The sequence below is a fragment of the Hordeum vulgare genome, chromosome 7H (assembly GCF_904849725.1).
Source record: "Hordeum vulgare subsp. vulgare chromosome 7H, MorexV3_pseudomolecules_assembly, whole genome shotgun sequence".
Classification (NCBI taxonomy): Eukaryota; Viridiplantae; Streptophyta; class Magnoliopsida; order Poales; family Poaceae; genus Hordeum; species Hordeum vulgare.
Window position 1 is genome coordinate 476,098,909 of NC_058524.1, and position 72,089 is coordinate 476,170,997.

Below are 72,089 nucleotides of genomic sequence, written 5' to 3' on the forward strand. Positions count from 1 at the left end.
AGGGCTTGGCCCTCAAGGCAAGCCTCCTCCCCCTCCCTCCTATATATAGTGGTGATTTAGGGCTGATTTGAGACAACTTTTTCCACGTGCAACTCAGATCTAGACACCATAGTTTCACCACTAGATCGTATTTCTATGGAGCTCGGGCGGAGCCCTGCAGGAGTAGATCCTCACCACCTCCAGAGCACCGTCACGCTACTGGAGAACTCATCTACTTCTCTGTCTTGCTTACTGGATCAAGAAGGCCGAGATCATCGTCGAGATGTACGTGTGCTGAACGCGGAGGTGCCGTCGGTTTGGCACAAGATCGGAACGAATCGTGAGACGGATCGCGGGATGGTTCGTGGGGCTGATCGAGGGACGTGAAGACGTTCCACTACATCAACCGCGTTTCTTAACGCTTCCTGCTGTGCGATCTACAAGGGTACATAGATCCAAATCTCCTCTCGTAGATGGACATCACCATGATAGGTCTTCGTGTGCGTAGGAAATTTTTTGTTTCCCATGCAACGTTCCCCAACAGTGGCATCATGAGCTAGGTTCATGCGTAGATGTTATCTCGAGTAGAACACAAAGGGTTTTGTGGACGGTGATGTTCAATTTGCTGCCCTCCTTAGTATTTTCTCGATTCAGCGGTATTGTTGGATTGAAGCGGCCCGGACCGACATTATTCGTACGCTTACAAAAGACTGGTTTCATCGATTGACATGCAACCTCATTGCATAAAGATGACTGGCGGGTGTCGGTTTCTTCAACTTTAGTTGAATTGGTTTTGACCGAGGCGGTCCTTGGAGAGGTTAAATAGCAATTTGCACATCTTCGTTGTGGTTTTTGCGTAAGTAAGATGCGATCATATTAGATACCCATAGCAGCCACGTAAAACATGCAACAACAAATTAGAGGACGTCTAACTTGTTTTTGCAGGGTATGCTTGTGATATGATATGGACAATGACGTGATGTGATATATTGTATATATGAGATGATCATGTTGTAATAGTTAATACCGACTTGCACGTCGATGGTACGGCAACCGGCAGGAGCCATAGGGTTGTCTTTAAACTAACGTTTGTGTTTGCAGATGCGTTTACTATATTGCTAGGACGTAGCTTTAGTAGTAATAGCATAAGTAGCACGACAACCCCGATGGCGACACGTTGATGGAGATCATGGTGTGGCGCCGGTGACAAGAAGATCGTGTCGGTGCTTTGGTGATGGAGATCAAGAAGCACAAGATGATGGCCATATCATGTCACTTATGAATTGCATGTGATGTTAATCCTTTTATGCACCTTATTTTGCTTAGAACGACGGTAACATTATAAGGTGATCTCTCACTAAAATTTCAAGACGAAATTGTGTTCTCCCCGACTTTGCACCGTTGCTATAGTTCGTCGTTTCGAGACAACACGTGATGATCGGGTGTGATAGACTCAATGTTCACATACAATGGGTGCAAAACAGTTGCACATGCAGAACACTCGGGTTAAGCTTGACGAGCCGAGCATGTGCAGACATGGCCTCGGAACACATGAGACCGAAAGGTCGACCATGTATTGTGTAGTTGATATGATTAGCATAGAGATGCTTTCCACTGAAACTATTCTCAACTCACATGATGATCGGACTTGAGTTAGTGAATTTGGATCATGTACCACTCAAATGACTAGAGAGATGTACTTTTGAGTGGGAGTTTAGCAAGTAATTTGATTAGTTAAACTCTAATTATCTTGAACATAGTCTAAGTCCACTTTGAAAATATTTGTGTTGTAGATCTATGGCTCACCCGACAGTCACCCTAAATTTTAATACGTTCCTAGAGAAAGCTAAGTTGAAAGATGATAGAAGCAACTTTGTAGACTGGGCTCATAATCTTAAGTTCCTCCTGCAAGATGGGAGGAAGGATTATGTCCTTAATGCTGTGCTAGGAGATGAACCACCCGCCGCGGCTGACCAAGATGTTAAGAATGCTTGGTTAGCACGCAAGGAGGACTACTCAGTAGTTCAATGTGCAGTCTTGTATGGCTTAGAGCCGGGACTTCAACGTCACTTTGAGCGTCATGGAGTATTTGAGATGTTCCAGGAGTTGAAGTTTATCTTTTAGAAGAACGCCTGGATCGAGAGGTATGAGACCTCCGATAAATTCTATGCTTGTAAGATGGAGGAGGATTCGTTTGTCAGTGAACATGTGCTTAAAATGTTTGGGTACTCAAACCGTCTAGCTGAGCTGGGGATTGAACTCCCGCAAGAGGCTATCACCGACATAATTCTTCAATCACCGCCACCAAGCTACAAGAGCTTTGTGTTGAACTATAACATGCAAGGGATGAACAAGTCACCCCGCGAGTTATTCACGCTGCTGGAAGTCGCAGAGTCAGAACTCCGTAAAGAGCATCAAGTGTTGATGGTGAATAAGACCACTAGTTTCAAGAGAAAAGACAAAGGAAAGAAGGGTAATTCAAAGAAGAGCGGCAAGCCTGTTTCCAATCCAACGAAGAAACCCAAAGCTGGACCTAAGCCTGAAACCGAGTGTTATTATTGCAAGGGTCTGGGTCACTGGAAGCACAACTACCCCAAGTATCTGGGTGATAAGAAGGCGGCCAAGGAAAATCATGTATATTCGATATACATGTTATTGATGTGTACTTAACCAGCTCTCATAGTAGTGCCTCGGTATTCGATACCGGTTCTGTTTCTCATATTTGCAACTCGAAACAGGAACTACGGAATAAGGTAAGGCTGGCGAAGGATGAAGTAACAATGCGCGTGGGAAATGGTTCCAAGGGTGATGCAATCGCCGTCGGCACAGTTTCACTTCAGTTACCATCAGGATTAGTTATGAACTTAAATAATTGTTATTTAGTGCCTGTGTTAAGCATGAACATTATATTTGGATCTTGTTTATTGCAAGACGGTTACTCGTTTAAGTCAGAGAATAATGGTTGTTCTTTTTCTATGAGTAATATCTTTTATGGTCATGCACCCAGTGTGAGAGGATTGTTCATATTGAATCTTGATAGCGATAATACACATATACATAACACTGACACGAAAAGAGTTAGAGTTAACAATAATAGCGCCATGTTTTTATGGCACTGCCGCTTTTAGGTCATATTGGTGTAAAGCGCTTGAAGAAACTCCATTCCAATGGACTTTTGGAGTCACTTGACTTTCATCCACTTGACACGTGCGAACCATGCCTCATGGGCAATATGACTAAGATTCCGTTCTCCGGAACAATGGAGCGTGCAAGTGACTTGTTGGAAATCATACATACCGATGTATGCGGTCCAATGAGTGTGGAGGCGTTATAACCCACAGGTGTAGGGGATCGCAACAGTTTTTGAGGGTAGAGTATTCAACCCAAATTTGTTGGTTCACCAAAGAAGAAGCGAAAGAATATTCTCAAGTATTAGCAGCTGAGTTTGTCAGATTCAACGACACCTGAAATATTAGTGTCTGCAAGCAAAGTATCAGTAGCAAAGTAGTATGATAGCAACGGTGCCAGAAACGATCTGTTGACGGCAGACTATTCCTAACTGTTGTATCAATGGGGCCAGTAGGTTGCACGTGGACGGGAAATATTCTTCCCCGGCAACAGTGTCGGAAAAGGTCTTGCAACAAGTAACAACGAAGTAGCAGCAACAGTAGAGTAACAGCAGTAGCAACAAAGTGACAGCAGTAGCAACAGAGTGGCCCAATCCCTTTTGTAGCAAGGGACAAGCCTAGACAAAGTAACATAGCGAGGACCAGTAGTAAAAGACTCGTAGGCAGTGGATCGGTGATGGATGAGTATGACGGATGTGATTCATCATGTAACAGCCATAACACGGAGAGATAAGTAACTAGCTCCCGTTCGTCAATCTAATGTAGGCATGTATTCCGTATGTAGTCATACGTGCTTAGGGAAAAGAACATGCATGACATCTATTGTCCATCCCTCCCGTGGCAGCGGGGTCCTAATGGAAACTACGGGATATTAAGGTTCTCCTTTTAATAAAGAACAGGACCAACGCAATAACACTTGGTGAATACATGAACTCCTCATACTATGGTCATCTCCGGGAGTGGTTCCGGCTATTGTCACTCTGGGGTTGCCGGGTCATAACACATAGTAGGTGACTACAACTTTCAAGATACGATCTAAAACACACATATATTGGCGACAACATAATAGGTTCAGATCTGAAATCATGGCACTCGGGCCCTAGTGACAAGCATTAAGCATAGCCAAGTAGTAGCAACATCAATCTAGAACATAGTGGATACTAGGGATCAATCCCCGTCAAAAACTAACTCGATTACATGATAGATCTCATCCAACTCATCACCATCCAGCAAGCCTACGATGAGATTACTCACGAACGGTGAAGAGCATCATGGAATTGTCGATGGATAAAGGTTGATGATGACGATGCGATGGTTTCCCCTCTCCGGAGCCCGAAACGGACTCCAGATCTGCCCTCCAGATGAAGAACAGGATGTGGCGGCGCCTCCGTATCACAAAACATGATGAAACCTTCTCTCTAATTTTTTTCCGGGTGAGACGGAAGATATAGAGCTGAGCTTGGGGGTGGTGGAGCCACGTGGGCCCCACAAGCCCTCACGGCGCAGCCAGGGGGGGTGACCGCGGCCTGTGGGCCTGTGGCCCACTCGTCCACCTCCTCCGGTGGATCTTTGCGCAGGTATTTTTCTTTTATTCCAAAAAAAATATCCGTAAATTTTCAGGACATTCCGAGAACTTTTATTTCTGCACAAAAACAACATCATGGCAATTCTGCTGAAAACAACGTCAGTCCGGGTTAGTTCCATTCAAATCATGCAAATTAGAGTCCAAAACAAGGGCAAAAGAGTTCGGAAAAGTAGATACGACGGAGACGTATCAACTCCCCCAAGCTTAAAGCCTTGCTTGTCCTCAAGCAATTGAAAGTGCATTATATCGACTAGAGGGGGGGGGGGGGTGAATAGGAGATTTTTAGAATTTCATCACTGAGGAAATTCCTTTTGAGGAAATTCCTCACTGATGACTAACTTACAGCGGAAACAGTTAAGGATCAGTTGTGCAATTGTTCACAACAGCAGTATTACAGAGTGAAGATTATGAAAACAGATTGCACAGCAAGCAGGCACGCAGAATACAGATGATGATTTACTCAAGTGAAGAATTTGGGGTTGAGGAAATTCAGAGAAAGTCTTCAGCAAATTCTTCAAACAGTCACAGTGAAAGTCATCAACACATAATACAGAGAATGTAAAGAGTTGAGGAATTAGAACCCGATTCTTGGTGAAGACTGTTGTTGATGACCCAGTTCCAACTGCTGTGACAATTGTACATCTGGTTTGGAGCGGCTTGGTATTTAAACCAAAGGACACCCAGTCCCGGGACACACAGTCCCTACCGTATTCTCCTTGAGCTAAGGACACACAGTCCTCGCCCAACACTCGTGTTAAGTCTTCAGGGCAGACTTCCAAACTCTCACAAACTCGGTCACCCGGCGATCCACAATTGACTGCTGGATTGCTCTAGACCATGACGCCTAACCGTCTGGAGGATGCACAGTCCTCAAAGGTAAAAGGCTTCAGTCCCGCACAGGAACAACTTCTTCAGTGATGCTCAATCACTAGGTTTGGTTTGTGGTTTCGGTGGGTGGTGTATTTCCTCACTGATGATTTACTCTCGAAAGCTGTGAGGAATTGGGTTGCTCTTATGACAAGTGTCAATTTCTAACGGAGCAGCCAACCAGCTAGTGGTTGTGGGGGGCGGCTATTTATAGCCTGGGAGCATCCCGACATGATTTGACATTAATGCCCTTAAATAATATGACCGTTGGAGTGGATAAGACCAGTGACTTGGCGTGTCTATCGAAACGGTCGGGACTTTCAACTGTGAGAGTCCTCATGTCACTCATATTCCTCACTTGAGGCTTTTGGTAGGTTTAGGCTTGGGTTGAGCATCATGAGGAAATTCATTCCAAAGTGTAACTTAGACCCCCTTTAACAGTACGGTGTTCCTATTACTCAAGTGTGAAGAAAACAAAACAGAAAGAGTAAATCTTCATGCTTCAAAGTCTTCAAAATGATTTTCTTCAGGACACACCGAATTCCTCAATTTCAATATCTTCATGAGGAATATCAATTTCATCGCAGATTCTTCGCGATTCAATTCTTCAGCTTCAGACCAATTTCTTCAACCGAAGATATACATTTTTAGGGGTCGATATTCATCAAATATTTCAAATTCCTCAGTGACTTATAGATCCTGTGTACACTTATAAACACATTAGATACTTAACCTATAAGTCTTCAAACCACCAAAATCACTAAGGGCACTAGATGCACTTACAGCAATTCAGTTGACAAACTGAAAGAGACAAAATAAAAACTTTGACGAACTCTGTTTGATCTTGTTGTTGCAACTATGTCTAACTCATATCCAGAGTTTCAGCAAGATCACAAGCAAACCACATAAGCAAATGACATCTAGGTCTCACGGTAAACTCATATCAATGGCAAAATCAACTAGCGAGCAAATAATAATAAGTCTCAAACGTCAACACTTCAATCAAAACAACATGAAGCAGTATGAATAGATGGTATCTCGCTAGCTCTTTCTGAGACTGCAAAACATAAATGCAGAGCACCTTCAAAGACCAAGGGCTGACTAAACATTGTAATTCAAGGCAATGAAGATCCAGTCATAGTCATACTCAACACAGTTAAAAGCAAAGCAAAAAATGATAGAGGTGCTCTCTAATTGGTGCTTTTGTAAGAGGAGGATGACTCAACAGGAACATAAATAGACAGGCCCTTCATAGAGGGAAGCATTCATTTGCAGAGGTGCCAGAGCTCAAGCTTTGAAAACAGAGATAATAATTTTGGGTGGCATGCTTTCATTGTCAACACAATGACTAAGAGTTCTCAACATCTTCGACGCTACGCATGCTATAGGCGGTTCCCAAACAGAAAAGTAAAGTTTTGACTCCCCCACTACCAATCAATCACACTCCACAGCTAGCCGAATCCTCAGGTACCGTCCATATCAACATCAATCCTGGGGGAGTTTTGTTTGCAATTATCTTTTCGATTTGAGCATGGAACTGGGAATTCCAATTACCGGGCCCTTTCTCGTGAATGATAGTGAATAAACACATATCGAAGATAACACGCCTAGCATGGAAGATACCAATAGCCCCCTGTCACCACATGAGCGGTTCAGGCATGCAAAACAGATTATTTCTTGAAGGTTTAGATAGTGGCACATGCAAATTTACTTGGAACGGCAGGTAGATACCACACATAGGTAGGTATGGTGGACTCATATGGCACAACTTTGGGTTTATGGAAGTGGATGCACAAGCAGTATTCCTGCTTAGTACAAGTGAAGGCTAGCAAAAGATTGGGAAGCGACCAACTAGAGAGCGACAACAGTCATCAAAATGCATTGAGATTAACTAACATTGAGTGCAAGCATGAGTAGGACATAAATCACCATGAACATGAAAATCATAGAGGCTATGTTGATTTTGTTTCAACTACATGTGTGAACATGCGCCAAGTCAAGCCACTTGAAACATTCAAAGGAGGATACCATCCTATCACACTACATCATAGTCATCTCAACATTCATGTTGGCAACCAAGACAAACCATTATAAGCTCCTAGTTAAATAAGCATGGCATAAGCAACTATGATCTCTAAGTTGTCATTGCAAACATGTTTCTCTCACAACAAAGCTGAATCAGGCATGATGAGCTAGTCATATTTACAAAAACAAAATAGGTCGAGTTCATACCAGCTTTTCCAGGCTCAGTCACTTCATCATATATCGTCATTATTGCCTTTCACTTGCATGACCGAACTATGTGAACAATAATAAGAGTGCACGTGCATTGGACTAAAGCTGGAATCTGCAGGCAAACACAAAGGAGAAGACAGAGTAATATGGCTCTATGAAAGCTAAACAGGTATGCATGCAAGAGCCACTAAACATTGTAACCAATATCTTCTACCTTGACCCAAAGAAAAAGAAAACTATCTACACGGGAAAGCTCCCAACAAGCAAAAGAAGAAAAAGAAAATCTTTTTGGTTTTTCTCAAACTAGACGGACACACGAAAAGAAAACGAGAAAAAGAAAATAAACTAGCATGGATGATACAGTGGCAAAGTGTGAACACCGGCTAACAAGGTGAAAGCATAAGCAAGAATGTAAAGTCGGTGAGAACACGTACTCCCCCAAGCTTAGGCTTTTGGCCTAAGTTGGTCTACTCCCAAGGAGGGAAATAACCAGCTCCGAGGTACTACGGAGTGGACTGAGGATGCCACTGCTGTGTGAGCTCCTGTGGCTCCGACTGATAAACTGGCGTCTGGTACTCGATTGGCGGCTCGGGCACGGGCACCTGTGGTTGGGCTAGGCCCCAATATGCGTAGATGTCCGAGGGCATAATAGTGTATGTGCCTGCATGAAGATTGAACAAAGAAGGAGCAGGCAAAGTAATAGTCTCACGAGTACCCTGACTAAATACCAGGTTATGAATCATCCTTCTATTTATATCTCTATCAAGAAAGTCATGGCGAACCATGCTATCGTAATCTAGATATCTCTCGGGAAGAAGAATCTCTTATTCTTCCTCCAGTCTAATGGGTATCTCAAAGTGTCTGGCAAGACGGGTGGCATAGATACCTCCATAGACAACACCTTTAGAATGGTTTAGGTTCAACCGTTGAGCTACTATAGTGCCTAAGCTATAAGTTTTATCGTTATAAAGGGCTTCATGCAAGACCGCAAGATCTGGGGAACTAAGTGACCTAGCTTTCCCACGGCCAATCAAACATTTTCCCACAAATAATGAGAAGTACCAAAGCAAGGGAAAATGAATGCTAGCACCTCTAGCATAAGACACTCCTCTCTCCTCTCCTACAACAATTGTACCGATGAAAGCTTCCAAGTCCCGTGGACGAGGTTCATGAATATCCCCAACAAAAGGCAATTTGCAAACATTGCAAAAATCCTGGAGTGACATGCACTGGGGGATATCATAAAGTTTGAACTCAACCATAGGAGGATTTTTCCTCGGATAGAATTTAAAGCTTTGTACGAAGATATTGGTGAGGAGGAGGTATCGCGGACACTTATCTTCAACGAAGGCGGTAAGGCCTGCGTTCTCCACCAAGTGATAAAAGTCCTCATAAATTCCAGCGGCGCGTAAGAACACATCGCTTGGCCACTCGCACGCTCGAACTTCTGCGACTCGAGGGACCAAATACTTGGGTTTCTTCTCACTCCCATCATCCTTGGTGTCATGGCTTGACGAGCCTCTTAAGAACCTCCTCATCTTTTCCCTTTTCTATCTCTGAATATTTCTTAAATTTTTAGTGATTCTAAGGAAAAGTGAACAAGGCTCAACAAAACTCGTAGCAACTACTCCAACAAGTGCCTAGAGGCCATATTAAGCATCAAAACTACTTGGGACCAGCTAGAATCAGATGCAAAGCTCAAGAACATGGTCACCAAGGCAACAAAAATACGCGGAGCATAAGGCACTAGAGCAAAAACTAATTGGACCAATGGAGGAGTCACTTACCAAGGAGTAATTCCCCCAAAACAGTTCGGAGAATGGTGATTTGAGCAAAGAGATCGAAAATCCCAGCAAGAGGAGCAAGAACACGAGTTTGAGCTGCGAAACAATTTTTTCTGGAGGTAGGAGAAGGAGATAAGAGCAAGAAGTAGTGGAGTGGGTGCGTGTGGGCCCCACAAGCCTGGGTGGCGCGGCCAAGGGGGTGCCCGCGCCCCTAGGGCTTATGGCCCACTGGTGTGGCCCCCAGACAGACTCTTTGTCCCAGTATTTTTCAAAAATTCTAGAAAAAATCATACTTGATTTTCAGGACGTTTGGAGAACTTTTATTTTTGGGGTACTTTTGTACCGGACGCTAAAACAGAAAACAGGGAAAACTAAACTAAATCTATCATTTTTCTTCTAAGCAACCTAAAGTGAAAGCTTGGAACAGAGGTTTGTGACTCCTCGATTCATCCATCTCATGGTCATCGAAAGAAATCCGTTAATGGGGTTGATCAAGTCTTCTCGACAAACCTTTTCAAATCGCAAAAGAAGGCGGAGAATTTTCGAATAGTCACTAGATCACCTCAGTGGGGATGTGTATCTCCCCAACAAGCAAATCATACTTCATCTTGACACGAGGAATAGGGCATTCAAAGCTCCCGATAAGAATCGATGAAGTTTTTTTGATAGCATTGATGCAATGTACTCGATATTGTTTCTTCGGAAAGTGCACCGTATGCTCATTACCGTTGACATGGAAAGTGACATTGCCTTTGCTGCAATCTATAACAGCCCCTGCAGTGTCTAAAAAGGGTCTTCCGAGGATGACAGCCATGGCATCGTCCTCGGGAATATCCAAGATAACAAAGTCTGTTAAGATAGTGGTGTTAGCAACCACAACAGGCACATCCTCGCAAATGCCCATAGGGAAAGCAGTTGATTTGTCGGCCATTTGCAGAGAAATTTCAATGGGTGTCAACTTATCCAATTCAAGTCTACGATAAAGGGAGAGAGGCATAACACTAACACCGGCTCCAAGGTCGCATAAAGCAGTTCTAACGTAGTTACCTTTAATGGAGCAAGGTATAGTGGGCACACCGGGATCACCTAGTTTCTTAGGAGTTCCACCCTTGAAGGTATAGTTAGCGAGCATGGTGGAAATCTTAACCTCAGGTATCCTCCCCTTATTAGTCACAATATCTTTCAGGTACTTAGCATACGGAGACATCTTGAGCATATCCGTCAAACGCATTTGCAGAAAGACACGTCTGATCATTTCAACGAAGCGCTCAAAATCCTCATCATCCTTTTTCTTGGATGGTTTGGGAGGAAAGGGCATAGGTTTCTGAACCCATGGTTCCCTTTCTTTACCGTGCTTCCTAGCAGTGAAATCATTCTTATCGTATCTTCTATTCTTAGGCTGTGGGTTATCAAGATCAACACTAGGTTCAATCTCCACATCCTTATCATTGCTAGGTTGAGCATCTTAATGAACATCACTATTGATATTATCATTAGGCTCATGTTCATAACCAGATTGTGTTTCAGCATCAGAGATAGAGGCATCGTTTGGACTCTCAGGTGTAGCAGCAACAGGCTTGCTAGCGTGTATCAGTGCTAACTCCTTGAGAATCTTGTTCAATTCTCTTCGGATGACCCTCAGGATACAAAGGTCCCGGGTCATTCTACCGCCTCTAGTGATGACTCTGACAGAATTGTCATTCAACTCATTGAGCAAGTCATTCTGAGCTTTAAGTACTTGTTCTACTTGAGTAGTAACCATAGAGGCATGTTTACTCAGAAGCTTAAGATCATTGACATTTCTGTCTACACAAGCACTTAAATGGCTAAGCATATCAGCATTCTGTTCCAATTGTCTGCTAATTTATCATTGAAACTCTGTTGTTTGGCAACAAAGTTATCAAATTCATCCAGGCATAAGCTAGCAGGTTTATCAAAAGGAATATCACTCTCATCAAACCTACGCAGAGAATTTACTTCTACTACCTGTATCGGGTTATCGAGACCATGGATCTCTTCGATAGGTGGTAGATTTTTGACATCTTCAGATTTAATGCCTTTCTCTCGCATATATTTCTTGGCTTCTTGCATATCTTCATGACTGAGGAATAGAATACCTATTTTCTTCGGAGTTGGCTTAGGAGGTGGTTCGGGAATAGTCCAAGCATTCTCATTGCACAAGATGTTATTCAGTAGAATCTCAGCTTGTTCTACGGTTCGTTCCCTAAAAACACAACCTGCACAACTATCTAGGTGGTCTTTGGAAGCATCGGTAAGTCCATTATAGAAGATATCAACTATTTCATTCTTCTCAAGAGGGTGATCAGGCAAAGCATTCAGTAGCTGGATGAGCCTCCCCCAAGCTTGTGGGAGACTCTCTTCTTCAGCTTGAGCAAAGTTGTATATTTCCTGCAAGGTAGCTTGCTTCTTATGGGCAGGGAAATATATTTCAGAGAAGTAGTAGACCATATCCTGGGGGCTACGCACACAACAAGGAGCAAGAGAAGTGAATCAGGTCTTAGCATCATCCTTTAGCGAGAAAGGAAACAACTTGAGCATGTAGTAGTGGCGGATCTTTTCCTCACTAGTGAATAGGGTGGCTATATCGTGCAGTTTGGTAAGATGGGCTACAACCGTTTCAGACTCTTAACCATGAAAAGGATCATATTCAACTAGAGTGATTAACTCAGGGTCGACAGAGAATTCATAATCCTTATCGGTCACAAAGATAGGCGAAGTGGCAAACTTCAGGTCGTATTTCATCCTAGCGTTCACAGATTTTTCTTTCAACTTGCGCAGTAGTTTCTCAACATCATAACTATCCTTACGCGCAAGAAAGTCCTCATCTATCTCTGCCTCCATAACATAGCGCGTATCAGGCATAACGGGCGTAGTAGCAGGTTCTACTTCAATAGTATCAGCAGTTTCAGAAGTATAATCACATCTAGCAGCAACTCTAGCAATATGTGCATCAAGGAATGCAGCAAGTGGCAAAGCAGTATCAGGCATAGCATGCATAGAATCAAGCATAGCATCATCAGGCATAGTATCAAGCATAGCATCATCAGGCATAGTATCAAGCATAGCAGCATCATAAGCATCATGGACTGCAGAAGTAGCATCATCAAGCACAGGCGACATATCAAGATTTCTAGCAAGAGGCAAAGTTGCAAACTTATTCAAAACTGAAGGTGAATCAAGTGTAGAGCTAGATGGCAGTTCCTTAACTCTCCTTGTAGTGGAAGGTAGGATTTTAGTTCATGGATCTTTCGGATTCCTCATAGTGATCAGCAGACGTCAATCCCAAGTGACTCAGAGAATATAACTGTGCCTCCCCGGCAACGGCGCCAGAAAAAGCCTTGATAACCCACAGGTGTAGGGGATCGCAACAGTTTTCGAGGGTAGAGTATTCAACCCAAATTTGTTGGTTCGCCAAAGAAGAAGCGAAAGAATATTCTCAAGTATTAGCAGCTGAGTTTGTCAGATTCAACCACACCTGAAAGATTAGTGTCTGCAAGCAAAGTATCAGTAGCAAAGTAGTATGATAGCAACGGTGCGAGAAACGATCTGTTGACGGCAGACTATTCCTAACTGTTGTATCAATGGCGCCAGTAGGTTGCACGTGGACGGGAAATGTTCTTCCCCGGCAATGGTGTCGGGAAAGGCCTTGCAACAAGTAACAATGAAGTAGCAAGGAACAGCAGTAGCAGCAGCAGCAGAGTAACAACAGTAGCAACAGTAGCAACAAAGTGACAGCAGCAGCAATAGAGTGGCCCAATACCTTTTGTAGCAAGGGACAAGCCTAGACAAAAGTAACATAGTGAGGACCAGTAGTAAAAGACTCTTAGGCAGTGGATCGGTGATGGATGAGTATGACGGACGTGATTCATCATGTAACAGCTATAACACGGAGAGATAAGTAACTAGCTCCCGTTCGTCAATCTAATGTAGGCATGTATTCCGTATGTAGTCATGAGTGCTTAGGCAAAAGAACTTGCATGACATCTATTGTCCATCCCTCCCGTGGCAGCAGGGTCCTAATGGAAACTACGGGATATTAAGGTTCTCCTTTTAATAAAGAACCGGACAAACGCATTAACACTTGGTGAATACATGAACTCCTCATATTATGGTCATCTCCGGGAGTGGTTCCGGCTATTGTCACTCCGGGGTTGTCGGGTCATAACACATAGTAGGTGACTACAACTTGCAAGATAGGATCTAAAACACACATATATTGGCGACAACATAATAGTTTCAGATCTGAAATCATGGCACTCAGGCCCTAGTGAGAAGCATTAATCATAGCCAAGTAGTAGCAACATCATCTAGAACATAGTGGATACTAGGGATCAATCCCCGTCAAAAACTAACTCGATTACATGATAGATCTCATCCAACTCATCACCGTCCAGCAAGCCTATGATGAGATTACTCACGAACGGTGAAGAGCATCATGGAATTGTCGATGGAGAAAGGTTGATGATGACGATGGCGACAATTTTCCCTCTCCGGAGCCCGAAACGGACTCCAGATCTGCCCTCCAGATGAAGAACATGATGTGGCGGCACCTCTGTATTGCAAAACTCGATGAAACCTTCTCTCTGATTTTTTTCCGGGCGAGACGGAAGATATAGAGCTGAGCTTGGGGGCGGTGGAGCCACGTGGGCCCCACAAGCCCTCACGGCACGACCAGGGGGGTGGCCGCGGCCTGTGGGCCTGTGGCCCACTGGTCCACCTCCTCCGGTGGATCTTTGCGCAAGTATTTTTCTTTTATTCCAGAAAAATCTCCGTAAATTTTCAGGACATTCCGAGAACTTTTATTTCTGCACGAAAACAACACCATGGCAATTCTGCTGAAAACAGCGTCAGTCCGAGTTAGTTCCATTCAAATCATGCAAATTAGAGTCCAAAACAAGGGCAAAAGAGTTCGGAAAAGTAGATACGACGGAGACGTATCAAGGTGCGCGGCGGATATCTTTATTTTCTCACCTTTACTGATGATTTGAGTAGATATGGTTATGTCTACTTGATGAAGCACAAGTCTAAAATGTTTGAGAAGTTCAAGCAATTTCAGAGTGAAGTAGAAAATCATCGTAACAAGAAGATCAAGTTCCTACGGTCTCATCGTGGGGGTGAATATCTAAGTTTCGAGTTTGGTGCTCACTTAAGACAATGTGGAATTGTTTCAAGTTGACACCCCTGGAACACCACAGCGTAATGGTGTGTCAAGAACGTCGTAATCGTACTTTATTAGAGATGGTGCGATCTATGATGTCTCTTTCTGATTTGCCGTTATCATTTTGGGGTTATGCATTAGAGACAACTGCATTCACTATAAATAGGGCACCATCAAAATCCGTTGAGACGACACCATACGGATTGTGGTTTGGCAAAAGACCGAAACTGTCGTTTCTTAAAGTTTGGGGATGTGATGCTTATGTGAAAAAGCTTCAGCCTGAAAAGCTGAAACCCAAAGCGGAAAAGTGCGTCTTCATAGGTTACCCAAAAGAGACATTCGGGTATACCTTCTATCTCAAATCCGAGGGCAAAGTGTTTGTTGCTAAAAAGGAGCTTTTCTTGAGAAGGAGTTTCTCTCGAAAGAATTGAGTGGGAGGAAGATAGAACTTGATGAGGTTGTCGAACCTCTAATACCTCTAGATCGTGGCGCAGGGAAAGGGGAAAGCCGTGTTGCTACGACGCCGGTTGAGGAGCAAGTTGATGATGATGATCATGAAACTTTGGATCAAGTTGCTATCGGACCTCACAGGTCGACAAGATTACGTACTGCTCCTGAGTGGTACGGTAATCCTGTCTTAAAAATTATGTTGTTGGACAACAATGAACCTGTGAATTATGAAGAAGCAATGGTGGACCCGGATTCCAACAAATGGCTGGAAGCCATGAAGTCCAAGATAGGATCCATGTACGAGAACAAAGTGTGGACTTTGGAAGTACTACCTGAAGGCCGCAAGGCTATTCAGAACAAACAGATCTATAAGAAGAAGACAAACGCAGACGGTAATGTGACCGTTTATAAAGCTCGACTTGTGGCAAAGGGTTTTTCACAAGTTCAAGGAGTTGACTACGATGAGACTTTCTCACCGGTAGCGATGCTTAAGTCCGTCCAAATCATGTTAGCAATAGCTGCCTTTTATGATTATGAAATCTGGCAGATGGATGTCAAAACGGCGTTCCTTAACAGTTTTCTTAAGGAAGAGTTGTATATGATGCAACCCGAAGGTTTTGTCGATCCAAAGAATGCTAACAAAGTATGCAAGCTCCAGCGATCCATTTATGGACTGGTGCAAGCATCTCGGAGTTGGAATAAGCGCTTTGATGAGGTGATCAAAGCATTTGGGTTTATACAAGTGGTTGGAGAATCTTGTATTTACAAGAAAGTGGTTGTGGAACGTCGCATGGGAAACAAAAAATTTCCTACGTGCACGAAGACCTATCATGGTGATGTCCATCTACGAGAGGATATTTCGATCTATGTACCCTTGTAGATCGCACAACAGGAAGCGTTAAGAAACGCGGTTGATGTAGTGGAACGTCCTCACGTCCCTCGATCTGTCGCACGATCCCATGAACCGTCCCGCGATCCGTCGCACGATCCGCTCCGATATAGTGCCGAACGGACGGCACCTCCGCGTTCAACACACGTACATCTCGACAATGATCTCGACCTTCTTGATCCAGCAAGCAAGACAGAGAAGTAGACGAGTTCTCCCGCAGCGTGACAGTGCTCCGGTGGTGGTGAAGGATCTACTCCTGCAGGGCTTGATAACCCACAAGTATAGGGGATCGCAACAGTTTTCGAGGGTAGAGTATTCAACCCAAATTCATTGATTCGACTCAAGGGGAAGCGAAACAATATTCTCAAGTATTAGCAGCTCAGTTGTCAATTCAACCACAACTGAAATATTAGTGTCTGTAAACAAAGTATAAGTAGCAAAGTGGTATGATAGCAACGGTGCCAGAAAAAGGTCTGTTGACGGCAGACTTTTCCTAACTTGTTGTATCAATGGTGCCAGAAAATAGTCTTGCAGCAGGTAACAGGAAAGTAGCAAGTAACAACAGTAGTGACAGTAAAGTAGCAAGTAACAGCAATAGTGACAGCAGCAGCAAGTAACAACAGTAGTGACAACAGTAGCGGCAAAGTAACGTAGCAAGGACCAGTAGTAAAAGACTCGTAGGTAGTGGATTGGCAATGGATGATTATGCAGGATGTGATTCATCATGTAACAACTATAACACGGAGAGATATGTAACTAGATCTCGTTCGTCAATCTAATGTAGGCATGTATTCCGTATGTAGTCATACGTGCTTAGGGAAAAGAACTCGCATGACATCTATTGTCGATCCCTCCCATGGCAGCGGGGTCCTAATGGAAACTACGGGATATTAAGGTTCTCCTTTAATAAAGAACCGGACCAACGCATTAACACTTGGTGAATACATGAACTCCTCATACTATGGTCATCTCCGGGAGTGGTTCCGGCTATTGTCACTCTGGGGTTGCCGGGTCATAACACATAGTAGATGACTACAACTTGCAAGATGGGATCTAAAACACACATATATTGGCGACAACATAATAGGTTCAGATCTGAAATCATGGCACTCGGTCCCTAGTGACAAGCATTAAGCATGGCAAAGTAGTAGCAACATCAATCTTAGAACAAAGTGGATACTAGGGATCAATCCCTGTCAAAACTAACTCGATTACATGATAGATCTCATCCAACTCATCACCGTCCAGCAAGCCTACGATGAGATTACTCACGAACGATGAAGAGCATCATGGAATTGGCGATGGAGGAAGGTTGATGATGACGATGGCGACGATTTCCCCTCTCCGGAGCCCAGAATGGACTCTAGATCTGCCCTCCAGATGAAGAACAGGAGGTGGTGGCGCCTCTGTATCGTAAAACGCGATGAATCCTTCTCCCTGATTTTTTTTCTGGGCGAAACGGAATATATAGAGCTGAGTTTGGAGGCGGTGGAGCTCTGTGGGCTCCACAAGCCTGGTTGGTGTAGCCTGGGGGGTGGCCGCGGCCCCTGGGCTTGGGGCCCACTGGCTCACCCCCTCCAATGGATCTTTGCACAGGTATTTTTCATTAATTCCAGAAAAATTCTCCGTAAATTTTCAGGTCATTCTGAGAACTTTTATTTCTGCACAAAAACAACATCATGGCAATTCTGCTGAAAACAACGTTAGTGTGGGTTAGTTCCATTCAAATCATGCAAATTAGAGTCCAAAACAAGGGCAAAAGAGTTCGGAAAAGTAGATACGACGGAGACGTATCATTGAGCTACTATAGCGCCCAAGCTATAAGTTTTATCATTATAAAGGGCTTCGCGCAAGACGACAAGATCTCGGGAACTAAGTGACCCAGCTTTCCTACGGCCAATCAAACATTTTCCCACAAAAAGTGAGAAGTACCGAAGCACGGAAAAATGAATGCTAGCAGCTCTAGGGCAAGACACTCCTCTCTCCTCTCCTACAACAATTGTATCAATGAAAGCTTCCAAGCCCCGTGGACGTGGTTCATGAATATCCCCAACGTAAGGTAATTTGCAAACATTGCAAAAATCTTGGAGTGACATGCGCTGGGGGATATCATCAAGTTTGAACTCAACCATAGGAGGATTCTTCCTTGGATAGAAGTTAAAGCCTTGTACGAAGATATTAGTGAGGAGGAGGTATTGCGGACACTTATCTTCAACGAAGGCGGTAAGGCCTCTATTTTCCACCAAGTGATAAAAGTCCTCATAAATTCCAGCGGCGCGTAAGAACACGTCGCTTGGCCACTCGCAAGCCCAAACTTCTGCAACTCGAGGGACCAGATACTTGGGCTTCTTGTCACTCCCATCATCCTTGGGGTCACGGCTTGAAGAGCCTCTTAAGAACCTCCTCATCTTTTTCCTTTTCTATCTCTGAAAATTTCTGAATTTTTTAGTGATTCTAAGGAAAAGTGAACAAGGCTCAACGAAACTCATAGCAACTACTCCCACAAGTGCCTAGAAGCCATATTACGCATCAAAACTACTTGGGACCGGCTAAAATCAGCATGCAAAGCTCAAGAACATGGTCATCAAGGCATCAAAAATACGCGGAGTATAAGGCACTAGAGCAAAAACTAATTGGACCAATGGAGGAGTCACTTACCAAGGAGTAATTTCCCCAAAACTGTTCGGAGAACGGTGATTTGAGCAAAGAGATCGAAAATCCCAGCAAGAGGAGCAAGAACACGGGTTTGAGCTGCGAAACGATTTTTTCTAGAGGTAGGAGAACCAGATGAGAGCCAGAATGAGTGGAGGGGTGCCTGTGGGCCCCACAAGCTTGTGATGCGTGGCCAGGGGGGTGCCCGCGCCTCAAGGGCTTGTGGCCCACTGGTGCAGCCCCTAGACAAGCTCTTTGTCTCAGAATTTTTCAAAAATTCCAGAAAAAATCATACTTGATTTTCAGGACGTATGGAGAACTTTTATTTTCGGGGTACTTTTGTACCGGATGCTAAAACAGAAAACAGGGAAAACTAAACTAAACCTATCATTTTTCTTCTAAGCAACCAAAGGTGAAATCTTGGAACAGAGGTTCGCGACTCCTCGATTCGTCCATCTCATGGTCATCAAAAGAAATCCGTCAGTGAGGTTGATCAAGTCTCTTTGACAAACTTTTTCGAATCGCAAAAAGAGCACGGAGAATTCTCGAATAGTCACTAGGTCACCTCAATGGGATGTGTATTTCCCCAACAAGCAAATCATACTTCATCTTGACACGAGGAATAGGGCATTCAAAGCTCCCAATAAGAATCGATGAAGATTATTCGATAGCATTGATGCAATGTACTCGATATTGTTTCTTCGAAAAGTGCACCGCATGCTCATTACCGTTGACATGGAAAGTGACATTGCCTTTGTTGCAATCTATAACAGCCCCTGCAGTGTTTAAAAAGGGTCTTCCGAGGATGACTTCCATGGCATCGTCCTCAGGAATATCCAGAATAACAAAGTCTGTTAAGATGGTGACGTTAGCAACCACGACAGGCACATCCTCGCAAATGCCGATATGGAAAGCAGTTGATTTGTCGACCATTTGCAGAGATATTTCAGTGGGTGTCAACTTATCCAGTTCAAGTCTACGACAAAGAGAGAGAGGCATAACACTAACACCGGCTCCAAGATCGCATAAAGCAGTTCTAACATAGTTACCTTTAATGGAGCAAGGTATAGTGGGCACACCGGGATCACCTAGTTTCTTAGGAGTTCCACCCTTGAAGGTATAATTAGCCAGCATGGTGGAAATCTCAACCTCAGGTATCCTCCTCTTATTAGTCACAATATCTTTCATGTACTTAGCATACGGAGACATTTTGAGCATATCTGTCAAACGCATTTACAGAAAGACAGATCTGATCATTTCAACGAATCGCTCAAAATCCTCATCATCCTTTTTCTTGGATGGTTTGGGAGGAAAGGGCATGGGTTTCTGAACCCATGAATCCCTTTCTTTACCATGCTTCCTAGAAGTGAAGTCATTCTTATCGTATCTTCTATTCTTAGGTTGTGGGTTATCAAGATCAACAGGTTCAATCTCCACATCCTTATCATTGCTAGGTTGAGCATCAATATGAACATAACTATTGATATCATCATTAGGCTCATGTTCATCACCAGATTGTGTCTCAGCATTAGAGACAAAGACATCGTTTGGACTCTTAGGTGTAGCAGCAACAGGGTTGCTAGCGTGCAGGTTCCTATCATCTTTCTTCTTCTTTCTAGGATGACTAGGTGCATCAGTGCTAACTCCTTGAGAATCTTGTTCAATTCTCTTCGGATGACCCTCATGATACAAAGGTTCCTGGGTCATTCTACCGCCTCTAGTAACGACTCTCACAGAATTGTCATTCAACTCGTTGAGCAAGTCATTCTGAGTTTCAAGTACTTGTTCTACTTGAGTAGTAACCACATAGGCATGTTTACTCAGAAGCTTAAGATCATTGACGTTTCTGTCCACACAAGCACTTAAATGACTAAGCATACGAGCATTCTGTTCCAATTGTCTGCTAACATAACCATTGAAACTCTGTTGTTTGGCAACAAAGTTATCAAATTCATCCATGCATAAGCTAGCAGGTCTATCAAAAGGAATATCACTCTCATCAAACCTACGCAGAGAATTCACTTCTACTACGTGCATCGGGTTATCGAGACCATGGATCTCTTCGATAGGTGGTGGATTTTTGACATCTTCAGATTTAATGCCTTTCTCTTGCATAGATTTCTTGGCTTCTTGCATATCTTCAGGACTCAGGAATAGAATACCTCTTTTCTCCGGAGTTGGCTTAGGAGGTGGTTTGGGAATAGTCCAAGCATTCTCATTGCACAAGATATTATTGAGTACAATCTCAGCTTGTTCTACAGTTCGTTCCCTAAAAACACAACCGGCACAACTATCTAGGTGGTCTTTGGAAGCATCGGTAAGTCCATTATAGAAGATATCAACTATTTCATTCTTCTCAAGAGGGTGATCAGGCAAAGCATTCAGTAGCTGGATGAGCCTCCCCCAAGCTTGTGGGAGACTCTCTTCTTCAGCTTGAGCAAAGTTGTATATTTCCTGCAAGGCAGCTTGCTTCTTATGGGCAGGGAAATATTTTTCAGAGAAGTAGTAGACCATATCCTGGGGGCTATACACACAACTAGGAGCAAGAGAAGTGAACCAAGTCTTAGCACCATCCTTTAGCAAGAAAGGAAACAGCTTGAGGATATAGTAGTGGCGGATCTTTTCCTCACTAGTGAATAGTATGGCTATATTGTGCAGTTTGGTAAGATGGGCTACAACCGTTTCAGACTCATAACCATGAAAAGGATCAGATTCGAACAGAGTGATTAACTCAGGGTCGACAAAGAATTCATAATCCTTATCGGTCACAAAGATAGGCGAAGTAGCAAACTTCGGGTCGTATTTCATCCTAGCGTCCAAAGATCAAGGAATGCACCTAGTGGCAAAGCAGTATCTAGCATAACATCATCAGGCAAAGCAGTATCAAGCATAGCATCATCAAGCACATGCGACATGTCAAGATTTCTAGTAGGAGGTGATGTCACAAACTTACTCATTACTGAAGGTGAATCAAGTGTAGAGCTAGATGGCCGTTCCTTACCTGTCCTCGTAGTTGAGGGCAAGATTTCAGTTCTTGGATCTTTCGGATTCCTCATAGTGACCAGCAGACGTCAATCCCAAGTGACTCAGAGAATATAGGTGTGATTCCCCGGCAACGACGCCAGAAAAAGGTCTTGATAACCCACAAGTATAGGGGATCGCAATAGTTTTCGAGGGTAGAGTATTCAACCCAAATTTGTTGATTCGACTCAAGGGGAAGCGAAAGAATATTCTCAAGTATTAGCAGCTGAGTTGTCAATTCAACCACACCTGAAAGATTAGTGTCTGCAAGCAAAGGATCGGTAGCAAAGTGGTATGATAGCAGCGGTGCCAGAAAAAGGTGTGTTGATGGCAGACTATTCCTGACTTGTTGTATCAATGGCGCCAGAAAATAGTCTTGCAGGAGTAACAACAAAGTAGCAAGTAACAGTAGTAGTGATAGCAAAGTAGCAAGTAACAACAGTAGTGACAGCAACAACAAGTAACAGCAGTAGTGACAGCAGTAGCGACAAAGTAACATAGCAAGGACCAGTAGTAAAAGCCTCGTAGGCAATGGATTGATGATGGATGATTATGCCGGATGTGATTCATCATGTAACAGCTATAACACGGAGAGATATGTAACTAGCTCCCGTTCGTCAATCTAATGTAGGCATGTATTCCGTATGTAGTCATACGTGCTTAGGGAACAGAACTTGCATGACATCTATTGTCCATCCCTCCCGTGGCAGCAAGGTCCTAATGGAAACTACGAGATATTAAGGTTCTCCTTTTAATAAAGAACCGGACCAACGCATTAACACTTGGTGAATACATGAACTCCTCATACTATGGTCATCTCCGGGAGTGGTTCCGGCTATTGTCACACCGGGGTTGCCGGGTCATAACACATAGTAGGTGACTACAACTTGCAAGATAGGATCTAAAACACACATATATTGGCGACAACATAATAGGTTCAGATCTAAAATCATGGCACTCAGGCCCTAGTGACAAGCATTAAGCATGGCAAAGTAGTAGCAACATCAATCTCGGAACATAGTGGATACTAGGGATCAATCCCCGTCAAAACTAACTCGATTACATGATAGATCTCATCCAACTCATCACCGTCCAGCAAGCCTATGATGAGATTACTCACGAACGATGAAGAGCATCATGGAATTGGCGATGGAGGAAGGTTGATGATGACGATGGCAACGATTTCCCCTCTCCGGAGCCCAGAACGGACTCCAGATCTGCCCTCCAGATGAAGAACATGAGGTGGCGGCGCCTCCGTATCGTAAAACGCGATGAATCCTTCTCCCTGATTTGTTTCCGGGCAAAACGGAATATATAGAGCTGAGATTGGAGGCGGTGGAGCCTCGTGCGCCCCACAAGCCCTCATGGCGCGACCAGGGGGGGTGGCCGCGCCTCCTGGGCTTGTGGCCCACTGGCTCACCTCCTTTGATGGATCTTTGCGCAGGTATTTTTCATTAATTCCAGAAAAATTCTCCGTAAATTTTCAGGTCATTCGTGGCGTCTCCCACCTCCTACCTCCCACCGCGGCGACCCAATGGCGATCTCGAACTCTAGCCGGCATATCCTCCATCCTCGCCTCTCCTCTGCTCAGGTGAACCTTCCCGACCCTCCTCTCGTGGTCGTGCATGGCTTGCATGGGTGGTTCTACGTTGGATCTGGATTATTCGCACGGTTTGGCTTTCTCTGATGAGGTTTATCGCCACTCTGGTATTACGGTGCACCCTATGAAGCACCGCCGCCCTTTCATCATGGTGATTTCCTTTGGTCGTAATGTGTTCCGTCTTTCGACTGACACATTTGCCGCAGCTCTGGAATCGGTGATTGGAGGATCGGCTATTGAGTTTCGTGTCTCTCAAGTCACAGATTTGGTTTTATCATTCAAAGTCTCCTGCATGCAAGTTGGTTTTCATATTCTGGATCTACGTTCTTTCAAGTGTTCAAGTTTTAAGTGCTTCTTCCATCTATGGGGACATGGAGGTCCTAATTGGCGTCGAGAATTTGCTCTGCGGAAGAAGCAATGTGATGCTGAATGGATTATTGCGAGTCCTTCTAAGAGGAGAGCATCTTTAGGTCTGATGCCCATGCATTCCAGACCCCTCAAGTCTTCACTGAAATCTGGATCTTCTGTTCGTAAGAAGCTGACTTTTGCATCCCTTCAGCAATATGAGGTTTGCAAGGGATACGGATATCCTGTTTCCCATGATGAGCTCGTCACGCTTGAACAAGCTGGTTATTCGGTGCCTTCTCCTGAACGTGTCATCATCTCAGCACCACCGCCGGCGGAACTCCGGTGGACAACAGCCACGCCGCATATTACGTTTGGGACAGTTTCTCGGCAAGTTTCATCTCCCGGATATCCCGGCGATGATTTTCAAATTGCCAAATTAATCGGAACTTCTCCCGTGCAACAAGGAGCTACATCTGATCCCGCCGAGATTCATGGTATTTTGAATGATGAGAATCAATTTTCGGTGGCAAGTTTGGATTCTAGGCCTATTTCCACTCTCATTAATGAGTTTGCTGAGGTTACCTCTCTCTCTGGGCCCGACCCTAATCACTCGATGGATATTCCCTCCTCTCAGGAGGCCCATCTGGCTTTTGACGAACTCATTAATAGCATGGTTGAGGATATCTTTTCTTGCTCAATTTGCAACGCTCGGGGCCATCTAGCTGCGTACTGCCCGGCTTCGCCTGGATGCGCTGACAACACGGTGGGCCACACACGATCTAGAGGGGCCTCTTTTATGCGTAATAATTGTTTTACGTGGAACTGTAAGAGACCCACCACCTCCCATGTCGCTGATATCTTGGGAACTGCTGATACTCTCGGCGAAACAGCAACCCCTGCGACACAGTTCCGTATTGTCTCATTGCCGTCGCCTCCTCGAACTCCCTCTAAGACGCCACCGGTCACTCCGCCACCGCCTCCCGCAATGGAGAATTTTGAGCTTGATCCCGAGTTCTTCCTCCCACCTGGCCACAATATCATCGATGGAGGTTCCGACCGGCTGCCTCGGACCTACACCACGCCTGCGGTCCCCATCATCAGACGTCATGAGCGCTTTGTCATCGCTGACGTCCACCCAGCACCACCGGCTGACAACGTGATTCAGGTACGGCAAGAAGTTGCTCCTCTTCTTCTTCACCAAGGGTTGCATGTTCGGTCTCCCAACCTTGGATTGAGGGTGTTGGATTGTTTGAGCTCCGAGATGCGGCAGAAAGCTATGCTGCGGTCCACATGCTTCCGCAGGAAGTTGCTCATAACTCTGTCGTGCATTTCCTGCGTCACGATCAAGGTCTTGGTTTCCGTGGGCAAGAGGGTTTTCGTCAGGGCTGTCTCATGCTTTTGGGGGTCCCGCTCGACTTCCGTAGTACTGAAGATCTCCGGGCCGCTGTCAATACCTTTGGGGAGTTTCACCATTGGGTCAGTGATGATCCTTACCTGGTTCGCTCTATTGTGTTTGCTGCGTTCCCAGATGACCGGCTGGTCCCTCGCAGTATCAACTTCTCTGAATATGCTGCTTGGGGTGGCGCCAAGGTTTCCTGGTCTGCTCCGGTATACATCCTGGGTGCGGCGGCTGCTGATATTCTGCCTAATGATGAGGATCCCATGCCCCTCAATGGCAACCCACATCCGCTCCCTGGACATCTTGTTCATGATAATCTGCAATTTGCTCTGCCCCCATATCCTGCGCTGGGTTGGAATGCGGTACCGCTGGCGCCTGGAGACCCAGGGCCTGCTGCTGGTGCTGCTGATGATGGAGGCTGGGGTCAGCCGCCTGCTGCTGATGATGATGGAGGTTGGGGTCTGCCGCCTGCTGCCGCTGCTGGAGGAGGATGGGAACCTGAAGCGGCCTCGAAAGCACCTGCTGCTGATCCTGTTCAGGATCAAGAGTCTATGGTGATTGATCAACCGAGTCCTTCTTCCTCGGATTCGGTTCATGAGCTCGTGGACCTTGACCCTCAGCCGCAGGGTGACATGGAGGGGGAACCTGCTGCTCAAGAACCACCGCTGGCTAATCCTGATGCCCGTGATGCTGACATGCCAATGGCTGCCCCGGACAATGATGCTGAGCCAGAGGAAGATGTGCCTGCGATGGAAGAGGCGCATGATGACAATCCTCTGGCAATTGTTCTCTACAAACCCCCCCTCATTCAGACTGACAACATCTTTGATGGGGCTGCTAGGGTTGTGTATGGGCCTCCTCTGCCACGTGTGATGTCCTGGGCACGCACCTTTGACGCTCTTATGGGGGCTTCTACTGCTATGCACGTACCTCGTCAACTACAGATGCCAATTCTGGAGCCCATTATGATCCCCAAGCGATCCTGGGCAGTGGCATTCGACACTGATGCTCCAGAACCTTCTCTATCAGAGCCTGCTAGTACCTCTATCTCAATGCAGGAGGTAATCCCTCTTAGTCCTTCTTCATCTACAGCGGACTTATCTTTTCGTTCTCCTGCTCCATCCAAGAAGGGGACCCGCAAGAAGGCCACTCCTGTGGTTGACTCCTCGGTCCGTCGGTGTACTCGCGGCTCCATCAAGCGAGACGGCTTCAAGCCAATTCTGCAGGAGCTGCCGGCGCATGTCCCCAATAAGAGGAAGCCCAAGGCCAAGCCAATGCCCTCTACATCGCAGGAGACTGAGGATGTTCAAATACCTCCTGCCACTCCTATCCCAGTGATTCAGGAGGTGGGACAGTCACTCGGCATAGCTCCTGAGAAGCTCACGGTGGATCGACTTATGGAAGATCATGCTGATTCTGCGCCATCGTCTTCTGATGTTTAATCCATCTATGTTTATCTGTTACTGTACTGGCTCTATGTACTGTCAAACTTCTGCTTGCGCTGTCTTTTGGTTTTCGGAACCTTGGTTGCACTGGCTATTACATAGCCTTGCTTTTGCTATATATATGATCTGCAATGGATAGTCGTTCTACGAGAAGTTGGTGTGTGCTGTGTTGGAATGTGCGTGGCCTAAATTCGGATCATAGGCAGCGGGCGGTCCGTAACAAGATTGATGAGAGCCTAGCTGCTGTGGTCTGCTTACAGGAAACAAAAATGCAGTCAATATAGTTTCGTGCAGTTAAAGGTTTCTGCCCCAAACGCTTTGATCAGTTTGCTTACTCTCCTTCCAGGGGTGCATCAGGAGGGCTTATCACCCTCTGGAACTCTTCCATTCTTACTGGTCAATTAGTGGAATGCACACCTTATGGATTGATCATCTCCTTTACCTCAAATCACACGGGTGAATCATGGACTTTAGTTAATGTCTATGGGCCATGTCAAGGAGAGGCCCGAGATCTTTTTGTTAGCTGGCTTTACAATCTTAATATTCCCACTGGGGCTAATTGGTTGCTTCTTGGAGATTTTAATTTCATTAGATCTCCTGACAACAGAAACCTTCCTGGGGCTGATGTGAATGACATGTTCATCTTCAATGAAATTATTGGGCATCTGGGATTGCTGGAACTACCCATTAAAGGCAGATCTTACACTTGGTCCAATATGCAGGATTCCCCTCTTTTGGAGCAGCTTGACTGGTTTTTTACATCAGTCAACTGGATCTCCTCATATCCTCTTACTCAAGTGCTACCCCTGGCAAAGACTGCTTCTGTTCATGTTCCCTGTGTGGTCACTGTTAACACTTCCATCCCTAAATGCAACCTATTTCGCTTTGAAAACTACTGGGTTGAAATGGAAGGCTTCATGGAATGTGTACAGCAGTCCTGGCTCATTCCTTCAAGGAAGACACACATTACTGCTGTTATTATGGATAAGATGAAGCATCTTCGGCAGGCTTTGAAGAAATGGCAGACGTCTCTGTCGCAGTTAATTTTTTTTATTTCCAGATGTAATCAAGTGGTGCTATGTTTGGATGAGCTTGAGGAGTTGAGGTCACTTTTCAGACCAGAAGCTAATTTCAGGAAAATTGTCAAATTACATTTGGAACATCTTCTGCATCTTCAGTGCTTGTACTGGAAGAAGAGAGCCACTATCAGATTTGTTAAGGTTGGTGAGGAAAACACTAAATTCTTTCATGCTATGTCCACTGAGAGATATAGGAGGAATTCCATTGCATCTCTCAAGTTAAATGATTGTTCTACCATCTCTGATCATGATCAAATTGCTGCATGTTTTGGGGCATCTTTCAAGGATAGAATGGGAACTTCTCTTGGCATTAACATGACATTTGATTTACAATTCATGCTGACTGAGGTGGAGGGTCTAGACATTCTCACATAACCTTTTTCCAAGTCTGAAATGGACAAGACTGTTCAGGATATGCCCATTGACAAAGCTCCAGGGCCTGATGGTTTCAATGGTCTTTTCTTCAAGAAATGCTGGCACATTATCCCCCCTGAGTTTTACCAGCTTGCTGCTGATTTCCATGCTGGACAGGCCCATCTTGTGAACATGAATTCATCCTATATTACACTGATTCCAAAGAAGAGATCACCTGAACATGTGGGAGATTACAGACCAATATCACTTACTGGAATGGGTCTCAAATTTCTGTCCAAAATGCTTGCTAACAGGCTTCAGTTGCAGATTGTGAAGTGTCTTCACAAGAACCAGTATGGTTTTATCAAATCTAGAACCATTCAGGATTGTGTGGGATGGACTCTAGAGTACCTGCACCAATGTCATCAATCCAAGAAGCCTATAGTTATTCTTAAGCTGGATTTTGAAAAGGCATTTGATTCTGTGGAACATGAGTTCATCTTCCAGATTCTTAAGCACAAGTGCTTCAATGACAAATGGATCCTTTGGGTTAGGCAGCTCCTAACTTCTGGATCATCTTCAGTTCTGATCAATGGTGTGCCTGGAAAGAAGTTCATGTGCAAGAAAGGTGTCAGGCAGGGAGATCCTATGTCTTCACTGCTTTTTGCTATTGCTGCTGATTTTTTACAAACTCTGGTTAACCAACTGCTGGTGGAGAGGCTGATACAGCTGCCTATACCTTGTCATGATAAGGATTACCCTATAGTGCAATATGCTGATGATACTCTTATCATCTTACCTGCTGATAAATCTCAGTTATTGCAGTTCAAGAAAATGCTCTTGCTTTTCTCCCAGTCCAGTGGATTACAGGTGAATTACCACAAATCTGCACTTCTACCTGTTAACACTTCTCCTCAGCATCTACAGGATCTGGCAGGCTCCATTGGTTGCAGAGTGGGATCTTTACCCTTCACATATCTTGGCCTTCCTGTTGGGACAACTAAACCAAGAATCATTGATCTCATGCCTCTGGTTGATAACATGGAAAGAAGACTCAGTGCTAGTTCATCTTTTCTTGCTCAGGGGGGAAGGCTGCAGTATTTAAACTCAGCCCTGTCTTCTGTACCTATCTTCTTTCTATGCAGTCTGGATATCCCACCAGGTATACTGAAGCAGTTGGAGAGGATTCAAAGGCAATGTGTATGGAGAAGAAATGGGAATAATCATGCACCCTCTCTTGCTGCTTGGCCTCTGGTGTGCAGGCCTAAAAATAAAGGGGGGCTAGGGATTATGAACCTAGCAGTCCAGAATGAAGCACTCCTGCTCAAACATGCTGATAAGTTCCTCAATCATGCTGATATCCCTTGGGTTCATCTAATTTGGAACACTTATTATCATAACACTGTACCTCAGGGAACTGCACTTTGTGGTTCCTTTTGGTGGAAGGATATCTGTAAACGGCTTGACAAATTCAGATCAGTTACATATGTTCTGCCAAACAAGGGTGATTCCTTTCTGTTTTGGTCTGACTCCTGGTTGATTGGAAACTCCATTTTGCCACTGGCGGCCAGATTCCAAAGACTGTTCTCTTTTATGGCTGACCCTTTCTGCACAGCTCAAGAGGTCTTTACTGCCTTTTATGATGACAACATGCTCTCCATGTTTCACTTACCACTATCTGCTCAAGCTTCTCAGGAACTGCTTTCGGTCCAATCTTTGCTTCAGGACCTGGATCTTAATCATCAGGCCTCTGATAGATGGGTATGGGGAAAGGATGCTAAGGTCTACATAGACAAGAGATACTATGCTCATATTCACAGCAGCATTGTACCAAACCCTTTACTTAACTGGATCTGGAGAAGCTGCTGTACTATGAAGATTAAGATGTTTGCGTGGATGCTCATCATGGACAGGCTAAACACTCAAGATATGCTAGAACGGCGTCACTGGAAGGTCTTTGATTCCAACCTTTGTGTTTTATGTCACGCTCGAGTCAAGGAGGACAGAGATCATTTATTCTTCAACTGTCTTTTCAGTACCACGGTCTGGAATTACCTGCAGATCACATGGCATGGTTCATCTATGCGGAGTGTTGCTGTTGCGGCTAGAAAGGACTTTCACAACCCTTTCTTTGCTGAGGTGGTTTTCACTGCATGTTGCAACATCTGGATTATCAGAAATGCAAAGGTCTTCAACCAGGAGCAGCCAAAGTTCAGAAAATGGAGATCTGGATTCATTCATGACATTTCTCTGTTAGCTCATAAAATTAAGGCTAGTTTCAGGGATGATCTCCTTAAATGGATTTCCTTTTTGCCTCCTTGAGGTTTGTAATCCTTTGCTCTTCTTCCCCTTGTACATTCTAAATCTCCTCTTGTACATACTGCTCTCATTTATGGGAATAAAGGAAAATGGCTATGGGGGGTTTTCCCTACAGTAGCCGGTAAAAAAAAATTCAGGTCATTCCGAGAACTTTTATTTCTGCACAAAAACAACACCATGGCAATTCTTCTGAAAACAGCGTTAGTCCGGGTTAGTTCCATTAAAATCATGCAAACTAGAGTCCAAAACAAGGGTGAAAGAGTTTGGAAAAGTAGATACGACGGAGACGTATCAGGGCTCCGCCCGAGCTCCGCAAAAATACGATCTAGAGGTAAAACTATGGTGTCTAGATCTGAGTTGCACGTGGAAAAAGTTGTCTCAAATCAGCCCTAAATCACCACTATATATAGGAGGGAGGGGGAGGAGGCTTGCCTTGAGGGCCAAGCCCTCAAGGGTGCGCCGGCTAGGAGGAGGAGGAGTCCTACTCCTATCCTAGTCCAACTAGGATTGGAAAGTGGAGTCCTTCTCTTCCTTCCCACCTTTTTTCCCTTTCTTTGGTTTTTCTCCTCATGGTGCATAGGCCCTCTTGGGCTGTCCCACCAGCCCACTAAGGGCTGGTGCGCCACCCATAGGTCCTTTGGGCTTCCCCCGGGAGGGCTGCCCCCCTCCCGGTGAACTTCCGGAACCCAATCGTCACTCCCTATAATGCTTGAAAACTTTCCGATAACCAAATGAAGTCATCCTATATATCAATCTTTGTCTCCGGACCATCCCGGAAACCCTCGTGACGTTCGTGATCTCATCCGGGACTCTAAATAACATTCGGTAACCACACATATAACTCAACTATACTAAAACATCGCCGAACGTTAAGTGTGCAGACCCTGCGGGTTCGAGAACTTTGTAGACATGCCCCGAGGTACTCCTCGGTCATTATCCAATAGCGGGACCTAGATGCCCATATTGGATCCTACATATTCTCCGAAGATCTTATCGGTTGAACCTCAGTGTCAAGGATTCATATAATCCCGTATGTCATTCCCTTTGTCCTTCGGTATGTTACTTGCCCGAGATTCGATTGTCGATATCCGCATACCTATTTCAATCTCGTTACCGGCAAGTCTCTTTACTCATTATCTAATACAAGATCCCGTGACTTACACTTAGTCACATTGCTTGCAAGGCTTCTGTGTGATGTTGTATTACCGAGTGGGCCCCGAGATACCTCTCCGTCACACGGAGTGACAAATCCCAGTCTTGATCCATACTAACTCAACGGACACCTTCGGAGATACCTGTAGAGCACCTTTATAGTCACCTAGTTACGTTGTGACGGTTGATACACACAAGGTATTCCTCCGGTGCCAGTGAGTTATATGATCTCATGGTCATAGGAACAAATACTTGACACGCAAAAAACTATAGCAATAAAACAACACGATCAATATGCTACGTTCATAGTTTGGGTCTAGTCCATCACATGATTCACCTAATGATGTGATCCAGTTATCAAGCAACAACACTTTGCACATAGTCAGAAAACCTTGACTGTCCTTGATCAACTGGCTAGCCAACTAGAGGCTTGCTAGGGACATTGTTGTGTCTGTGTATCCACACATGTATCTATGTTTTCATTCAATACAATTATAGCATGTGTAATAAACGATTATCTTTAAACAGGAAATATAATAATAACTATTTATCATTGCCTCTAAGGCATATTTCTAACAGTCTCCCACTTGCACTAGAGTCAACAATCTAGTCCTCACATTGCATGCGATTTACATTGTAATAAATCGAACACCCATACAGTTCTGGTGTTGATCATGTTTTGCCCGTGGAAGAGGTTTAGTCGGCGGGTCGGGTACATTCAGATCCGTGTGCACTTTGCAAATATTCACGTCCTCTCCTTCGACATAGTCGTGGATGAGGTTGAAGCGTCGTTTGATGTGTCTGGTCTTCTTGTGAAACCTTGATTCCTTTGCTAAGGCAATGGCACCAGTGTTGTCACATAACAGAGTGAATGGATCTAGTGCACTCGGCACAACTCCAAGATCTGTCATGAACTACTTCATCCAGACACCCTCCTTTGCGGCCTCCGAGGCAGCCATGTACTCCGCTTCACATGTAGAATCTGCTACAACGCTCTGCTTGGAACTGCACTAGCTTACCGCACCCCCATTAAGAATAAATACGTATCCGGTTTGTGACTTAGAGTCATCCAGATCGGTGTCAAAACTTGCATCGACGTAACCTTTTACGACGAGCTCTTTGTCACCTCCATACACGAGAAACATTTCCTTAGTCCTTTTCAGGTACTTCAGAATATTCTTGACCGCCATCCAGTGATCCACTCTTGGATTACTCTGAAACCTGCCTGCCATACTTATGGCCATGCTGATGTCTGGTCTAGTGCACAACATTGCATACATGATAGAACCTACGACTGAAGCGTAGGGGGACGGAACTCATTTGTTCTCTTTCTTCCGCAGTTGCTGGACACTGAGTCTTACTCAATTTTATACCTTGTAATATTGGCAATAACCCTTTCTTGGACTGATCCATTTTGAACTTCTTCAAAACTTTATCAAGGTATGTGCTTTGTGAAAGTCCTATCACGCGTCTCGATCTATCCCTATAGATCTTAATGCCTAGAATGTAAGCAGCTTCTCCTAGGTCCTTCATAGAGAAACTTTTATTCAAGTAATCCTTTATGCTCTCCAAAAGCTCCACATTGTTTCCAATCAGCAATATGCCGTCCACATATAATATTAGAAACGCCACAGAGCTCCCACTCACTTTCTTGTAAATACAAGATTCTCCAACCACTTGTATAAACCCAAAGGCCTTGATCACCTCAACAAAGCGCTTACTCCAACTCCGAGATGCTTGCACCAGTCCATAAATGGATCGCTGGAGCTTGCATACTTTGTTAGAATTCTTTGGACCGACAAAATCTTCGGGTTGCATCATATACAACTCTTCCTTAAGAAAACCGTTAAGGAACGCTGTTTTGACATCCATCTGCCAGATTTCATAATCGTAAAAGGCAGCTATTGCTAACATGATTCGGACGGACTTAAGCATCGCTACCAGTGAGAAAATCTCATCGTAGTCAACTCCTTGAACTTGTGAAAAACCCTTTGCAACAAGTCGAGCTTTATAAACGGTCACATTACCGTCCGCGTCCGTCTTCTTCTTATAGATCCATTTATTCTGAATAGCCTTGCGGCCTTCAGGTAGTACTTGCAAAGTCCACACTTTGTTCTCGTACATGGATCCTATCTCGGACTTCATGGCCTCCAGCCATTTGTTGGAATACGGGCCCACCATTGCTTCTTCATAATTCACAGGTTCATTGTTGTCCAACAACATAATCGTTAAGATAGGATTACCGTACCACTCGGGAGCAGTACGTGATCTTGTCGACCTACGAGGTCCGATAGCAACTTGATCCGAAGTTTCATGATCATCATCATCAACTTGCTCCTCAACCGGCGCCGCAGCAACAGGGGTTTCCCCTTGCCCTACGCCACCTTCTAGAGGGATTAGAGGTTCGACAACCTCATCAAGCTCTATCTTCCTCCCACTCAATTCTTTCGAGAGAAACTCCTTATCAAGAAAAGCTCTGTTTTTAGCAACAAACACTTTGCCCTCGGATTTGAGATAGAAGGTATACCCAACTGTCTCTTTTGGGTAACCTATGAAGACACACTTTTCCGCTTTGGGTTCCAGCTTTTCAGGCTGAAGCTTTTTGACATAAGCATCACATCTCCAAACTTTAAGAAACGACAACTTTGGTGTTTGTCTATTCCACAGTTCGTATGGTGTCGTCTCAACGGATTCTGATGGTGCCCTATTTAAAGTGAATGCAGTTGTCTCTAATGCATAACCCCAAAACGATAACGGCAAATCGGTAAGAGACATCATAGATCGCACCATCTCTAATAAAGTACGATTACGACATTCGGATACACCATGACACTGTGGTGTTCCTGGCGGTGTCAACTGTGAAACAATTCCACATTGTCTTCAGTGAGCACCAAACTCAAAACTCAGATATTCACCCCCACGATCAGACCGTAGGAACTTGATCTTCTTGTCACGATGATTTTCAACTTCACTCTGAAATTTCTTGAACTTCTCAAACGTTTCTGACTTGTGCTTCATCAAGTAGACATAACCATATCTACTCAAATCGCCAGTGAAGGTGAGAAAAAACGATATCCTCCGCGCGCCTCCACACTCATCGGACTGCACGCATCGGTATGTATGATTTCCAACAAGTCACTTGCACGCTCCATTGCTCCGGAGAACGGAGTCTTAGTCATCTTGCCCATGAGGCATGGTTCGTACGTGTCAAGTGAATCAAAGTCAAGTGACTCCAAAAGTCCATCGGTATGGAGTTTCTTCATGCGCTTTACACCAATACGACCTAAGCGGCAGTGCCATAAAAACATGGCGCTATCATTGTTAACTCTAACTCTTTCGGTCTCAATGTTATGTATATGTGTTTTATCGCTATCAAGATTCAACATGAACAATCCTCTCACATTGGGTGCATGACCATAAAAGATATTACTCATAGAAATAGAACAACCATTATTCTCTGACTTAAACGAGTAACCGTCTCGCAATAAACAAGATCCAGATATAATGTTCATGCTTAATGCATGCACTAAATAACATTTATTTAAGTTCATAACTAATCCTGATGGTAACTGAAGTGAAACTGTGCCGACGCCGATTGCATCAGCCTTGGAACAATTTCCCACGCGCATCGTCACTTCATCCTTCGCCAGTCTTTGCTTATTCCGCAGTTCCTATTTCGAGTTGCAAATATGAGCAACAGAAGCGGTTTCGAATACCCAGGCACTACTACGAGAGCTGGTTAAGTACACATCAATAACATGTATATCGAATATACCTGATTTTTCCTTGGCCGCTTTCTTATCAGCCAGATACTTGGGGCAGTTGCGCTTCCAGTGACCCATACCCTTGCAATAATAACACTCCGTTTCAGGCTTAGGTCCTCACAATTTTCATATTCACGCATCTCAAGCAAAACTCCATAAAGATAGTCAAGTGCACTCAACTCACTAGCAATTGGATCAACATAATTGGATCTCTTAAAGAGATTAGCAAGAGATTGCAAAGTAAGATCTGAAGGCGGAAAGTGCAACGCAGAAAAAGAGTAAGGCTGAAAATATGGTGTGGAGTAGACCCGGGGGCCATAGTGTTCACTAGAGGCTTCTCTCAAAACAGCAACTATCACGGTGGGCGAACAAATTACTGTCGAGCAATTGATAGAACCGCGCAAAGTCATGACGATATCTAAGGCAATGCTCATGCATATAGGCATCACGTCCGAGACAAGTAGACCGATACTTTCTGCATCTACTACTATTACTCCACACATCGACCGCTATCCAGCATGCATCTAGTGTATTGAGTTCATGACGAACAGAGTAACGCTTTAAGCAAGATGACATGATGTAGAGGGATAATCTCAAACCAATGATGAAAACCGCATCTTTTTACCCTTGATGGCAATAACACGATGCATGCCTCGCTACCCCTTCTGTCACTGGGTGAGGTCACCGCATGGTATGAACCCAAAACCAAGCACTTCTCCCATTGCAAGAATCATAGATCTAGTTGGCCAAACAAAACCCACAACTCGAAGAGAATTACAAGGATATGAAATCATGCATAAGAGAGATCAGAAGAAACTCAAATAAGATTCATAGATAATATGATCATAAATCCACAATTCATCGGATCTCAACAAACACACCGCTAAAGAAGATTACATCGAATAGATCTCCATGAAGATCATGGAGAACTTTGTACTGAAGATCCAAGAGAGAGAAGAAGCCATCTAGCTACTAGCTATGGCCCCGTAGGTCTATGGTGAACTACTCATGCATCATCGGAGAGGTCATGGTGTTGATGAAGAAGCCTTCCGTATCCGAATCCCCCCTCCGGCAGGGCACCAGAACGTGCCCCAGATGGGATCTTGCGGAGACAGAAGCTTGCGGCGGCGGAAAAGTACTTTCGATGATCTCTTGATTTTTTCTGGGATTTTAGGGAATATATAGACGCAAAACCTAGGGCAGAGGTGGCCCAGGGAGCCCACAAGCCAGGGGGCGCGACCCCCCTGGCCGCGCCATGAGGGCTTGTGGGGTCCCTGCAGGCCCCCTGCCCTGATTCTCCGGCTTCCCGTATTTCTTAGGTTGTGGGTTATCAGGATTAACCGTAGGTTCAATCTCCACATCCTCATCATTGCTAGGTTGAGCATTATTATGAACATCACTGTCCATATTGTCACCAGGTTCATGTTCATCACCAGATTGTGTTTCTGCATCAGACGCAAAAATATCATTAGGTTCTTCAGGTGTGACAATATTTGGTGAACTGGCATGTAGGTTTCTATCATCCTTCTTCTTCTCCTTAGGATGACTGGGTGTATCAGCATTGATTCCTTGAGAATCTTGATCAATTCTCTTAGGATGACCTTCAGGATACAAAGGTTCCTAAGTCATTTTGCGTCCTCTAGTAATGACTCTGACAGAGTTGTCATTTAATTCATTGAGCAAGTCATTCTGAGCTTTAAGTACTTGTTCTACCTGAGTAGTAATCATAGAGGCATGTTTACTCAGAATCTTCAGATCATTGACATGTGTGTCTACACAAGCACTTGAATGGCTAAGCATACGAGTACTTTGTTCCAAATGTCTGCTAACATAATCATTGAAACTCCGTTGTTTGGCAACAAAGTTGTCAAATTCATCAAAGCATAGGCTAGCAGGTTTGTCAAAAGGAATATCACTCTTGTCAAACCTACACAGAGAATTCACTTCTACTACTTGTATCGGGTTATCGAGACCATGGATCTCTTCGATAGGTGGTAGATTTTTGACATCTTCAGATCTAATGCCTTTCTCTTGCATAGATTTCTTGGCTTCTTGCATGTCTTCGGGACTAAGGAATAGAATACCTATTCTCTTAGGAGTTGGCTTAGGAGGTGGTTCGGGAATAGTCCAAGCATTATCATTGATCAAGATGTTATTCAGTAGGGTCTCAACTTGTTCTACAGTTCGTTCCCTAAAAACACAACCGGCACAACTATCTAGATGGTCTCTAGAGGCATCGGTAAGTCCGTTATAGAGGATATCAAGTATGTCGTTCTTCTTAAGAGGGTGATCAGGCAAAGCATTTTGTAGCTGGACGAGCCTCCCCCAAGCTTGTGGGAGACTCTCTTCTTGGAGTTGAGCAAAGTTGTATATTTCCTGCAAGGCAGCTTGCTTCTTATGGGCAGGGAAATATTTCTCACAGAAGTAATAGGCCATATCCTGGGGACTACTCAGACATCCAGGAGCAAGAGAACTGAACCAGGCTTTAGCGTCATCCTTTAGAGAGAAAGGAAACAACTTAAGGATATAGTAGTGGTGGATCTTCTCCTCATTAGTGAAAAGGGTGGCTATATCGTGTAGTTTGGCAAGATGGGCTACGACCGTCTCAGACTCATAACCGTGGAAAGGATCAGATTCGACTAGAGAGATTATCTCAGGATCGACAGAGAATTCATAATCCTTATCGCTGATAAAGATAGGTGAAGTGGCAAACTTCGGGTCGTATTTCATCCTAGCTTTCAGAGATATTTCCTTCCACTTGAGAAGTAATTTCTCAGCGTCATAGGCATCCTTACACGCAAGAAAATCCTCAGCTATCTCTCCCTCCATAACATAACCCTCAGGTATATCAGGCAATTCATATCTAGGAGAGCTAGATCTAGCAGGAGCAAAAGCAGGTTCTATCTCAATAGTATCGGTAGTTTAAGAAGCATCACGAGCATTGGCACTAACTCTAGCAATATGAGCATCTAGGAACACCCCTAGTGGAACATCAGGCAAAGCAATATCTCTAGCAGTATCAAGCATAGTATCATCAGGCAAAATAGCATCTCTAGCATCATCAGGCAAAGCAGTATCAAGCATAACATCTCTAGGAGTATCAAGCATAGTATCATCAGGCATAGCATCAAGCATAGTATCATCAGGCATAGTATCAAGCATAGCATCTCTAGCAGTAGCATCATAAGCATCATCAAGCACAGGCGACATATCAAGATTTCTAGCAGGAGATGATGTCGCAAACTTACTCATAACTGAATGTGAATCAAGTGCAGAGCTAGATGGCAATTCCTTACCTCCCATCGTAGTTGAGGGCAAGACTTTGGTTTTTGGATCCTTCAGATTCTTCATAGTGATCAGCAGATATAAATCCCAAGTAACTCAGAGAATATAGCAATACCTCCCCGGCAAAGGCGCCAGAAAAATGCTGACTCCGTGACAGCAGACCTTCCCCTGCAACGGCACCAGAAGAATGCTGCTAACACTCTCCGGCAATCGAAACTAGAAGAATGTTGTTGATGGCCCACCAGCGCGTGGGATCGTAGCAGTTTTCGAGGGTAGAGTATTCGACCCAAATTTGTTGATCGCCTATAGGAGGTGAGAGGATACTCTCAAATATTAGCAGCTGAATATGTCAGATTCAACCACACCTGAAAGATTAGTATCTGCAAGCAAAGTAGTAATAGCAAAGTAGTATGATAACAACGGTGTCAGAAACGATCTGTTGACACGGTAGACTATTTCTAACAATTGTATCAATGGCGCCAAGTTGCCTCGTTGATGGAAATTGTCAGTTCTCATCAACGACCAGCGTATCAAGATTGTAGCAGGTAGCAGCAGTGTAAGGAGTAATAGGAGTGGCAAGGAACAACAGTAGTGACATCAGTAGCAAGTAGCAACAATAGCAAGCGACAGTAGTAGCAACAGTAGCAGCAGAGCAAGACAAGTAACAACAGTAGTAGGACAAACTCATAGGCAATGGGTCGGTGATTTGTTTGGATGATATTCATCATGCAACAACTATAACACGGAGAGATATGTGGCTAGCTCCCGTTCGTCAATGTGATGTAGGCATGCATTCCGTGTGTCGTCATACGTGCTCAGAGAAAAGAACTTGCATGACATCTATTGTCCATCCCTCCCGTGGCAGCGGGGTCCAAAAGGAAACTACGGGATATTAAGGTTCTCCTTTTAATAAAGAACCGGACCAACGCATTAGCACTTGGTGAACACATGAACTCCTCAAACTATGGTCATCACCGGGAGTGGTTCCAGCTATTGTCACTCCGGGGTTGCCGGATCATCACACATAGTAGGTAACTACAACTTGCAAGATCGGATCTAAAACACACATATATTGGTGACAACATAATAATTTCAGATTGAAATCATGGCACTCGGGCCCTAGTGACAAGCATTAAGCATCGCAAAGTAGTAGCAACATCAATCTCAGAACATAGTGGATACTAGGGATCAATCCCCGTCAAAACTAACTCGATTACATGATAGATCTCATCCTACTCATCACTGCCCAGCGAGCCTACGAATAGATTACTCACGAACGACGAAGAGCTTCATGGAATTGGAGAGGGAAGAAGGTTGATGATGACGATGGCGACGATTTCTCCTCTCCGGAGCCCAAAATGGACTCCAGATCTGCCCTCCAGATGAAGAACAGGTTGTGGCGGCGCCTCCGTATCGCAAACGCGACGAAATCTGCTCTTTTTTTATTTTTTCTGGGACGAAAGTGAACTTATAGAGCTGAGATTGGGGGCGGCAGAGCCACGTGGGCCCCACAAGCTTCCCCACCGCCACCAGGGGGGTGGCGGTGGCAGGGCTTGTGGCCCACTCGCCCACCCCCTCAGGTGGATCTTTGCGCATGTATTTTTCTTATTTTCCAAAAATGTTCCCCGTAAATTTTCAGGATGTTCTGAGAACTTTGATTTCTACACTAAAATAACACCAAGGCAATTCTGGTGAAAACAGCGTCAGTCCACGTTAGTTCCATTCAAATCATGCAAATTAGAGTCCAAAACAAGGGCAAAAGAGTTTGGAAAAGTAGATACGATGGAGACATATCAGGATGCCTTCCCGGGGCATCCCCAAGCTTAGGCTTTTTGGTATCCTTGAATTTGTCTTGGAATGCCTTGGCATCCCCATGCTTGAGCTCTTTCCACTCCTTATCTCTTTGTCCATGAGAATATCACCCAAAACTTGAAAACTTCACAACACAAAACTTAAACAGAAACTCATGATAACACTAGCACAAGAAAACAAACTACCACCTCTTTTGGTACTGTAGCAAACTTGAATTCTATCTATATTGGTGTTGGGCTACTGTATTCTCACTTTTCCATGGCTAGTACCCCCCGATACTATCCATAGTTTCATCAAAACAAGCAACCAACTCAACAAAAAAACAGAATCTGTCAAAAACAGACCAGTCTGTAGCAATCTGTATACTTCGTATACTTCTGGTACGTTAACAATTCTGAAAAATTACGACTGTCTGGGAAAAAGGCATATCAACCAGCGGCAAAAAGAATCAACTCAAAATCTCTTTCTGAATAAAAATGAAAAATCATCTCGTGAGCGAAAAGTTTGTGTCTTTTTCCAGCAGGATCAAACAACCATTACCCAGACTAGTCATAAAGGTCTTGCTTGGCTCAATCACAAAAAGAAACACAAAAGACACAATCATAAAAGAATTATGATGGTGTGGACGCAAAAAAACAGAAAGAAAAAGAAATAAATTCATTGGGTTGCTTCCCAACAAGCGCTATTGTTTAATGCCGTTAGCTAGGCATTGATAATTCAATGATGCTCACACAAAAGACAAGAATTGAAGCACAACGTGAGCATCATAAAGCATGTGAAAATCACATCTAAGTCTAACATACTTCCTATGCATAGGCATTTTATAGGAAAACAGATTGTCAAGACAACCAATAGTTACCATACACAAGGAAGAAGAAAGAGACAATAACAATCTCAACATAACGAGAGGTGATTTAGTGATATGAAAGTTTCTACCACCATATTTTCCTCCCTCATAATAATTACATGTGGGATCATATTCGAATTCAACAATGTAACTATCACATAGGATATTCTTTTCATGATCCACATGCATGCAAAGTTGACGCTCTTCAAAAATAGTGGGATTATCATCAACTAAAGTGACGACTTCTCCAAACCCACTTTCAATAATATTACAAATATCACATTCATCATGAGGCTTAAACAAATTTTCAGGATCATAAGAAAAATCATCGCCCCACTCATGATCATTGCAACAAGTAGTGGACATAGCAAAACTAGCATCCCCAAGCTTAAGGTTTTGCATATTTTTAGAATGATTGTCACTAATAGAATTTATAGTGAAACCATTGCAATCATGCTTTTCATCCAAGGATCCCTCGTGAATCACTTCATAAATTTCTTCCTCACAATTTTCAGATTCACGCATCTCAAGCAAAACTCCATAAAGATAGTCAAGTGCACTCAACTCACTAGCAATTGTATCAACATAATTGGATCTCTTAAAGAGATTAGCAAGTGGATGAGGATCCATATCACTAGATTTTCAGCAAGCAAAGATGCAAGCATATTGAAGGCACATGGCACACAAGCAAACAGAAAGCAAGTGAGAGAAAAGGGCAAACGAAAAAGACAAATGAAAAAAGAGGCAAACAAAAAAGGCAAAGATTTGTGAAGGGGGGGGGGGGGAACGAGAGGCAATTGGCAAACAAAGTAAATGCAAGAGATGAGTTTGCGACACTTACTTGGATGAGTTCTTGACTTGATCCTTCCCGGCAACGGCGACAAAAATCCTTCTGCTACGGCAACAAAAGTCCTTCCCTAGCAATGGTGCCAGAGATCCTTCTGTCGTCTCTTGAGCTTGCATTGGTTTTTCCCTTGAAGAGGAAAGGGTGATGCAGCACAGGAGGAGTAAGTATTTCCCTCAGTTTGAGAACCAAGGTATCAATCCAGTAGGAGAATCTCGTCAAGTCCAGAGTACCTACGCAAACACAAAAGAGCTTGCACCCAACGCTTTAAAGGGGTTGTCAATCCATTCAAGATTGATTGCAAAGTGAGATCTGAAGGCGGAAAGTGCAACGAAGAAAAAGTGTAAGGCTGAAAATATGGTGTGGAGTAGACCTGGGGGCCATAGTGTTCACTAGAGGTTTCTCTCAAAATAGTAAATATCACGGTGGGTGAACAAATTACTGTCGAGAAATTTATAGTACCACGCAAAGTCATGACGATATCTAAGGCAATGATCATGCATATAGGCGACACATCCGAGAAAAGTAGACCGATACTTTCTGCATCTACTACTATTACTCCACACATCGACCACTTTCCAGCATGCATCTAGTGTATTGAGTTCATGACACAGAATAACGCTTTAAGCAAGATGGCATGATGTAGAGGGATAATCTCAAACCAATGATGAAACCCCCATCTTTTTACCCTTGATGGAAACAACACGATGCGTGCCTCGCTACCCCTTCTGTCACTGGGTGAGGTCATTGCACGGTATGAACCCAAAACCAAGCACTTATCCCATTGCAAGAATCATAGATCTAGTTGGCCAAACAAAACCCACAACTCGAAGAGAATTACAAGGATATGAAATCGTGCATAAGAGAGATCAGAAGAAACTCAAATAAGATTCATAGGTAATCTGATCACAAATCCACAGTTCATCGGATCTCGACAAACACATCGCAAAAGAAGATTACATCGAATAGATCTCCATGAAGATCATGGAGAACTTTGTATTGAAGATCAAAGAGAGAGAGAAGAAGCCATCTAGCTACTAGCTATGCACTCTTTCTGATGTTGTGATAAATTGCAATTGCTTCAATGACTAATGGCTATCGGTTGTTACTTCTCGGTAAGGTTCTTGATCTATGCTTTACATTGTGAAGAAATTATCACTTTAGCATGAGAGATTATATGTTGGTATTGTTGTTCTGATCATGACCATGATGCATGCATGTTAGTATCTTGTTTTGTCGACACCTCTCTCCCTAAACATGTGGACATATTTATTGAGCTCGGCTTTCGCTTGAGGACAAGCGAGTTCTAAGCTTGGGGGAGTTGATATGTCCATTTTGCATCATGTTTTCACGTTGATATTTATCGCTTCTTTGGCTGTTATTTCACTTCACGGTACTATTCTTATGCCTTTTCTCTCTTATTTTGCAAGGTTTAAATGAAGAGGGAGAATACCGGCAACTGGAATTCTGGCCTGAAAGTGGAGCAAAGTTGAGATACCTATTCTGCGCAACTCCAAACGTCGTGAAAATCAACGGAGATTTTTCCCAATATATAAAAAATACTAGACCGAAGAAGTACCGGAGGAGGGCCAGGGGGTGGCCACAAGCCTGCACGGTGCGGCCACCCCCCAGGCCGCGCCATGGGGGCTTGTGGGCACCCTGTTGGCCCACTTGCCCCCCTCTTTTTCTATATGGAGGGTTTCGTCTAGAAAAAAAATCAGAAGGGAGCTTTTTCGTAGTTTCGCCACCGCCACGAGGCGGAACTTGAGCAGAACCAATCTAGAGCTCGGGCACGACGATCCTGCCGGGGAAACTTCCCTCTCGGAGGGGGAAATCGTCGCCATCATCATCACCAGCACTCCTCTCATCGGAGGGGACTCATCTCCATCAACATCTTCATCAGCACCATCCCATCTCCAAACCCTAGTTCATCACTTGTAACCAATCTCCGTCTCGCGACTCCGATTGGTACTTGTAAGGTTGCTAGTAGTGTTGATTACTCTTTGTAGTTGATGCTAGTTGGATTATTTAGTGGAAGAGTTTATGTTCAGAACCTTGATGCTACTCATTACCTCTCTGGTCATGAATATGATTATGCTTTGTGAGTAGTTACTTTTGTTCCTGAGGACATGGGATAAGTAATGCTAATAGTAGTCATGTGAATTTGGTATCCGTTTGATATTTTGATGTGTTGTATGTTGTTTTTCCTCTAGTGGTGTTATGTGAACGCCGACTACATAACACTTCACCATTATTTGGGCTTAGAGGAAGGCATTGGGAAGTAGTAACTAGATGATGGGTTGCTAGAGTGACAGAAGCTTAAACCCCAGTTTATGCGTTGCTTCGTAAGGGTCTGATTTGGATCCACTAGTTTAATGCTATGGTTAGACTTTGTCTTAATTCTTATTTCGTAGTTGCGGATGCTTGCGAGAGGGGTTAATCATAAGTGGGATTCTTTTCCAAGTAAGGGCAGTACCCAAGTGCCGGTCCACCCACATATCAAACTATCAAAGTAACGAACGCGAATCATATGAACATGATGAAACTAGCATGACAGAAACCCCCGTGTGTCCTCGGGAGCGTTTTTCCTCCTATAAGACTTTGTCCAGGCTTGTCCCTTGCTACAAAAGGGATTGGGCCACTTTTCTGCACCGTTGCTACTTTTGTTACTTGTTGCTTGCTACGAATCATCTCACCACACAATCACTTGCTATCGACAATTTCAGTGCTTGTAGATTTTTCCTTGCTGAAAACCACTTGTCAGATCCTTCTGCTCCTCGTTGGGTTTGACACTCTTACTTATCGAAAGGACTGCGATTGATCACCTATACTTGTGGGTCATCAAGACTCTTTTTTGGCGCCGTTGCCGGGGAGTGAAGCGCCTTTGGTAAGTGGAACTTGGTAACGAAACATTCATATAGTGTCCTGAAATTTCTTGTGACTTGTCACTATGGATACTAATCCTTTGAGGGGCTTGTTCGGGGTATCTTCACCTCGAACGGAAGCACAAAGAGTTGCTCCTCAAGTTGATGCACCTACTGAAAATATTTGCTTTGAATTTCCTTCGGGCATGCTTGAGAAACTGCTGGCTAATCCTTTTACAGGAGATGGAACATCACATACAGAATTGCATCTAATCTATGTAGATGAGGTTTGTGGTTTATTTAAGCTTGCAGGTGTGCCCGAGGATGAGGTCAAGAAGAAGGTATTTCCTATATCTTTGAAGGATAAGGTGGTGACATGGTATAGGCTATGTGATGATACTGGATCATGGGACTACAATCGGTTGAAATTGGAATTTCATCAAAAGTTTTATCCTATGCATTTAGTACATCGTGATCGGAATTATATTTATAATTTTTGGCCTCGTGACAGAGAAAGCATTGCTCAAGCTTGGGGGAGGCTTAAATAAATGTTATATTCATGCCCCAATCATGAGCTCTCGAGAGAAATTACATTCAGAACTTCTATGCTCGGCTTTCTCATGATGATCGCACCATGCTTGACACTTCTTGTACCGGTTCTTTTATGAAGAGAGATATTGACTTCAAATGGAATTTATTGGAGATAATTAAACGCAACTCTGAAGATTGGGAGCTTGAAGAAGGTAGGGAGCCACGTATGAATTTCACTTTTGATTGCGTTAAATCCTTTGTTGAGACAAATACTTTTTGTGACTTTAGTGCCAAGTATGGACTTGACTCTGAGTTAGTAGCTTCATTGTGTGAATCATTTGCTGCTCATATTAATCTCCCCAAACAGAAGTGGTTTAAATATCCTCCTCCTTTAGAAGTCAATGTAGTTAAACCCACTCCAGTTGAAGAGAAAGTCATTGCCTATAATGATCCTCTGGTTCCCAGTGCTTACATTGAGAAAGCACCTTTCCCTGTTAGGATAAAGGATCATTCTAAAGCTTCAACGGTGATACGTAGAGGCTACATTAGAACACCTACACCCCCTAAGAAAATTAGAGTTGAACCTAGCATTGCTATTATCAAAGATCTTCTGTCTGACGATGTTGAGGGACATAATATTCACTTCTGTGAAGATGCTGCTAGAATTGCTAAACCTCACGTTAGAGACAAACATAGGCCTGTTGTTGGCATGCCTGTGGTTTCTGTTAAGATAGGAGATCATTGTTATCATGGTTTATGTGACATGGGTGCTAGTGTTTGTGCAATACCTCAATCCTTATATGATGAAATCAAAGATGAGATTGCACCTGTTGAGATAGAGCCTGTTGATGTCACTATTCAGCTTGCCAATAGAGATACTATCTGCCCTATGGGAATTGTTAGGGATGTTGAAGTCTTGTGTGGTAAAACGAAGTATCCTGCTGATTTCCTTGTTCTTGCTACCGCTCAAGATACTTTTGTCCCATCATATTTGGCAGACCCTTCCTCAATACCGTCAATGCTCATATTGATTGTGAGAAGCAAACTGTCACTGTTGGCTTTGAAGGTGTGTCACATGAGTCCAATTTCTCCAAGTTTGGTAGACAATATCATGAAAAGGAGTTGCCTAGTAAGGATGAAACTATTGCCTTAGCTTCTATTGCCGTGCCTCCTACTGATCCCTTAGAGAAATACTTGCTTGAGCATGAAAATGATATGCATATGGCTGAAAGGGATGAGATAGATAGAGTTGTCTTAGAACAATATCATATCCTTAAGAATAACTTGCGTGTTGAACTGCTTGGGGATCCACCCCCACCAAAGGGTGATCCTGTGTTCGAGCTTAAACAGTTGCCTGATACTCTTAAGAATGTCTATCTTGATGAAAAAGAGATATATCCGGTTATAATTAGTGCTAGCCTCTCAGAGCATGAAGAAAAGAAATTACTAAAAACTCTGAGGAACACCGTGCTGCTATTAGATATACTCTTGATGATCTTAAGGGCATTAGTCCCACTCTATGCCAGCACAAGATTAAAATTGATCCTCACTTCAAACCAGTTGCTGATCATCAAAGGAGATTGAATCCTAAGATGAAAGAAGTAGCAAGAAAAGAAATACTAAAGCTCCTGGAAGCCGGTATTATCTATCCTGTTGCTCATAGCGATTGGGTGAGTCCGGTGCATTGCGTCCCTAAGAAGGGAGGCATTACCGTTGTCCCTAATGATAAGGATGAATTGATCCCATAGAGGATTATCATTACCCTCTGCCTTTTATCGACCAAATGCTAGAAAGGCTATCTAAACACACACACTTCTGCTTTCTAGACGGTTATTCTGGTTTCTCCCAAATACCAGTTGCACAATCTGATCAGGAGAAAACCACTTTCACCTGCCCTTTTGGTACCTTTGCTTATAGACGTATGCCTTTTGGCTTATGTAATGCACCTGCCACCTTTCAAAGATGTATGATGGCTATATTCCCTGACTTTTGTGAAAAGATTGTCGAGGTTTTCATGGATGACTTTTCCGTTTACGGGTCTTCCTTCGATGATTGCCTCAGCAACCTTGATCGAGTCTTACGGAGATGTAAAGAGACCAATCTTGTCTTGAATTGGGAGAAGTGCCACTTTATGGTTAATGAAGGCATCATCTTAGGACATAAAATTTCTGAAAGAGGTATTGAAGTCGATAAGGCTAAGGTTGATGCAATCGAGAAAATGCCATACCCCACAGATATCAAAGGTATAAGAAGTTTCCTTGGTCATGTTGGTTTCTATAGAAGGTTCATTAAAGACTTCTCCAAGATTTCTAGGCCTCTTACCAATCTCTTGCAAAAGGATATTCCTTTTGTCTTTGACGATGATTGTGAGGAAGCCTTCGAAATACTTAAGAGGGCTTTGATAACTGCACCTATTGTGCAACCACCTGATTGGAACTTGCCTTTTGAAATCATGTGTGATGCTAGTGATTATGCTGTTGGTGCTGTTCTAGGGCAAAGAGTTGATAAGAAGTTGAATGTTATTCACTACGCTAGTAAAACCCTAGACAATGCCCGGAGAAACTATGCTACTACAGAGAAGGAATTTTTAGCACTTGTGTTTGCATGTGAAAAGTTCAGGTCTTACATAGTTGATTCCAAAGTCACTATTCACACTGATCATGCTGCTATTAAGTACCTCATGGAGAAGAAGGACGCTAAACCTAGACTTATCAGATGGGTTCTCTTGCTACAACAGTTTTATTTGCACGTTATTGACTGGAAGGGTGTTGATAACTCAGTAGCAGATAACTTGTCTAGGTTGGAGAACGTTCTTGATGACCCACAATCAATTGATGATAACTTTCCCGATGAGCAATTGAATGTCATCAATGCTTCACGTAGTGCACCGTGGTATGCTGATTATGCAAACTATATCGTTGCCAAATATATACCACCTAGTTTCATGTACCAGCAAAAGAAGAAAATCTTCTTTGACTTGAGACACTACTTTTGGGATGATCCTCACCTTTATAAGGAAGGAGTAGATGGTGTTATTAGACATTGTGTACCTGAACATGAACAGGGACAGATCTTACAGAAGTGTCACTCCGAGGCCTACGGAGGACACCATGCGGGAGATAGAACTGCACACAAGGTATTGCAATCATGTTTCTATTGGCCTACTCTCTTCAAGGATGCCCGTAAGTTTGTCTTGTCTTGTGACGAATGTCAAAGAATAGGTAATATTAGGAAACGACAGGAAATGCCTATGAACTATTCACTTGTCATTGAACCATTTGATGTTTGGCGCTTTGATTATATGGGACCTTTTCCAAAATCCAACGGGTATACTCATCTCTAGTTGTTGTTGATTACGTCACTAAGTGGGTAGAAGCTATCCCCACTAGTAGTGTTGATCACAACACTTCTATCAGGATGCTTAAAGAGGTTATTTTCCCTAGATTTGGAGTCCCTAGATATCTAATGACCAACAGTGGTTCACATTTCATTCATGGTGCTTTCCGTAAAACGCTTTCTAAGTACGATGTCAACCATAGAATTGTATCTCCCTATCACCCTCAGTCCAGTGGTCAAGTAGAGATAAGCAACAGAGAGATTAAACTAATTCTGCAGAAGACTATCAACAGGTCTAGAAAGAATTGGTCTAAGAAGCTCGATGATGCACTATGGGCTTATAGAACTGCCTATAAGAATCCCTTGGGCATGTCTCCGTACAAAATGGTGTACGGTAAAGCATGTCATTTACCTCTTGAGCTAGAGCATAAAGCTTATTGGGCAATCAAAGAGCTCAACTTTGATTTCAAACTTGCCGGTGAGAAGAGGTTATTTGACATTAGCTCGCTTGATGAATGGAGAACTCAGGCATATGAGAATGCCAAGCTGTTCAAAGAGAAGGTTAAGAGGTGGCATGATAAGAGGATACAAAAGCGTGAGTTCAATGTAGGTGATTATGTCTTTCTATATAACTCTCTTTTAAGATTCTTTGCAGGCAAGTTTCTCTCTAAATGGGAAGGTCCCTATGTTGTTGAGGAAGTATATCGTTCCGGTGCTATCAAGATCAACAACACGGAAGGTAATTGTCCGAGAGTGGTAAATGGACAGAGAATCAAGCATTATATCTCAGGTACTCCCATAAATGTTGAAAGCAATATCATCAATACCATAACTCTGGAAGAATACCTAAGGGACATTTATCAGCCTGTTTCAGACTCCGAAAACGAAGAGGTATGTTATTCGGTAAGAAAACAGAGTCCAAAACTTTTCCAATAGGAATTTTTCTCCGTTTTGGAATTTTTGAAAAAATAAAAAAATTGGAGGTAGTCCGGAAAGTGCGCGAGGAGGCGACAAGCCTGCACGGCGCGAGCCCACCCCCTGGCCGCGCCGTCAGGGTTTGTGGCCACCTCGTGCGCCTCCCGGACTCCGTTTTCATGCAGGGGACTCCTTCTGGTCTGGAAAAAATTATTATATATACTTCCGTTTGGTCTGACCTGTGCATCACGGAGATTTCCTCTGTTTTTCGTTTCGAGCCTGTTTCTGTTGCAGATCTAGATCGCCATGACTTCCCCAAAAGCTCCTAAGGACAAGATCTTTGAGAAGGTCATCAATCCCTACCTCACGGAAGTGTTGCAACACCCTCAATCTATCGAGATGCGTGAGGGGATGTTGCACATCCGTGATGTTGAGGGGCCTAAGAAGACCGGAAGCGTGGAGACGAGGCTCGAAGCAATGGAGCAACAAGTCTTCAAGTGCCAAGGGATGGTGGAGCGTGGACTCAACGCCAACCACATGATGATCACAGAGTTCACCAACAAGCACAGAATTGATGCCAATGACATTGGGAAGCACCTCTCAAGACCTCTGCAACAACTCCACCATCACCACCAAAGGAAGACAACTGAGCATTGGTATGGGCAATCCCCTTGTCTTTTGCCGAGCTTGGGGTAGTTGCCCCGATATCGTATCACCATCACATCTTTTGCCTTTACCTTTGTTTTAGTTTTCCTTTTCAGTTTTCTTTTTCTCTAGTTGAGTAAAGTCTTAGTGTTTTAGTTTTGAGTTTTGCTTTGTGTCACCCCCGATGTATTCTTGCTCGTGAGCCATATAATAAAGAGTGTCTTAGTTGACGGGCTTTGCCTCTTGCCATGATCAAAAGAATGAGAATAGAACAAAGCATGAAAGATCATGTAGTGATCTTGTAGGAAGTGATGGCTTCACATATAAAAAGAATGAGGATTGAAACTTGTTGAGGGTAGGCAAACGTAGACCTTGGTCATTGTTGCAATTAATAGGAAGTGATAAGGAAGGAGAGGTTCACATATAAATACATCATCTCTGACACCACCTATGATTGTGAACACTCACTAAACTATTGCATGCCTAGAAGTAGATGTTGGACAAGGAAGACAACATAATAAATTGTGTTTGCTTGGCTCCGAACAATGTTATCTGATTAGAGATCCCTTAGCATGTGACGATTGCTTCCACCTCATATTAGCCAAAACTCCCGCACCAAGTAGAGATACTACTTGTGCATCCATAAACCTTCAAACCAGTTTTGCCTTGAGTGTCCACCATACCTACCTATGGATTGAATAAGATCCCTCAAGTAAGTTGTCATCGGTCCAAGCAATAAAAATTGCTCTCTAATATGTATGATCTATTAGGGTGTGGAAAATAAGCTTTATACGAACCTGTGATGAGGAAGACATAAAAGCGACAGACTGCATAATAAAGTTCTTTATCACAGGGGGCAATGTAAAGTGACGTTCCTACGCACTAAGAGGACACGCGTCTAAACCTCAAAAGTGCATGACAACCTCTGCTTCCCTCTGCGAAGGGCCTATCTTGTACCTTTACTTTTTGTCCCTGAAAGAGTCATGGTGATCTTCACCAATTCCCTATTCTGCCTTTGTCTTGGCTATCGTCACATGCTTGGAAAAGATCTATATTCATATGTCAACTTGGAGGTAGGTATTCATGAATTATTATTGTTGACATTACCCTTGAGGTAAGCAGTTGGGACGCAAAACTGTAAACCCTATCTTTCTCTATGTCCAGCTGAATCTTTGATCTCATGAGTACCACGTGAGTTGTTGCAATTGTAGAAAACGAAAGAATGATTGAGTATGTGGATTTGCTTTACAAGCTCTTATTTGACTCTTTCTGATGTTGTGATAAATTGCAATTGCTTCAATGACTAAAGGCTATCGGTTGTTACTTCTCGGTAAGGTTCTTGATCTATGCTTTACTTTGTGAAGAAATTATTACTTTAGCATGAGAGATTATATGTTGGTATTGTTGTTCTGATCATGATCATGATGCATGCATGTTCGTATCTTGTTTTGTCAGCACCTCTCTCCCTACACATGTGGACATATTTATTGAGCTCAGCTTTCACTTGAGGACAAACGAGGTCTAAGCTTGGGGGAGTTGATACGTCCATTTTGCATCATGTTTTCACGTTGATATTTATCGCTTCTTTGGCTGTTATTTCACTTCACGGTACTATTCTTATGCCTTTTCTCTCTTATTTTGTAAGGTTTAAATGAAGAGGGAGAATACCGACAACTGGAATTTTGGCCTGAAAGTGGAGCAAAGTTGAGATACCTATTCTGCGCAACTCCAAACGCCGTGAAAATCAACGGAGATTTTTTCCCAATATATAAAAAATACTGGGCCGAAGAAGTACCGGAGGAGGGCCACGGGGTGGCCACAAGCCTGCACGGCGCGGACACCCCCCAGGCCGCGCCATGGGGGCTTGTGGGCACACCGTTGGCCCACTTGCCCCCCTCTTTTGCTATATGGAGGGTTTCGTCCAGAAAAAAAATCAGAAGGGAGCTTTTTCGTGGTTTCGCCGCCGCCACGAGGCGGAACTCGAGCACAACCAATCTAGAGCTCCGGCAGGACAATCTTGCCGGGGAAACTTCCCTCCCGGAGGGGGAAATCGTCGCCACCGTCATCACCAACACTCCTCTCATCGGAGGGGACTCATCTCCATCAACATCTTCATCAACACCATCTCATCTCCAAACCCTAGTTCATCACTTGTAACCAATCTCCGTCTCGCGACTCCGATTATTTGGTGGAAGAGTTTATGTTCAGAACCTTGATGCTACTCATTACCTCTCTGGTCATGAATATGATTATGCTTTGTGAGTAGTTACTTTTGTTCCTGAGGACATGTGATAAGTAATGCTAATAGTAGTCATGTGAATTTGGTATCCGTTTGATATTTTGATGTGTTGTATGTTGTTTTTCCTCTAGTGGTGTTATGTGAACGTCGACTACATAACACTTCACCATTATTTGGGCCTAGAGGAAGGCATTGGGAAGTAGTAAGTAGGTGATGGGTTGCTAGAGTGACAGAAGCTTAAACCCTACTTTATGCGTTGCTTCGTAAGGGGCTGATTTGGATCCACTAGTTTAATACTATGGTTAGACTTTGTATTAATTCTTCTTTCATAGTTGCGGATGCTTGCGAGAGGGGTTAATCATAAGTGGGATTCTTGTCCAAGTAAGGGCAGTACCCAAGCGCCGGTCCACCCACATATCAAACTATCAAAGTAACGAACGCGAATCGTATGATCATGATGAAACTAGCATGACAGAAATTCCCGTGTGTCCTCGGGAGCGTTTTTCCTCCTATAAGACTTTGTCCAGGCTTGTCCCTTGTTACAAAAGGGATTGGGCCACTTTGCTGCACCGTTGCTACTTTTGTTACTTGTTGCTTGCTACGAATCATCTCACCACACAATCACTTGTTACCGATAATTTCAGTGCTTGCAGATTTTCCTTGCTGAAAACCACTTGTCAGATCCTTCTGCTCCTCGTTGGGTTCGACACTCTTACTTATCGAAAGGACTACGATTGATCCCCTATACTCGTGGGTCATCAAAGTCCCGACTGTAAGCCATACAAGACTGCACATTGAACTACTGAGTAGTCCTCCTTGCGTGGTAACCAAGCGTTCTTAGCATCTTGGTCAGCCGCGGTGGGTGGTTCGTCTCCTAGCGCAGCATTAAGGACATAATCCTTCTTCCCAGCTTGCAGGAGCAACTTAAGATTACCAGCCCAGTTTACAAAGTTGCTTCCATAATTTTTCAACTTAGCTTTCTCTAGGAACGTATTAAAATTCATGGTGACTGTCGCATGAGCCATTGATCTACAACACAAATATTTTCAAAGTGGACTTACACTATGTTCAAGATAATTAGAGTTTAACTAATCAAATTACTTGCTAAACTCCCACTCAAAAAGTACATCTCTCTAGTCATTTGAGTGGTACATGATCCAAATTCACTAGCTCAAGTCCGATCATCATGTGAGTTGAGGATAGTTTCAGTGGTAAGAATCTCTATGCTAATCATATCAACTATACGATGCATGCTCGACCTTTCGGTATCATGTGTTCTGAGGCCATGTATGCACATGTTAGGCTCGTCAAGCTTAACCCGAGTGTTGCGCGTGTGCAACTGCTTTGCACCCGTTGTATGTGAACGTTGAGTCTATCACACCCTATCATCACGTGGTATCTCGAAACAACGAACTGTAGCAACGGTGCACAGTCGGGGAGAACACAATTTCGTCTTGAAATTTTAGTGAGAGATCACCTCATAATGCTACCCTCATTCTAAGCAGAATAAGGTGCATAAAAGGATTAACATCACATGCAATTCATAAGTGACATGATATGGCCATCATCATGTGCTTCTTGATCTTCATCACCAAAGCACCGACACGATCTTCTTGTCACCGACGCCACACCATGATCTCCATCAACGTGTCGCCACAGGGGTTGTCGTGCTACTTATGCTATTACTACTAAAGCTACCTCCTAGCAATATAGTAAACACATCTGCAAACACAAACGTTAGTTTAAAGACAACCCTATGGCTCTTGCCGGTTGCCGTACCATCGACGTGCAAGTCGATATTAACTATTACAACATGATCATCTCATACATCCAATATATCACATCACATCATTGGCCATATCATATCACAAGCATACCCTGCAAAAACAAGTTAGACGTCCTCTAACTGTTGTTGAATGTTTTACATGGCTCCTATGGGTATCTAGTAGATCGCATCTTACTTACGCAAAAACCACAACAGAGATGTGCAAATTGGTATTTAACCTCTCCAAGGACCGCCTCGATCAAAACCAATTCAACTAAAGTTGAAGAAACCGACACCCGCCAGTCATCTTTATGCAACGAGGTTGCATGTCAAGCGATGAAACCAGTCTTTCGTAAGCGTACGAATAATGTCGGTCCGGGCCGCTTCAATCCAACAATACCGCCGAATCGAGAAAAGACTAAGGAGGGCAGCAAATCAAACATCATCGTCCACAAAACCCTTTGTGTTCTACTCGATATTACATCTACGCATGAACCTAGCTCATGATGCCACTGATGGGGAACGTTGCAGGGGAAACAAAAAATTCCTACGCGCACGAAGACCTATCATGGTGATGTCCATCTACCAGAGGAGATTTGGATCTACGTACGATCGCACAACAGGAAGCGTTAAGAAACATGGTTTATGTAGTGGAACGTCCTCACGTCCCTCGATCCTCCCCGCGAACCGTCCCGCGATCCGTCCCACGATCCGCTCTGATCTAGTGTCGAACGGACGGAACCTCCGCGTTCAGCACATGTACAGCTCGACGATGATCTCGGCCTTCTTGATCCAGCAATCAAGGCGGAGAAATAGATAAGTTCTCCGACAGCGTGACGGTTATCCGGTGGTGGTGAAGGATCTACGCCTACAGGGCTCCGCCCGAGCTCCGCACAAATACGATCTAGAGGTAAAACTATGGTGTCTAGATCTGAGTTGCACGTGGCAAAAGTTGTCTCAAATCAGCCCTAAATCACCACTATATATAGGAGGGAGGGGGAGGAGGCTTGCCTTGAGGGCCAAGCCCTCAAGGGTGCGCCGGCTAGGAGGAGGAGGAGTCCTAATCGAATCCTAGTCCAACTAGGATTGGAAAGTGGAGTCCTTCTCTTCCTTCCCACCTTTCTTTTTTTTCTTTGGTTTTTCTCTTCATGGCGCATAGGCCCTCTTGGGCTGTCCCACCAGCCCACTAAGGGCTGGTGCGCCACCCATAGCTCCTTTGGGCTTCCCCCGGGAGGGTTGCCCCCCTCCCAGTGAACTCTCGGAATCCTTTCGTCACTCCCGGTACATTCCCGGTAATGCCCGAAAACTTTCCTGTAACCAAATGAAGTCATCCTATATATCAATCTTCGTCTCCGGACCATTCCGGAAACCCTCGTGACGTCTGTGATCTCATCCATAACTCCGAACAACATTCTGTAACCACACATATAACTCAACTATACTAAAACATCGCCGAACCTTAAGTGTGTCCAGACCCTGCGGGTTCGATTACGATGTGGACATGCCCCAAGGTACTCCTCGGTCAATATCTAATAGCGGGACCTGGATGCCTATTTTGGGTCCTACATATTCTCCGAAGATCTTATCGGTTGAACCTCAGTGTCAAGGATTCATATAATCTCGTATGTCATTCCCTTTGTCCTTCGGTATGTTACTTGCCCGAGATTCGATCGTCGGTATCCGCATACCTATTTCAATCTCGTTACCGGAAAGTCTCTTTACTCGTTATGTAATACAAGATCATGTGACTTACACTTAGTCACATTGCTTCCAAGGCTTGTGTGTGATGTTGTATTACCGAGTGGGCCCCGAGATACCTCTCCGTCACACGAAGTGAGAAATCCCAAACTTGATCCATACTAACTCAACGGACACCTTCGGAGATACCTGTAGAGCACCTTTATAGTCACCCAGTTACGTTGTGACGTTTGGTACACACAAGGTATTCCTCTGGTGCAAGTGAGTTATATGATCGCATGGTCATAGTAACAAATACTTGACACGCAGAAAACAATAGCAATAAAACGACATGATCAATATGCTACGTTCATAGTTTGGGTTTTGTCCATCACATGATTCTCCTAATGATGTGATCCAGTTATCAAGCAACAACACTTTGCACATAGTCTGAAAACCTTGACTATCCTTGATCAACTCGCTAGGCAACTAGAGGCTTGCTAGGGACATTGTTGTGTCTATGTATCCGCACATGCATCTATGTTTTGATTCAATACAATTATAGCATGGATAATAAACGATTATCTTTAAACAGGAAATATAATAATAACTATTTGTCATTGCCTCTAGGGCATATTTCCAACAAAAGTGACTGGGAGCTCTGTGGCGTTTCTTATATTATATGTGGATAACATATTGCTGATTGGAAACAACGTGGAGCTTTTGGAGAGCATAAAGGATTACTTGAATAAAAGTTTCTCTATGAAGGACCTAGGAGAAGTTGCTTACATTCTAGGCATTAAGATCTATAGGGATAGATCGAGACGCCTGATAGGACTTTCACAAAGCAAATACCTTGATAAAATTTCAAAGTAGTTCAAAATGGATCAGTCCAAGAAAGGGTTCTTGCTAGTATTACAAGGTATAAAATTGAGTAGGACTCAGTGCCCAGCAACTGCAGAAGATAGAGAACAAATGAGTTTCGTCCCCTACGCTTCAGCCGTAGGTTCTATCATGTATGCAATGTTGTGCACTAGACCAGACGTCAGCTTGGCCATAAGCATGGCACGCAAGTTTCAGAGTAATCTAGGTGTTGGTCACTACATGGCGGTCAAGAATATTCTAAAGTACCTGAAAAGGACTATAGAAATGTTTCTCGTTTATGGAGGTGACAAAGAGCTCGTCGTAAAAGGTTATGTCGACACAAGTTTTGACACTGATCCGGATGACTCTAAGTCTCAAACCGGATACGTATTTATTCTTAATGGGGGTGCGGTAAGCTGGTGCAGTTCCAAGCAAATCGTGGTAGCAGATTCTACATGTGAATCAGAGTGCATGGGTGCCTCGGAGGCAGCAAAGGAGGGTGTCTAGATGAAGCAGTTCATGACAGGTCTTGGAGTTATGCCAAGCGCACTAGATCCATTAACTCTGTTATGTGACAACACTCGTGCCATTGCCTTAGCAAAGGAACCAAGGTTTCACAAGAAGACCAGACACATCAAATGACGCTTCAACCTCATCCGCGACTACGTCGAAGAAGAGGACGTGAATATTTGCAAAGTGCACATGGATCTGAATGTAGCAGACCCGCCGAGTAAACCTCTTCCACGGGCAAAACATGATCAACACCAGAACTGTATGTGTGTTTAATTTATTACAATGTAAATCGCATGGCGATGTGAGGACTAGATTATTGACTCTAGTGAAAGAGGGAGAGTGTTGGAAATATGCCCTAGAGGCAATGATAAATAGTTATTATTATATTTCCTGTTTAAATATAATCGTTTATTATACATGCTATAATTGTATTGAAAACATAGATACATGTGTGGATACATAGACAAAACAATGTCCCTAGCAAGACTCTAGTTGGCTAGCTAGTTGATCAATGATAGTCAAGGTTTTCTCACTACGTGCAAGTGTTGATGGACTAGACGCAAACTATGAACGTAGCATATTGATCATGTCGTTTTGTTGCTATTGTTTTTTGCGTGTCAAGTATTTGTTACTATGACCATGAGATCATATAACTCACTAGCACCGGAGGAATACCGTGTGTGCATCAAACTTCACAACGTAACTGGGTGACTATAAAGGTGCTCTACAGGTATCTCCGAAGGTGTCCGTTGAGTTAGTATGGATCAAGACTGGGATTTGTCACTCCGTGTGATGGAGAGGTATCTCGGGGCCCACTCGGTAATGCAACATCACACACAAGCCTTGCAAACAATGTGACTAAGTGTAAGTCATGGGATATTTTATTACGGAACGAGTAAAGAGACTTGCCGGTAACGAGATTGAAATAGGTATGCAGATACCGACGATCGAATCTCGGGCAAGTAACATATCGAAGGACAAAGGGAATGACATACGGGATTATATGAATCCTTGACACCGAGGTTCAACCGATAAGATCTTCGGAGAATATGTAGGATCCAATATGGGTATCCACGTCTCGCTATTGGATATTGACCGAGGAGTGCCTCGGGGGCATGTCTACATTGTTCTCGAACCCGCAGGGTCTGCACACTTAAGGTTTGATGATGTTTTAGTATTGTTGAGTTAGATGTGTGGTTACCGAATGTTGTTCGCAGTCCCGGATGAGATCACGGGTGTTACGAGGGTTTCCGGAATGGTCTGGAAAGGAAGATTGATACTCCCTTTGTAAACTAATATAAGAGCATTTAGATCACTATTTTAGTGAGCTAAACGCTCTTATCTTAGTTTACCGAGGGAGTATATAGGATGGCTTCATTTGGTTACTGGAAGGTTTTCGGGCATTACCGGGAATGTACCGGGAGTGACGAATGGGTTTTGGAAGTTCACTGGGAGGGGGATAACCCACCCGGGGGAAGCCCAATGGCCCTAGGGGTGGCGCACCAGCCTTTAGTGGGCTGGTGGGACAGCCCAAGAGGGCCTTGGCGCCAAGGAAAGAAAACAAAAGAAAAAAGAAAAAAAAAGAGGTGGGAAGGACGAGAAGGACTCCACTTTCCAATCCTAATTGGAGTAGGATTGGAGTAGGACTCCTCCTCTCCCATTGCCAGCGCACCCTTGAGGGCTTCGCTCTCAAGGAAAGCCTCCTCCCCCTCCCTCCTATATATAGTGGTGATTTAGGGCTGATTTGAGACAACTTTTGCCACGTGCAACTCAGATATAGACACCATAGTTTTACCTCTAGATCGTATTTCTGCGGAGCTCGGGCGGAGCCCTGCAGGAATAGATCCTCACCACCAGCGGAGCGCCATCACGCTGCCAGAGAACTCATCTACTTCTCCGTCTTGCTTGCTGGATCAAGAAGGCCGAGATCATTGTCGAGATGTACGTGTGCTGAACGCGGAGGTGCCGTCCGTTTGGCACTAGATCGGAACGCACTGCGATGAGACATTCTCACCGGTAGCTATGCTTAAGTCCGTCCGAATCATGTTAGCAATAGCTGCATTTTTCGCTTATGAAATCTGGCAGATAGATGTCAAAACGGCGTTCCTTAACGGTTTTCTTAAGGAAGAGTTGTATATGATGCAACCCGAAGGTTTTGTCAATCCAAATAATGCTAACAAAGTATGCAAGCTCCAGCGATCCATTTATGGACTGGTGCAAGCATCTCGGAGTTGGAATAAGCGCTGCGATGAGGTGATCAAAGCATTTGTGTTTATACAAGTGGTTGGAGAATCTTGTATTTACAAGAAAGTGAGTGGGAGCTCTGTGGCATTTCTAATATTATATGTGGATGACATATTGCTGATTGGAAACAACGTGGAGTTTTTGGAGAGCGTAAAGGATTACTTGAATAAAAGTTTCTCTATGAAGGACCTAGGAGAAGCTGCTTACATTCTAGGCATTAAGATCTATAGGATAGATCAAGATACCTGATAGGACTTTCACAAAGCACATACCTTGATAAAGTTTTGAAGAAGTTTAAAATGGAACTGTCCAAGAAGGGGTTCTTGCTAGTGTACAAGGTATAAAATTGAGTAAGACTCAATGCCCAGCAACTGCGAAAGATAGAGAACAAATGAGTTCCGCCCCCTATGCTTCAGCCATAGGTTCTATCATCTATGCAATGTTGTGCACTAGACCAGACGTCAGCTTGGCCATAAGTATGGCAGGCAGGTTTCAAAGTAATCCAGGAGTGGATCACTTGACGGCGGTCAAGAATATTCTAAAGTACCTGAAAAGGACTAAGGAAATGTTTCTCGTTTATGGAGGTGACTGATACGTCTCCAACGTATCTATAATTTTTGATGGTTTCATGCTATTATCTTGTCAAACTTTGGATGTTTTGCATGCCTTTTATATATTTTTTGGGACTAACTTATTAACTCAGTGCCAAGAGCCAGTTCCAGTTTTTTCTATGTTTTTGACCCCTTTCAGAGGAGGATTTTGAATGGAGTCCAAACGGAATGAAACTGCCAAAAAGATTTTTTCCGGAACAGAAAAAGATCGGGAAGCTAGAGAATCAGGCCAGGGGGCCACCAGGGACCCCACAAGCCCTCATGGCGCTGCCAGGGGGGCCTGCGCCCCCCTGGCTTGTGGGCTCCCCGAGGCTCCGTTGCCCTAGTTTTTGCGCCTATATATTCTCTAAAATTACATAAAAAATCAGGAGATAATCGAAAGTACTTTTCCACCGCTGCAAGCTTCTGTCTCCGCAAGATCCCATCTGGGGCACGTTCTGGTGCCCTGCCGGAGGGGGGATTCGGATACAGAGGGCTTCTTCATCAACACCATGACCTCTCCGATGATGCGTGAGTAGTTCACCATAGACCTACAGGTCCATAGCTAGTAACTATATGTCTTCTTCTCTCTCTTGGATCTTCAATACAAAGTTCTCCATGATCTTCATGGAGATTTATCCGATGTAATCTTCTTTTGCGGTGTGTTTGTCGAGATCCGATGAATTGTGGATTTATGATCAGATTATCTATGAATCTTATTTGAGTTTCTTCTGATCTCTCTTATGCATGATTTCTTATTCTTGTAATTCTCTTCGAGTTGTGGGTTTTGTTTGGCCAACTAGATCTATGATTCTTGCAATGGGAGAAGTGCTTGGTTTTGGGTTCATACCGTGCGGTGACCTCACCCAATGACAGAAGGGGTAGCGAGGCATGCATCGCGTTGTTGCCATCAAGGGTAAAAAGATGGGGTTTTCATCATTGGTTTGAGATTATCCCTCTACATCATGTCATCTTGCTTAAGGCGTTACTCTGTTCATCATGAACTCAATACACTAGATGCATGCTGGATAGCGGTCGATGTGTGGAGTAATAGTAGTAGATGCAGAAAGTATCGGCCTACTTGTCTCGAACGTGATGCCTATATGTATGATCATTGCCTTAGATATCGTCATGACTTTGCGCGGTTCTATCAATTTATCGACAGTAATTTGTTCACCCACCGATATATTTGCTATTTTGAAAGAAGCCTCTAGTGAACACTATGGCCCGAGGGTCTACTCTACACCATATTTTCAGCCTTAGACTTTTTACTTCGTTGCACTTTCTGCCTTCAGATCTCACTTTGCAAACAATCTTGAATGGATTGACAACCCCTTTATAGCGTTGGGTGCAAGCTCTTTTGTGTTTGTGCAGGTACTCTGGACTTGACGAGATTCTCCTACTGGATTGATACCTTGGTTCTCAAACTGAGGGAAATACTTACTGCTCCTGTGCTGCATCACCCTTTCCTCTTCAAGGGAAAAACCAACGCAAGCTCAAGAGACGACAGAAGGATCTCTGGCACCACTGCCGGGGAACGACTTTTGTTGACGTAGCAGATGAATTTCTGGTGCCGTTGCCGGGGAGGATCAAGTCAAGAACTCATCGAAGTAGGTGTCGCAAACTCATCTCTTGCATTTACTTTGTTCGCCAGTTGCCTCTCGTTTTCCTCTCCCCCACTTCACCAATTTTCCTTTTTTCGTTTTGCCTTTTTTGTTCACCCTTTCTTTTGCTTGCCTTTCCTTTGCTTGTGTGCTATGTGCCTTCAATATGCTTGCATCTTCGCTTTCTAAGAATCTAGTGATATGGATCCTCACCCACTTGCTAAACTCTTTAAGAGATCCACTTATGTGGAACCAATTGCAAGTGAGTTTTGTGCACTATATTATCTTTATGGCGTTTTGCTTGAGATGCGTGAATGTGAAAATTGTGAGGAAGAAATTTATGAAGTGATTCACGAGGGATCCTTGGATGAAAAGCATGATTGCAATGGTTTCACTATAAATTCTATTAGTGACAATCATGCTAAAAATATGCAAAACCCTAAGCTTGGGGATGCTAGTTTTGCTATGTCCACTACTTGTTGCAATGACATTTGCAATAATATTGAAAGTGGGTTTGGAGAAGTCATGACTTTAGTTGATGATAACCCCATTATTTTTGAAGAGCGTCAACTTTGCATGCATGTGGATCATGAAAAGAATATCCTATGGGATAGCTATATTGTTGAATTTGAATATGATCCCACATGTAATTGCGTTGAGAGTGGAAAATATTGTGGTAGAAACTTTCACGTTACCAAATTACCTCTCGTTATGTTGAGATTGCTATTGTCTCTTTCTTCTTCCTTGCATTTGGTAACTATTGGTTGTCTTGACAATCTGTTTTCCTATAAAATGCCTATGCATAGGAAGTATGTTAGACTTAGATGTGATCTTCACATGCTTTATGATGCTCTCGTTGTGCTTCAATTATTTTATTTTGTGTGAGCATCTTTGAATGCCTAGCTAAGGGCGTTAAACAATAGCGCTTGTTGGGAGGCAACCCAATGAATTTACCTTTTTCTTTCTGTTTTGTTGCATCCACACCATCATAATTCTATTGTGATTGTGTTTTTTGTGTTTCTTTTTGTGTTTGAGCCAAGCAAAACCTTTATGACTAGTCTTGGTGATGGTTGTTTGATCCTGCTGGAAAAAGACAGAAACTTTTCGCTCACAAGATGATTTTTCATTTTTATTCAGAAAGAGCTTTTGAGTTGTTGAGGTACCAGAATTATACGAAGTATACAGATTGCTACAGACTGGTCTGTTTTTGACAGATTCTGTTTTTGTTGAGTTGGTTGCTTGTTTTGATGAAACTATGATTAGTATCGGGGGGTACTAGCCATGGAAAAGTGAGAATACAGTAGCCCAACACCAATATAGATAGAATTCAAGTTTGCTACAGTACCAAAAGAGGTAGTAGTTTGTTTTCTTGTGCTAATGTTATCACGAGTTTCTGTTTAAGTTTTGTGTTGTGAAGTTTTCAAGTTTTGGGTTATGTTCTCATGGACAAAGAGATAAGGAGTGGAAAGAGCTCAAGCTTGGGGATTCCCAAGGCATCCCAAGCCAAATTCAAGGACAACAAAAAGCCTAAGCTTGGGGATGCCCCGGGAAGGCATCCCCTCTTTCGTCTTAAATCCATCGGTAACATTACTTGGAGCTATATTTTTATTCACCACATGATATGTGTTTTGCTTGGAGCGTCTTTTATCTTAGGAGTCTTTTATTTTTGTTGTGTCACAATCATCATTGCTGCGCACCTTTTTGAGAGAGAGACATGCACTCATCGTGATTTCGCTAGAATGCTCATAGTGCTTCACTTATATCTTTTGAGCTAGATATGTGCTTCACTTATATCTTTTAGAGCACGGCGGTGCGTGACTTGGTAGTTGGCTTATGCTATGAAAGTAGTCCCAAAGGTGATAGGTACCCAAAGAGGATACAAAAACCTCCATCTTCATGTGCATTGAGTAGAAAGAGAAGTCTTGATTCCTCTCAATTAGTTTTGAGACGTGGATTTGGTAATATTAAGAGTTATGTTAGTAGGGTGTTGTGAATCTAGAAATACTTGTGTTGAAGTTAGTGATTCCCGTAGCATGCACGTATGGTGAACCGCTATGTTAGGAAGTCGGAGCATGATTGATCTATTGATTGTCATCCTTTGTGTTGAGGTCGGGATCGCGCGATTGTTAACACCTACCAACCCTTCCCCTAGGAGTATGCATTTAGCACTTTGTTTCGATTACTAATAAAAGTTCCGCAACAAGTATGTGAGTCCATGGTATAGATGCACTTTCACCTTTCACCATTGCTAGCTTCTCTAGTGCCGCACAACTTTCGCCGGTACACAAACCCACCATATGCCTTCCTCAAAACAGCCACCATACCTACCTACTATGGCATTTTCATAGCCATTCCGAGATATATTGCCATGCAACTCCCACCGTTCCGTCTCATGACTTGTGCCGTCACTCTCATATTGCCATTGCATGACCGTAAGATAGCTAGCGAGATGTTTCAACGCCATACGCCAAGCTAGATCGTTGCACATCCCGGTACACTGCCGGAGGCATTTCCTATAGAGTCATCATCGTTCTAAGCTTTGAGCTGTGAGTAAATAAAAGTGTGATGATCATCATTATTAGAGCATTGTCCCATGTGAGGAAATAAAAAAAAGAGGCCAAAAATTAAAAAGAAGAAGAAGAGGCCTAAGAGCCCAAATGAAAAAAAGAGAAAAAGAGAGAAGGGACAATGCTACTATCTTTTTCCACACTTGTGCTTCATAATAGCTCCATGTTCTTCATGATTGAAAGCTTCTTGCTTTGTCACTACCATATGCTCGTGGGAATCTTCATTATATAACTTGGCTTGTATATTCCAATGATGGGCTTCCTCAAAATTGCCCTAGATCTTCGTGAGCAAGCAAGTTGGATGCACACCCACTAGTTTTCCTTTTGAGCTTTCACATACTTATAGCTCTAGTGCATCCCTTGTATGGCAATCCCTACTCATTCACATTGATGTCTATTAATCGACATCTCCATAGCCCTTTGATACGCCGAGTCAATGTGACCATATCCTCCTTTTTGTCTCACAACCACCACCACACTATATTCCACCTATAGTGCTATATCCATGGCTCACGCTCATGTATTGCGTGATAGTTATAAAAGGTTTGAGAAAGTAAGAGCGCGAAAAACAATTACTTGGCCAATACCGGGGTTGTGCATGATTTACATTAGTTGTGTGAGGATGATGGAGCATAGCCAGACTATATGATTTTTAGGGATAACTTTCCTTGGCCTTGTTATTTCGAAAGTTCATGATTACCTTGCTAGTTTGCTTGAAGTATTATTGTTTTCATGTCAATAGCAAACTATTGTTTCGAATCTTACGGATCTGAACATTCATGTCACGTGAAATAAGTTGCAAAGGACAACTATGCTAGGTAGTATTCTGATGACCCACAAGTATAGGGGATCAATCGTAGTACTTTCGATAAGTAAGAGTGTCGAACCCAACGAGGAGCATAAGGATCTGACAAGTGGTTTTCAGCAAGGAAATATCTGCAAGCACTGAAATTATCGGTAATAAGTGATTGTGTGGTGAGATGATTCGTAGCAAGCAACAAGTAACAAAAGTTGCAACGGTGCAGCAAAGTGGCCCAATCCCTTTTGTAGAAAGGGACAAGCCTGGACAAAGTCTTATAGGAGGAAAAACGCTCCCAAGGACACACGGGAATTTCTGTCATGCTAGTTTTCATCATGTTCATATGATTCACGTTCGTTACTTTGATAGTTTGATATGTGGGTGGACCGTCGCTTGGGTACTGCCCTTACTTGGACAAGCATCCCACTTATGATTAACCCCTCTCGCAAGCATCCGCATCTACGAAAGAAGAATTAAGACAAAGTCTAACCATAGCATTAAACTAGTGGATCCAAATCAGCCCCTTACGAAGCAACGCATAAACGAGGGTTTAAGCTTATATCACTCTAGCAACCCATCATCTACTTACTACTTCCCAATGCCTTCCTCTAGGCCCAAATAATGGTGAAGTGTTATGTAGTCGACGTTCACATAACACCACTAGAGGAAAAACAACATACAACATATCAAATTACTGAACGAATACCAAATTCACATGACTACTATTAGCATGAATTATCCCATGTCCTCAGGAAGAAAAGTAACTACTCACAAAGCATAATCATATTCATGACCAGAGAGGTAATGAGTAGCATCAAGGATCTGAACATAAACTCTTCCACCAAATAATCCAACTAGCATCAACTACAAAGAGTAATCAACACTACTAGCAACCTTACAAGTACCAATCGGAGTCGCGAGACGGAGATTGGTTACAAGTGATGAACTAGGGTTTGGAGATGAGATTGTGCTGATGAAGATGTTGATGGTGACGAGTCCCCTCCGATGAGAGGAATGTTGGTGATGACGATGGTGACGATTTCCCCCTCCGGGAGGGAAGTTTCCCTGGCAGGATCGTTCTGCCGGAGCTCTAGATTGGTTCGGCTCAAGTTCCGCCTCGTGGCGGCGGCGAATCCACGAAAAAGCTCCTCCCGGATTTTTTTTTCTGGACAAAACCCTTCATATAGCAGAAGAGGGGGGCCAGTGGGCCAGCAGACTGCCCACAAGCCCTCATGGCGCGGCCTAGGGGGGGGTGGTCGCGCCGTGCAGGCTTGTGGCCACCTGCTGACGCCCCTCGGGCGCTTCTTCGGACCAATATTTTTTATAAAGCCGGAAAAAAATCCTCGTTGATTTTTACGGCGTTTGGAGTTGCACAGAATAGGTATCTCAACTTTGCTCCACTTTTAGGCCAGAATTCCAGTTGCCGGCATTCTCCCTCTTCATGTAAACCTTGCAAAATAAGAGAGAAAAGGCATAAGAATTGTACCGTGAAGTGAAATAACAGCCGAAGAAGCGATAAATATCAACATGAAAACATGATGCAAAATGGACGTATCACATTCCACGTCAAAAATTCAGTCTTTATCACTTCCCTACTCGAGGACGAGCATGAGTTAAGCTTGGGGATGCTTGATACGTCTCCAACGTATCTATAATTTTTGATGGTTTCATGCTATTATCTTGTCAAACTTTGGATGTTTTGCATGCATTTTATATATTTTTTGGGACTAACTTATTAACTCAGTGCGAAGATCGAGTTCCTATTTTTTTCATGTTTTTGACCCCTTTTAGAGGAGGATTTTGAACGGAGTCCAAACGGAATGAAACTGCCAAAAACATTTTTTTCCGGAACAGAAAAAGATCGGGAAGCCGGAGAATTAGGGAAGGGGGCCACCAGGGACCCCACAAGCCCTCATGGCACGGCCAGGGGGCGCGGCCTCGTGGCTTATGGGCTCCCTGAGGCTCCGTTGCCCTAGGTTTTGCGCCTATATATTCTCTAAAATTCCATAAAAAATCAGGAGATCATCGAAAGTACTTTTCTGTCGCCGCAAGCTTCTATCTCCGCAAGATCCCATCTGGGGCATGTTCTGGTGCCCTGCCAGAGGGGGGATTCGGATACGGAGGGATTCTTCATCAACACCACGACCTCTCCGATGATGCGTGAGTAGTTCACCATAGACCTACGGGTCCATAGCTAGTAACTAGATGGCTTCTTCTCTCTCTTTGATCTTCAATAAAAAGTTCTCCATGATCTTCATGGAGATCTATCCGATGTAATCTCCTTTTGCGGTGTGTCTGTCTAGATCCGATGAATTGTGGATTTATGATCAGATTATCTATGAATCTTATTTGTGTTTCTTCTGATCTCTCTTATGCATGATTTCATATCCTTGTAATTCTCTTCGAGTTGTGGGTTTTGTTTGGCCAACTAGATCTATGATTCTTGCAATGGGAGAAGTGCTTGGTTTTGGGTTCATACCGTGCGGTGACCTCACCCAGTGACAGAAGGGGTAGCGAGGCACGCATCGTGTTGTTGCCATCAATTGTAAAAAGATGGGGTTTTCATCATTGGTTTGAGATTATCCCTCTACATCATGTCGTCTTGCTTAAGGCGTTACTCTATTCGTCATGAACTCAATACACTAGATGCATGCTGGATAGCGGTCGATGTGTGGAGTAATAGTAGTAGATGCAGAAAGTATCGGTCTACTTGTCTCGGACGTGATGCCTATATGTATGATCATTGCCTTAGATATCGTCATGACTTTGCGCGGTTCTATCAATTGCTCGACAGTAATTTGTTCACCCACCGTGATATTTGCTATTTTGAGAGAAGCCTCTAGTGAACACTACGGCCCCAGGGTCTACTCTACACCATATTTTCAGCCTTACACTTTTTACTTCGTTGCACTTTCCGCCTTCACATCTCACTTTGCAAACAATCTTGAAGGGCTTGACAACCCCTTTATAGCGTTGGGTGCAAGCTCTTTTGTGTTTGTGCAGGTACTCTGGACTTGACGAGATTCTCCTACTGGATTGATACCTTGGTTCTCAAACTGAGGGAAATACTTACTGCTGCAGTGCTGCATCACCCTTTCCTCTTCAAGGGAAAAACCAACGCAAGTTCACGAGACGATAGAAGGATCTCTGGCACCACTGTCGGGGAAGGACTTTTGTTGACGTAGCAGTGACGAAGAGCTCGTCGTAAAGGGTTACGTCGACGCAAGCTTTTACACTGATCTGGATGACTCTAAGTCTCAAACCGGATACATATTTATTCTTAATGGGGGTGCGGTAAGCTGGTGCAGTTCCAAGCAAAGCGTTGTAGCAGATTCTACATGTGAAGTGGAGTACATGGAGGCAGCTAAGGAGGGTGTCTGGATGAAGCAGTTCATCACGGATCTTCGAGTTGTGCCAAGCGCAGTAAATCCAATAACTCTGCTTTGTGGCAACACTGGTGCCATTGCTTTAGCAAAGGAACCAAGGTTTCACAAGAAGACCAGGCATATAAAACGACGCTTCAACCTCATCCACGACTATGTCGAAGGAGAGGACGTAAATATTTGCAAAGTGCACACGGATCTGAATGTAGCAGATCCCCTGACTAAACCTCTTCTACGGGCAAAACATGATCAACATCAGAACGGTATGGGTGTTAGATTTATTACAATGTAAATCGCATTGCGATGTGAGGACTAGATTATTGACTCTAGTGCAAATGGGAGAATGTTGGAAATATGCCCTAGAGGCAATGATAAAATAGTTATTATTATATTTCCTGTTTCAAGATTATCGTTTATTAGCCATGCTATAATTGTATTGAATGAAAACATAGATACATGTGTGGATACATGGACAAAACAATGTCCCTAGCAAGCCTCTAGTTGGCTAGCCAGTTGATCAAGGATAGTCAAGGCTTTCTAAATACATGCAAGTGTTGTCACTTGATAACTGGATCACATCATTAGGAGAATCATGTGATGGACTAGACCCAAACTACGAATGTAGCATGTGATCGTGTCATTTTGTTGCTATTGTTTTCTGCGTGTCAAGTATTTATTCCTATGACCATGAGATCATATAACTCACTGCCACCGGAGGAATACCTTATGTGTATCAAACGTCACAACGTAACTGAGTGACTATAAAGGTGCTCTACAGGTATCTCCGAAGGTGTCCGTTGAGTTAGTATGGATCAAGACAGGGATTTGTCACTCCGCGTGACGGAGAGGTATCTTGGGGCCCACTCGGTAATACAACATCACACACAAGCCTTGCAAGCAATGTGACTAAGTGTAAGTCACGGGATATTGTATTACTAAGTGTGAGTAAAGAGACTTGTCGGTAACGAGATTGAAATAGGTATGCGGATACCGATGATCGAATCTCGGGCAAGTAACATGACGAAGGACAAAGGGAATGACATACGAGATTATATGAATCCTTGGCACTGAGGTTCAACCGATAAGATCTTCGGAGAATATGTAGGATCCAATATGGGCATCCAGGTCCCGCTATTGGATATTGACCGAGGAGGGTCTCGGGTCATGTCTACATAGTTCTCGAACCCGCAGGGTCTACACACTTAAGGTTCGATGATGTTTTAGTATAGTTGAGTTATATGTGTGGTTACCGAATGTTGTTTGGAGTCCTGTAAGAGATCACGGACGTCACGAGGGTTTCCGGAATGGTCCGAAAACAAATATTGATATATAGGATGGTTTCATTTGGTTACCGGAAAGTTTCGGGCATTACCAGCAGTGTACCGGGAGTGACGAATGGGTTCTGGGTATTCACCGGGAGGGGCCCACACACCCGGGAGTGAGCCCAGTGACCCTAGGGTGGCGCACCAGCCCTTAGTGGGTTGGTGAGGCCAGCCCAATAGGGCCATGGCGCCACAAAGTACAAAAACCAAAGGAAATAAAAAAAGGAAAGAGGGAGGTGGCAAGGAAGAGGAGGACTGCTCCTTCCCCAAACCGAATTGGAGTAGCAGTCCTCCTCTCCCTTCGGCCGGCGCACTGATGTCCCTCAAGCGTATGGGATCGCAGCAGTTTTCGAGGGTAGATTATTCAACCCAAATTTATTGATTCGCTCACAAGGGGAAGCTAAAGGATATTCTCAAGTATAAGCAACTGAGTTGTCAATTCAACCACACCTGAAAGATTAGTGTCTGCAAGCAAAGTATCAGTAGCAAGGTAGTATGATAGAAACGACACCACAAAAAGCTTTGACAATTCCCAGCAATGGCGCCAGAAAAGGCCTTGTTTACGGGATGTTAACGCCAACAAAGTCTTGCAACAAGTAACAGCGGAGTAGTAAGGAACAGCAGTAGCAGCAGCAGCAAAGTAACTAGTAACAACAGTGGTGACAGCAGCAACAAAGTGGCCCAATCCCTTTGGTAGCAAGGGACAAGCCTAGGCAAAGTAACATAGAGAGAACCAGTAGTAAAATACTCGTAGGCAGTGGATCGGTGATGGATGAGTATGACGGATGTGATTCATCATGTAACAGCTATAACACGGAGCGACATGCAACTAGCTCCCGTTCATCAATCTAATATAGGAATGTATTCCGTATGTAGTCATACATGCTTAGGGAAAAGAACTTGCATGACATTTATTGTCCATCCCTCACGTGGCAGCGGGGTCCTAATGGAAACTACGGCATATTAAGGTTCTCCTTTTAATAAAGAACCGGACCAACGCATTAATACGCGGTGAATACATGAACTCCTCATACTATGGTCATCTCCGGGAGTGGTTCCGGCTATTGTCACTCCGGGTTTGCCGGGTCATAACACATAGTAGGTGACTACAACTTGCAAGATAGGATCTAAAACACACATATATTGGCGACAACATAATAGGTTCAGATCTGAAATCATGGCACTCGGGCCCTAGTGACAAGTATTAAGCATAGCCAAGTAGTAGCAACCTCAATCTAGAACATAGTGGATACTAGAGATCAATCCCCGTCAAAAACAAACTCGATTACATGATAGATCTCATCCAACTCATCACCGTCCAGCTAGCCTACAATGAGATTATTCACGAACGATGAAGAGCATCATGGAATTGTCGATGGAGAAAGGTTGATGATGACGATGGCGACGATTTCCCCTCTCCGGAGCCCGAAACGGACTCTAGATCTGCCCTCCAGATGAAGAACAGGATGTGGCTGCGCCTCCGTATCACAAAACGCGATGAAACCTTCTCTTTGTTTTTTTCCACGCGAAACAGAAGATATAGGACTGAGATTGGGGGCGGTGGTGCCACGTGGGCCCCACAAGCCCTCATGGCGCGGCCATAGGGGGTGGTCGCGGCCGAGGGGCTTGTGGCCCACTCGCACGCCCGCTCACGTGGATCTTTGTGCAGGTATTTTTCTTTTATTCCAGAAAAAATCTCCGTAAATTTTCAGGACGTTCTGAGAACTTTCATTTCTGCACAAAAACAACACCATGGCAATTCTGCTGAAAACAGCGTCAGTCCGGGTTAGTTCCATTCAAATCATGCAAATTAGAGTCCAAAACAAGGGCAAAAGAGTTTGGAAAAGTAGATACGACGGAGACGTATCAACTCCCCCAAGCTTAAAGCCTTACTTGTCCTCAAGCAACTCAATTGACAAACTGAGAGAGACAAAAGAAAAACTTTGACGAACTCTGTTTGATCTTGTTGTTGCAACTATGTCTAACTCATAACCAGAATTTCAGCAACATCACAAGCAAACCACATAAGCAAATGACATCTAGGTCTCACAGTAAACTCATATCAATGGCATAGTCAACTAGCGAGCAAATAATAATAAGCCTCAAGTGTCAACACTTCAATCAAAACAACATGAAGTAGTACGAATAGATGGTATCTCGCTAGCTCTTTCTGAGACCGCAAAACATAAATGCAGAGCACCTTAAAAGACCAAG